At 37.7% G+C, this 72,089-nt stretch overlaps 3 protein-coding genes and 1 long non-coding RNA gene across 5 annotated transcripts in view; 1 reads left to right on the forward strand and 3 right to left on the reverse strand.

Moving 5' to 3' along the window:
• Positions 1–24,114: 24,114 nt before the first annotated feature.
• On the forward strand, positions 24,115–26,778 carry LOC113343741 (serine/threonine-protein phosphatase PP2A-2 catalytic subunit). Its single transcript, XM_026587877.1, has 6 exons — positions 24,115–24,582; positions 25,333–25,447; positions 25,711–25,819; positions 25,926–26,003; positions 26,178–26,369; positions 26,481–26,778. Exons 1-6 carry the CDS (start codon positions 24,330–24,332, stop codon positions 26,652–26,654), a joined length of 921 nt encoding a protein of 306 aa, XP_026443662.1. The 5' UTR covers positions 24,115–24,329; the 3' UTR covers positions 26,655–26,778.
• A 1,856-nt stretch (positions 26,779–28,634) lies between these two features.
• Positions 28,635–31,579, reverse strand: LOC113343772 (2-oxoisovalerate dehydrogenase subunit beta 1, mitochondrial-like). The gene is made up of 13 exons (XM_026587902.1): positions 31,246–31,579; positions 31,010–31,121; positions 30,793–30,828; positions 30,621–30,680; positions 30,472–30,529; positions 30,292–30,389; positions 29,927–30,016; positions 29,771–29,839; positions 29,589–29,675; positions 29,378–29,473; positions 29,203–29,280; positions 29,008–29,094; positions 28,635–28,899 (listed from the first exon to the last, which is right to left on the reverse strand). The coding sequence occupies exons 1-13, from the start codon at positions 31,440–31,442 to the stop codon at positions 28,864–28,866; spliced, it is 1,104 nt and encodes a 367-aa protein (XP_026443687.1). The 5' UTR covers positions 31,443–31,579; the 3' UTR covers positions 28,635–28,863.
• Positions 31,580–33,938: 2,359 nt separating this feature from the next.
• On the reverse strand, positions 33,939–37,420 carry LOC113343686. Its single transcript, XR_003357362.1, has 5 exons — positions 37,327–37,420; positions 37,085–37,137; positions 36,855–37,000; positions 36,351–36,509; positions 33,939–34,373 (listed from the first exon to the last, which is right to left on the reverse strand). It is a non-coding gene; the product is annotated as an uncharacterized LOC113343686 (long non-coding RNA).
• A 33,713-nt stretch (positions 37,421–71,133) lies between these two features.
• LOC113343766 (probable myosin-binding protein 5) overlaps positions 71,134–72,089 on the reverse strand; it is a 2,798-nt gene continuing 1,842 nt past the window's right edge. The window contains exons 2-4 of one of the 2 annotated variants that reach the window (XM_026587899.1): positions 71,937–72,089; positions 71,652–71,845; positions 71,134–71,536 (exon numbers count right to left, since the gene is read on the reverse strand). The exon at positions 71,937–72,089 is cut by the window's right edge and continues 678 nt beyond it. In XM_026587899.1, the coding sequence (XP_026443684.1) occupies positions 71,522–71,536; positions 71,652–71,845; positions 71,937–72,089 (362 nt within the window). In that variant the 3' untranslated portion in view covers positions 71,134–71,521. Of the gene's footprint in view, positions 71,537–71,651; positions 71,846–71,930 lie in introns of both variants that reach the window. The other variant, XM_026587898.1, reaches the window with a different exon arrangement.

Here is a 72,089-nt window from a genome sequence, read left to right on the forward strand (position 1 = left end):
TCAATGGCCGTTCCAGAGTCAATTCGGTCACAAAGAGGGAGATGGGTTGGTTTGCAGGAGGGAAGTTGAGAATTGTGTTAAATCAATGATAATCAAGGATTGTGGATGTGTTGAAGGTTTCTGCAATAATTGGTAAACTGTGAAGTTTTAATAAGCTCTGATGGATTGATGAATTCTTGAGAGTAGTTATTCGAGAAATTCTGTGTGGACGATTACTGATGATGTCCTCAATCATGGATTCAGAGACTTATTTATATTGTCAGAGTTGTGAACACATTGATCCCTATAAGTGTGACGGTTTCTTGAGTGAAAGAGTGGGAAAGTGGGAGATCATGTTAAAGTCAGTTCCATGTCGTGTGGAGACTTGACTGATCGTGCACCCACTACTTTACTAACTCCTTCAACCGTTTGCACGCCTTACGCACATTTCTCGTTGTGGATGAATCCACGTGCCGTAGACCGCCAGACCAAAACCCTAAGTGATATCCCCCCATTTGTGACGTGATTGATGTCTCACAAATCGTTGAGTCTGCAAGGCAGACGTGTTTTAATTAGTCAGTTATTGACTGATTAGACAGTGAGTCTAAGTTTTATTGAATCGAGCATGATTGACGAATTCTCAGTGATTCATGAGTATTAATGTTGCTCGTCTGAGCAAATATTGTAAATTCGACGAGTTGTTGAATATTGATGAATTACTGAATATACATGGATTATTCGAGCAACTGAGCAAGTATTGCTCGATTCTACGAATTACTGATAAATAACTGAATATTGATGATTTGATCAATATTCGATCAACTGAGCAAGTATTTCTCAATTCGACAAAGTGATAATTTTGACGTGCAACTGAGCAAATATTGCTCAATTCAACAAAATACTGAACGTTGATAATTTGACGTGCAACTGAGCAAGTATTGCTCAATTCGACAAATTACTAATATTATTAAATACTGATAGTTGGATCAATATTTGAGCAACTGAGCAAGTATTGCTCAATTCGACGAAATATTTATTGGTGACGTGAACCAATAAAATATTTTATATTGGTAGATTACCAAAAATTATATGATTAATTCAGATGTTGGTTGCTGAATCCATCATAAATTCATTAGTGCTTGAATCTTGCTCTGTATGATGATTCGTAGAACATTTATTTGAAACCCTAATTTCAGATCAATTATTTGTTAACTGATGAATCACTGAAAATAGGTCATGAGTGATAGAGGGACCGACCACATGGGATATGGCGTCCATGTGGTGCCCAGTGCTCGAGTGAGCATGCATCAGGGTTTTCAGTTGGAGAGTTGGTGAAAGAACGATGATTAAATGCCGGATTTATCATTTACCGAAATATTATTGGGTTCAGCATTAGGTGATAAAACCTGGGTATGACAGATGGGGACCGACCAAGAGAGCATGGGACCGGCTCTTGGTGGTCACGGGACCAGTTGTTTGCCGTTTGAGCAATCATCAGGTTGGTTGGATAAGGCTTAGGCCCAATATGAGAAATTGGGCAAATTAGGTCAGAATTATGAAAACATGTGGGACCGGCTTTGTGCAAGCCCTAGGGATGACTCTGGTCAGTCATGAAGGCATGCACATGTTGTCGTGGTGTCCGTGTCTTGAGAGTTTCGGCATTTTCTGATGTGCGATCGAGCAACATTGTGAATTTTCAGAAGAGTTTCATCTTGACTGAAATTCTTGATTTTTGTTGGAATGAGCATGCATGCTCAATTGATCAATATTTTGTAAATATTAAAATAAGAGTATTTTAACATTTAAAATTTCCTTGAGAGGCTAGCAAGTCATGTGACCATGTTGGCTTTTAGTTTTTCATGATTCGAGCAAAATTTGAGAAAATATGAAGGAATCATGAATTTTGCTCAAACCAAGGAGTTTCATGAATTGAGGAAAATAATAATTATCAAAGACTAGGGATTGCAAGGTGTGGGGACGGCCACGACTAGGGCATGGCTGACCGGCTATGTTTCCGGTCCCGCACGCCTTTTTCTAATTTTATATTATTATTTTTTCATGAAATCGTGATGTTATGGAGAATCCATGAGTTTTCGTTGAAACAGAGAAGTTTCATGAGTTTAGGGAATAATAATTATAAAACCTAGGGATTGTGAGGTGTGGGACCGGCCACGGCTTGGGCACGTCGGGCCGGCTATGTTGCCCGGTCCCGCACACCTTTCCCTATTTTATAATATTATTTTTTCATGAATCCAAGATGTAACACCCCGTGTTTTTAGCATGGCGCATGCTAAAAGATGCTCCATTACTCGAGATGAAGCTTCATCCAAAGATTTCGTTGCATGTGAGATGAATTTGGCCCAGGGCCAGTATCCGGTGCCAAGTAAGGCACATCGTGAATGCATGTTGGCTAAGGACAATATGGCATTAGTTGGAGGCCACATTGGCCAAGAGCCAATCTTGCATCAAATGATGCATTAGGCCAGTTGGGAGATGACCTTGAACATGTACAGCCAAAATGGCTGGACATCGGGTGGAAAATGTACAGCCAACATGGCTGGACATCGAGTTGGCAGTGGACAGCCAACATGGCTGGACATAGGAGTGGCCTACAGGCCAAAGCTATAATACAGCCATCATGGCTGAACATCAAGTTGACATTTGAATGGCCTATGGGCCAAAGTCGGAAATACGGCTATCACGGCCCTTCATCGGGTTTGGCTCAGGAAGTGTTCAGCCATCCTGGCCGGGCATATGAACTGGCATGTGAGCCAGAACTGAATGTACGACCATCTTGGCCGGTCATTCGGGAAAATACATGGCAAACGGCCATGAATAATAAACGGGGAGTTGATGAATGATTTTTCCTCGCCCAATTCAACTTGTAAAAATGTCAAGTTAACATATATAGGGAGGGATAGTTGGTTAAAGGTGCATAAGCGGACCATGTACCAAGTAAGCTTCACAGCTTAGACGGAACGCTATGAATGATGCCTAAGGCTCATTCTAAGTTGTGTAGCCTTACGAATGGAGCATATGATGCTGAGGCATCACTATGCCATTCCACAGACTCGATGATGCATCACTTGGATGCATTTGACGGAACGGCCTACATGGACTAAGCCATTACCACTATTGCTTGGCCACGACCATGCAAACGAGTCGGCATAAGTTTCTGTCCCTTCGAGGATGAACTACGGTCTGTGCTTGATTCCTTTAAAGTAGGGAAGGATACGTAGGCAGCCGCAATGAGTTGCAGCATTGTCGGTCTAGTACGTTGGCCCCTCATATCATCTAAGCTCGGTAGCCCGATGCAAGAGATGATTGCGGCCAAACTTGATGAGGAATGTTGCATGCCAGCAAGTGGATGCTCATACTTCCTATCAAGATACGAAGAGTCGGTAAAGCGGAGTAAGAGAATGGCAATAGTTTTAGAGCGCCTTATTCCTTAAGTCTTGATATGACTCGGATGCTGACGATTCCTCATCTAGATAGAAAATTCAGTGATGAATTCCCTACGTTGTGGCAGAGCCAATGATGCGTGCAATACACATTGGCCATAGCCTCAATGGCTTGGACTCTTGGCAACGGCCTTATGGCCATATACCCTTCTGCGGACAAGGGTGACTTTGGAACGGTGTGGAAACTAAGTTAGCTGCATCATGCTCGTCGAGCATGCCTGCAAGGGCAGATGAACGTGCATTTTCCCAGCCTTAAGGCCCGGATCGGAGCTTCATCATGGCGCATGGGGGGAGTTACGGCCTGCGGGGTAACGCGCCAAAGGTGTAATTTTCTGATCCGTCACAGTTGGTATCAGAGCAAGTTCCGAGAAAACTCTAGGGACTTGTGCGGAGTGGACTCATTGGAGAGTATTTTCCTTAATGGAAATTTGAAGTTGCATAGGAGGCCAACTTTTGCGCGGAAAGAATTTGTGACTGGAACTGCCAGTTACTTTGCAATTCGAGTTGAGCTCGGATGAGTGCTGTGAGTTTGCCTGGCCTAACTGGCACCCCACTTACGAGTGGATATCCGGAAGACCGTCTGGGACGGTGGGTAGACAATGGGACTGATCATCCCCACACGTTGACAACTGGCGAATGGTGTGTGTTGTCAGGCCCGGCTAGCATCCCACTTACAAGTGGCAACCTGGAAGACCGTCAGGGACGGTGGGCAACTGTAAACTGTTCCAAACAGTACTGCGCTAAGATCTTGTCATTTCATTGACATCTTCAACCTTGTGAACTTTAGGGATTCTTGGGTGGTGGAATGGGACGCCATTCAGGATACCTGGTCGAGATATCCTCTTGGCACTGGCCAATTGCGATTCTTGGTATTGTTGTGGGCACTTTTGGATTCCTGGGAAGGTGGTATGGGACATGTGCTCAGAAGGTCTAAATTGTTGTTCATGACAACTTGAAGAAACCCGTGATTTCTGAGCATCTGGTATGAGAATTTTGCTCAGGAAATCCAAACCGAAGAGATTGTCCACAATAGTTTTGATTTTGAATATCGGGTACAAAATTCTTTGAAGGGGTGAAGAGTGTAACACCCCGTGTTTTTAGCATGGCGCATGCTAAAAGATGCGCCATTTCTCGATATGAAGCTTCATCCAAAGCTTCCGTTGCAAGTGAGATGCATTTGGCCCAGGGCCAATATCTGGTGCCAAGTAAGGCACATCGCGTATGCATGTTGGCTAAGGCCAATATGACATTAGTTGGAGGCTACATTGGCCAAGATCCAATCTTGCATCAAATGATGCATTAGGCCAGTTGGGTTGATGGCCTTGAATATGTACAGCCAACATGGCTGGACATCTGGTGGAAAATGTAAAACCAACATGGCTGGACATCGAGTTGGCAGTGGACAGCCAACATGGCTGGACATAGGAGTGGCCTACGTGCCAAAGCTATAATACAGCCATCCTGGATGAACATCGAGTTGACATTTGAATGGCCTATGGGCCAAAGTCGAAAATACAACTATCACGGCCCTTCATCGGGTTTGGCTCAGGAAGTGTTCAGCCATCTTGGCCGGGCATATGAACTGGCATGTGAGCCAGAACTGAATGTACGGCCATCTTGGCCGGTCATTCGGGAAAATACATGGCAACGGCCTTGAGCAGTAAACGGGGAGTTGATGAATGATTTTTCCTCCCCCAATTCAACTTGTAAAAATGTCAAGTTAACATATATAGGGAGGGATAGTTGGTTAAAGGTGCATAAGAGGACCATGTACCAAGTAAGCTTCACAGCTTAGCCGGAATGCTATGAATGATGCCGAAGGCTCATTCTAAGTTGCGTAGCCTTACGAATGGAGCATATGATGCTGAGGCATCACTATGTCATTCCACAGACTCGATGATGCATCACTTGGATGCATTTGACGGAACCTACACGGACTAGGACATTACCACTATTGCTTGGCCACGGCCATGCAAACGAGTTGGCATAAGTTTCTGTCCCTTCGAGGATGAACTACGGTCTGTACTTGATTCCTTTAGAGTAGGGAAGGATACGTAGGCAGCCGCAATGAGTTGCAGCATTGCCGGTCCAGTACGTTGGCCCCTCATATCATCTAAGCGCGGTAGCTCGATGCAAGAGATGATTGAGGCCAGACTTGATGAGGAATGTTTCATGCCAGCAAGTGGATGATCATACTTTCTATCAAGCTACGAAAAGTCGGTAAAGCGGAGTAAGAGAATGACAATAGGCTTAGAGCGGCCTATGCCTAAATCCACGGCGTATGCCTTAAGTCTGGATATGACTCGGATGCTGAAGATTGCTCATCTAGATAGGAAATTCAGTGATGAATTCCCTACGTTGTGGCAGATCCAATGATGCGTGCAATACGCATTGGCCATAGCCTCTATGGCTTGAACTCTTGGCAACGGCCTTATGTCCATATACCCTTCTGCGGACAAGGGTGACTTTGGAACGGTATGGAAGCCAAGTTAGCTGCATCATGCTCGTCGAGCATGCATGCAAGGGCAGATGAACGTGCATTTTACCAGCCTTAAGGCCCGGATCGTAGCTTCATCATGACGCACCGGTGGAGTTACGGCCTGGGGGCCACGCGCCAAAGGCGTAATTTTCCGTCCCGTCACAGTTGGTATCAGAGCAAGTTCCGAGAAAACTCTAGGGACTTGTGCGGAGTGGACTCATTGGCGAGTATTTTCCTTAATGGAAATTTGAAGTTGGAGAGTAGGCCAACTTTTGCGCGGAAAGAATTTGTGACTGGAACTGCCAGTTACTTTGCAATTCGAGTTGAGCTCGGATGAGTGCTGTGAGTTTGCCTGGCCTAAGTAGCACCCCACTTACGAGTGGATATCCGGAAGACCGTCTGGGACGGTGGGTAGACAATGGGACTGATCATCCCCACACGTTGGGAACTGGCCAATGGTGTGTGTAGTCAGGCCCGTCTAGCATCCCACTTACGAGTGGCAACCTGGATGACCGTCAGGGACGGTGGGCAACGCGCTAAAGGCGTAATTTTCCGGTCCGTCACACATGAAGCTATGGAGAATTCATGAGTTTTCGTTGAAACATCGAAGTTTCATGAGTTTAGGGAATAATAATTATAAAAAGCTAGGGATTATAAGGTGTGGGACCGGTCACGGCCGGCCGGCTATGTTGTCCGGTCCCGCACACTTTTTCCTATTTTATAATATTATTTTTTCATGAATCCATGAAGTTATGGCGAATTCATGAGTTTTGCAAAAACATGGAAAGTTGCTAAAACCAAGGAGTTTTCATGAGTTCATGAAATAACAAAAATAAGGAAAATAATGGGAGAGGCATGGGACCGGCCACGGGTAGGGCATGGCCGGCGTCCGGTGGGCCCGGCCCCTGGGCGCCTCTCATTATTTTATTATTATTTGTTGTTTTTCTCCTGTTTTGTGTAGGATTTCTCATCTGTCCATATTTTGAATGCCCGTTTGTGCATCCGGGTGCTCATTCGTGCATCATTGTCGAGTACACTTGCACCATTTTTGTGGGGCTTACTCAGTGGTAGTCCAGATTCCCGGTTGTTGAGTATTATTATTAGTTTATGAAATTCAATGGAGAATAATTCATGAAACTGAGCAATAAAATGAGTAGTTGTTCTATTATCAATTCATAGTATCAGTCGTGGATTCGACCATGAATTCGGAATAATAAAGTTAAGTATTACCATTCCATGGGATTATGGATTCGACCATAGAATCAGAGTAATTAAATATTACTATTTCATGAGATCAGTCGTGGATTCGATCATGAAATCGGAGTAATAAAATTATCTATTTTCATTTCATGAGATTAGCCGTGAATTCGATCATGAAATTGGAATAATGAGATGATACAATTGGTTATTGCCATTCCATGGGATCAGGCCGTGGATTCGACCATGGAATAGGAGCAATTGTTATTGCCATTCCATAGGATCAGGTCGTGGATTCGACCATGGAATAGGAGAAATAATAAATCATTCTGGGAATTCAGTGGTAAATGTCACGACAGAATTAATCTATTACATAAGGGATATTAGCCAGTTAAAGCGTCATACCCATTCCAAAGATGTATAGTCAGAAGACAGCGAGTTTCCGAAGTCCTGAAGACGTTGTTTCTCTCAATCTACGGAGAACCGCTTGGATCTATACACGGCCTCTCTACATAGTCAGGGAACAGTGAGTGTCACCGATGTCCTGAAGGCGTTGTTGCTCTCAATCTACGGAGAACCGTCCAATCGTTCTTTTATGTAGAGGCGAGTCTCTCTCATGTAGTCAGGGAACAGTGAGTGTCACCGACGTCCTGAAGGCATTGTTGCTCTCAATCTTACGGAGAACCGCCCAATTACGTTATTCTACATAGGGGACATGATGAAATGTGTGGCACTGAACGCTCAGCTACTGGAGGCCTTTCAGGAAACATATTCATCACGACTTCGTAAAATATGAATTGTTGCATGTCTGAAAGCCGTGTCAAAAACATGCCTCATGATTTTACGGTTTAGCCCTTTGTTGAAAACCCACCATCAACAATACTAAGGGGACCGAAAACCCTAGGACCCTTTAGAAAACGAAAGGTAGACATATCTGAATGATTTTTTGTAGGCTCGCACAACTAAATATCTAAAAGTTAAATAACAATGGCCAAAGAACATGCCTACATCAGAAAAAATCCCATAACCCTCAAAAACTTCTATCATCCTCAACACACGAGATTCAACTGCAGAAAATTGATAGCAAAAATTGCTTACTTTTTTATATACATCAGGAGCGTTTTCAAAACTCAGGGTCTAACTACCCAGGCAAGGCAGTAGCGAACTTCATTCGAACACTCCTGTGCTTCGCCCGCATGTGTAGACCTGATTTTTTTTTGTTTAGATTAGAAATCCATTGAATTTTATTTCGAACAGTGCTATTCCGTACAACTTTACGGGATGCCTTCCCGCTCAAGCGGTTTCTAAACTGTTAGATCACTACTTCCCACATCTAAACTCAGATCTGGAATCCTTGAACATTCAGGGAAAGTGGTGGGTCCTGAATTGAAATTGGTGGGTCTTAAATTAGGTGTGAATATAACCGTTTATCTGACCATCCAAAATCTTAAAAGCCGCGGAGTGAGAAATTAGCCTGCAAAGTCGTGAAGGATAACTGGATAGAATTTGTCGTTTATTTCTTTGTTGCCAGGGTTACTTACCAGCACGGATATACAGACGTAAACAAAATAACGCGCGCGTTACAGCAGGGTTGTCAACATCGAAGTAAGAAAGGCCCAATAAAACAAATGTGTTGATGGTGGTTTTTAGTTCAGGGCTAAAATTGTGAAACCCTATATTTAATGCGCCATCATTCTGCAAAGAAGATTGAGCCATTTAAAAGTGATGAGTTCCCAAGCCTCTTTACTTACATATGTATTGAGCAATTCAGTATATTTATGTGAAATTTTTCCAAAATGGTGCGTGTAGTAACAACCCCAAATATTCTGTAAGTTTTAGAGTATTTTCCTATGCTATGTTCCCCAGCTGAACCCTTAGTATTGGTATGGTATGACATGACAATTCGTGTTCACTCGCAGCTGAGTAGCACGAATTTCCCGAAGTATCAAAGTTAAGGTCTGCATGAAAATGCTCAATCAGAAGACGCGCTAACTACTCTCTGAGAATAAAAGAATTTTGTGTCAACACACAAAATTTGTTAAATTTTTTCAAATTTTGTGATAACTCACAAGATTCAAGTTTTCGGCCTAATTAATTTGCAAACATTAGGTCTTTTGCGCCTTGTGCAAATATCTCGAACCCTATTAGTCGAGGCCAAACCTAGGTAAGCTAGGAAACCGATCCGCCATGGAGATAGTAGGATCAAAGTCCTACCAGAAAACAAGAAACATAAGAGAAATTGTGGAAAATAAGAGCAGTGACAAAAGAGGCGCGGCCACGCCACATAGCCGGCCAATACGCTCCAGTAGGCGTCTCCTGTGGCCGTTGGCCACGCTCCATGTTTCTCTTGTCGGCCCCCTCTCTCATCGACCAATCAGGTCGCTCTAAATGCGCCACACACATTTAGAATGAGGTCGGCCCCATGCTGCTTGTCGGCTCCCTTTCCATCGACCAATCAGGTCGTTCTAAATGCGCCACACACATTTAGAATGAGGCCGGCCCCATGCTGCTTTCCGACCCCCTTTCTTATCGACCAATCAGGTCGCTCTAAACCCGCTACACACATTAAAAAGGCCAAACTGCGCCAAATAGTCGCCATTCCAATTAGCTAATCAAATTTCCAAACCGCGCCAACATGCTAATTGGCAGGCCATTCCGCGGCAGCAACATGCCAACGTGCCATAACAGCGCAGCCGCGTGCTACCTACTTTTGTTTGTGGCCAACGCCATAACAAACCCTAACCAGGGTATACTGAACTCTTGGTTTAGTGGCATTGGTCGAATCAAAAGGAAACCCTAATTCCTAATCGTGGCCTAACTTGTGCTACTTCGACCCCATAACGTGCCACAAGCCATGTGGGACCCAAAAGACCCTAAAAATAGTGCCACACTATGGCCACCCATGGCTATCCTCGCGCCTATGGTCGTTCCCACACTATGGCCTTGCCATAATTTCTTTGACGCGGCCATGGCACTATCCTCACAAAAAATGTCATCGTGCCGCGGCCACATGCCACACGCGCTAATTAGGGTTGCGGCATGTCAAACCCTAACTTACGCAGGGACGCGATGCCAACCATGCCAAAATGCTACTGGCAGGCGCCATTGCGCCACTATGCCAACTGACAGGCGCCATTACGCCGTTATGCCACTACTAGCGCCAACAAGATGTGGCCATAATCAACGGTCACCCCTTTCCATAAATTACAATCTCAGTCGTCTAACTTCGCCAGCCGAATTGACCGGCCTAAATTAAATTTTAGGCGACCAATAAGATGTTATCATAGTCGCCACGATATTTATGAGCATTGGCTTCACACATAACTTAGTTGTTTAACCTAATAGCGCCACATACTGTTTTTTGCGGCAAGTCTCATGACTTGGCTCATCACACATGACCACCCGTCACTTAGCTTGCGCGCGATTGGTCAGAATAACTAGGTCTTGCACACAAGACCCACTCAGCAATCTGCTTCACATTTTCCACGAAAATACTCGAGACATCAAACATGTCACAAACTCGGGGATCCTCATCAGGGTATTGGTCTGGCGGTTTGCAGCGTGCGGCGTGCAACACGCCCATTATAAGAAAGTGTCAAGAAAGCGGGCAGTTAGTGTCGGCAAGAAGTAGTGGGTGTAAACTAACTCGTTTCCTTCATAGTGGGGATGTGGTTTCTAGCATTTACACGTTACCCCACTTCTCCATCACTCAACTACTCCCACTTCCTACGAGATATGGGTGCGTTCAATTATGACTTGTATAAATAGGTTTCTACCTATTTCGACCAAACACAAGGTTTTGGGTTAACAACAACACAAGTATCCAGAAAAACACAAAAGAACTGATAGCTTACATTCCGCGAGTCAGTTCCACATTCTGATACAAGTCATAAAATAGCCACACCTTCAGAATTAACCATTCTGGTCTCAACGCCTTCTTTGCTTCCCTCCCTAAGACCAACCCTTCTCCTTCACTTTGTGACCGAAGCAAGACTGGAATGGCCATTTTTTGGTTTAGGCCAGGATTATACAAATTGATCTCTCGAATCTAAAGTACTCCCGTGCAGTGCATTTGTTTAGGTCTAAATTAGTTTCTCATCAACACACCTAAATTTACCAAAACCGGCAGAAATAGTTTTTACCCCAAAATAATTGTCGACCACAGTGGGAGATTAATCTCTCAGTTGGAAAATCAGTTTCTCAGGATTCATTCCATTTCTCTAAATTTCAAAAGGTTGGATCTTAGATCCAATTCAATCATTAAACTCAATTTAGGTTCAACAACCAATTTCAATTCCGGTGTTCCGTTCGTTAAGAAGCTTCACAAAAATGCTATTTCAAGCAATGCTAATGGAAATGCCCTGGATAGCTGAGCACCAGTAAATCTCCCAGATGAAAGGACCATAAAGCCGCGTAAAGACACATGAAGACGTGATTACTACTTAGGAAGGCACAATGGCTTCTCTCGAGGTCCGAATGGAGCATCCACATCTTCAACACCATAAGTGTTATATGGAGCAAGCCGGAAACGCCTCAAACTTATCACCGATATTAATGTCTCCACGGTCCACACTCAGGGAGATAAAAGGAAGATTCTCATAGCCGTTGTTCCAGTATGGAGATAGTCGACAACAAATCTCAACACCAGCTGAGTCCTAGAAAGGCACCTGTAGAAATAACAAAAGCGAGGGTCTATCTCCATTCCACCACTAATACCATTTTATGGTCAGGAGTATCCACTATCACTTCATCATCAAAATGTATAGATCCAGACCATGGCGCAATTCTGGGAATTCGTACATCTACAATAATAAAGGAGGCTTGACATATCTTTAAATCATTCATAGGGGTTCGCCTATTATGCCGACCCAAGCAAGAGAAATCCCGGGACATCTTCAGATCTACTGGAGCCGACACGACAAGAGAGCAGCCTCAAGTAGATAACGGTGCCCACACCATCATGTCAGGAAAGACTCTGCAGCCGAGAAAACTTCAGCAGAGGAAGATTCGAAAAGTTTTTGCACCAAAAGGATCCACGTTTCCCATATTTCCTTTGCCCAGAGAAGCGGTTAATGCTGGAGAGTTCTCCAAATTTCCTACCGGAAGAACCTACATCGGGATGTTCCAGCAAACTAATAGGCATCTCAATGACTATGTCAAAAGATCCATAATTGAAGCCCTCGATTTCCAAGTATACTGCTGGTACTAACACATCAACAGATAACTCACAAAGAGAGACACCTCATCATCAGCGTCACCCACAGACATGGCATGTGGTTTCCAAAGGTTACGGGTCGTTTTGCAAGAACTCCGTCAATAACGTTTTTACACTGCCTTCCAGAAGAATTGAAACTGGTGCTAATTGGTGAAGAATCTTGGAGTGATACATATACCAAACGATTCATATGGAAGTCTTCTACAACATACTAAAAGGGCACATCAATCCTATGAATGAGCTATAAATAGAAGACGAAACTCCCGACTACGTGAGAGCTGAAAACCTACAGAATTCTTCCTGGAAAGTTCTGAATTCTTGGTGTTGGTAATTTTCACCCACCAAACGGAATCCAAATGAATAAATTCTTTTTGCAAAAGTTATATTTTCCTCTTATCAAAAGAATGAGAGGTCAATCACCTCATTCCGATATCGGACGAAGATTTTGCGGCCGTTTTGGCAAGAAGACACGAATATGAAATTTTCATCAAGTCGATATGCCAAGGTCGCGGGAAAGCAACAATTGGAAAGCTGCCACACGCAGGGAATCATGGAAGAGCTACTTCGCCGAAATAAGAAAAGAGAAGGACAAGAAGAAATAACCTCATGGATATGAGTTATATTAAAAGGAGGAATCCTTCTTTTGGGCCATAATGTCCGAGCAAATCCTTGCGTGTTACCAGAGTCCGTGGACGTGGCCGCCACGCCACTCCTTCCTTCCAAAGATCGTGTCGTATCCTCCAATCCTTCCTCTCAGGGATCGTGCCATAACCGCCTCTCCTTCCTGCCAAGGTTCGTGCCCGTAGTCGCCACTCCTTCCTGCCAAGGTTCGTGCCCGTAGCCGCCACTCCTTCCTGCCAAATAGCCTCCACTCCTCTCTTCCAAGGACCGTTCCGTAGCCGTCACACTCCTCCCTGTCAAGGATAGTGATCGCAGTCAACTAACGTTCGTAGTTGTGGCACTTTTGACCCATCACTCCAAAGCTCGTGGTCGTGGACAGTTTTACTCGCTTACACGTCCAGCCAATCCCTTTGCTTCCATGGGAGCCCATGCAATTCCAGCCAACCTATTTTTTTCCCACGACAATGTAGTCTCTTCTAATCGCATCTGCTGCCAAGAACCGTTGCTGCTCGTTTGTCGATACCAGCCAGAGCTTCAACATAGCAACAACCACTACAAAGGTAATCCGTACTTATCCATATTTTAGTTTCACATGGAAGAAGTAATAGAGTCACCAGTACGGATGCAAGATGGTGATATCTTCATCATAGTCAACCCACCGACCATAAAAGATAGAAACATGTAAACCACACTTGGGGACCGAGGCTCTACACGGAATCCCTTCACTGTCAAAGCTCAGAAGAAACAATCAACCAAAAAGTCATAGCCACGACAAGGTCATCTACTCTTCAAAGGTGTAGTATAAGGATATCATCACCTCTCTGTATAGAAGGCGCCTGCAACACTTTACGAGGCCGGGACGGATCCCAATCCTACTCAGAGAAAACAACTTCAGTAACTAAAAAGAAGTGCGACTGGGGACTGCTCATCGCAGTCCATCCCCGACAACAATCAAAGATTTATGAGATAAATCCAGAGACGCGGCTGAAACATTTTTCTTGAAGAAACAGGGGGAGCCACGATTAACAATATAACTCTCTCACTTCTACCTCTTCGTTATCCAGAATATTTCTTCTATGTGATATTCCAAGCATCCCAGCATCGCATCTAGGAGAGTACAATAAGCTTGTATCAAATCCCAGAGGCGTGGATTCAAGGTGATACAATCGAAGTAGGCTACACTTGGGGACTGAAGCCTCCTTCAGGTTTAGAAGTTTAAACGCAGTTACCACCTTACCAGCGAATGCAGTAGAAGCACATCTTCCACGAGAAAATAGACTCAAGATAATTACACATGGGGATTACCAGCATGGGATGCCTTCACTTTCCTCAACCAAGTTAGTTCTGATGTCAACATAGTCACTATCGATGCTTTACGAGCAGCATGAATTTCTCAACATGAAGCCGTACACGTGCATCAAAGACTCCAAAAGCACGTCGCAGAGATATTCACATATCCGTCCACGCGATCGGATCTACTCTAATGACCAGACAGAAGTGTAACTTGTGACTGCTCATCACATCCCATTCCATAGAACAATCCAAGATTCAGAAGATGGTTCAAAGGATGTCGCTTGGAATGAAGTTCTTGAAGACTTGATAGCAGCACTCGGCAACGGAACGCCTCTCAGCTCGTCTACTTCACCCAACGACTCCGGAATATTTCGACCATACAAGCATCCACGACATATCATCATCGCAATCAGAAAGGAAAGAATAAGCGTTCCAGACACCGGCTCAGCAGTCCAGACAGCAAATAACTTAAAGTCAGGGACGGATTAACAACGCAGCTACACTCTCCAAGATTAGCCCTGACATGATCATTGCAGAGCATATATTTCATCCATCCATCGCAGGAGTGCAATGGAGTTTGGTAAATTTTGAAATCCACTGGAGAGTTTAGATGCTCATTCTTCTGGAGTCGGAACCTTATTACACATTCTGGAGAAGATCGATGGTACTGTTGGGTGTCTACATGCTCAAAATAGAAAAGAGCACCTACCTTGAGTTCTCTTGGCTCGAAGAAAAGATGAACTTACCTTGCCGCTGACGATTGGCACGCCTATGATCGAGCTACTGCAAACGAACACAAGAAGCAGACGAGCGAAAATAAAATGGGAGGAAGTTAGCACGCCCTTTTATATGCATAACACTTTTGGAATTCGAGTAAAGGAGGGTTTTCCTTTTGGACCATGCACGGAAGAAGGCAGCTGGCCCGCGACGCCAACGCTTCATGGCACCAACCTCCATGATCGAACCAGCAGCGCGCCAGCACGAGGAGCACCAGCCGCTCAACCTGCAATACTTCGTGGCCAGGCCAACCGCTCAACCTGCAAAGTTCCGTGGCCAAGCTAACAACGCGCCAGTACAAAGATCACCAGCCGCTCGTACTTGCTTCCAAAGGTCGGTCGACAAGATGTGGCCATAATCAACGGTCACCCCTTTCCATAAATTACAATCTCAGTCGTCTAACTTCGCCAGCCGAATTGACCGGCCTAGATTAAATTTTAGGCGACCAATAAGATGTTATCATAGTCGCCACGATATTTTATGAGCATTGGCTTCACACATAACTTCGTTGTTTAACCTAATAACGACACATATTGTTCTTTGCCGCAAGTCTCATGACTTGGCTCATCACACATGACCACCCGCCACTTAGCTTGCGCGCGATTGGTCAGAATATCTAGGTCTTGCACACAAGACCCACTCAGCAATCTGCTGCACATTTTCCACGAAAATACTCGAGACATCAAACATGTCACAAACTGGGGGATGCTCATCAGGGTATTGGTCTGGCGGTTTACAGCGTGCGGCGTGCAACACACCCATTATAAGAAAGTGTCAAGAAAACGGGCAGTTAGTGGCGGAAAGAAGTAATGGGTGTAAACTAACCCGTTTCCTTCATAGTGGTGACGTGGTTTCTAGTATTTCCACGTTACGCCGCTTTTCCATCACTCAACTACTCCCACTTCCTACGAGATCAGGGTGCGTTCAATTATGACTTGTATAAATAGGTTTATACCTATTTCGACCAAACACAAAGTTTTGGGTTAACAACAACATAAGTATCCAGAAAAATATAAAAGAACTGATAGCTTACATTCCGCGAGCCAGTTCCACATTCTGATACAAGTCATAAAATAGCCACACCTTCAGAATTAACCATTCTGGTCTCAATACCTTCTTTGCTTCCCTCCCTAAGACCAACCCTTCTCTTTCACTTTGTCACCGAAGCAAGAGTGGAACGGCCATTTCTTGGTTTAGGCCAGGACTGTACAGACTGATCTCTCGAATCTAAAGTACTCCCGTGCAGTGCATTTTTTTAGGTCTAAATTCGTTTCTCATCAACACACCTAAATTTACCAAAACCGACAGAAACAGTTTTTATCCCAAAATAAAATGATATAAAAAAACCCCAAAATACCCGAACTGTCTGAAATACCCCTTGTTTTTCCATCCCAAAACTAACACAACAAGTTTCCCTACTCATTTAATCGATTCCATCGTTATCTTCTTCTAGTTCTCTTTTCTAGTCTCTGAAACATAAGGAAAAATCAGATCTGTCTTCATCCGTAGCGAAAATCATTCTCTGATTTTCGATTTTCCCTTCTTCTCTTCTTCAACGCTCTTATTTACTTCAACTAATGAAACAAATTCTGACCTGAATCGTCTCAATTTTCTAACCTAAATCCTCTCAAACGACAAAATGGTGAAGAATCAAACTCAATTGGAGAAAAAGAGAGATGAAAAATTAAAGAAAACAGTGAAAAAACTCCAAAAGGTAAGAATCGTACCAACTCTGTGGTGACGGTGTTAATTTTTGTGGTCTCAACCATTAATTAGGTTGATGCTTCATTTTTTTAACAGTTGAATGTGAAAAAAGATTATTAGGTTTAATCTTTCTTGATTTTTTGGGTTTTCTATTAAGTTTAGGTTTAATCTGGTAAACTGATCAGTGTCGCTCCATTAATTAGGCTTAGGTTTCATTTTTTTCAACTGAATGTGAAACCGTTCAATTTTAAAAAATTCTGTTGGTGTGTTTTCTTTCTTATTTTTCTGATGAAACCAGATTTGGTTTCATCATTTCCACTTGTGGTTTATATATGCTTATCCATTTCTGTTGATGTGTTATATTGTCTTCAATTTTTGATGAACCATATTTGGTTTCACCATCTCCACTTATGGTGACATATTTCTGTTGCGTGTGTTTTCTGATGGGTGTGTTTGCTTGATGTAACCATATTTGGTTTCACCATTTTCAGTCATGGTTTCATCATTTTTCAGTTATGGTTTCATCATTTTGTTGTTGCTTATGGTTTACTTTTGGTTTCACAACAGGGAAAAAAAGAAAAAGAGAGCCATATAGATGGTCGTTGCATTATTTGTGCGTGGATACATCTGCAATAAAGGCTTTGATACAAAAGAAGGGACAACATATGTAGGCTATTTTTTAATCTCCATTTTGGCGTTTTTTCGAACATTTCTATGAAAATCTATTGAATGAAGACGAGTTAAAGAAAAAGACGAAATCCGTCAAGATGATCAAGAACAAAAGGTGCAAAATGTGAGACCAAAGCTGGCCTGTAAGATCCTTCTTGAAAAAATAGAATAATACTCGCATGTCGCGCCTAAAATACAGTTCTTTTGGCAGATTCAGTTTTTGTTGAAGTTTAAACTACTTGTAAAATGGTTATCGACCGATTGTAAAGTTGACAAATTACAGTTTCCGTAAAAAAAGATTTAATTGATTTCAGTTTGTAGTCCCTTACAGCTTATGTCTACAGAATATGATGTCTAATTTTGTTGGGAACATTGGTTGTTACTAAAAAAAAACGGGACAAATTTTCACTAATTCACGATGTTGTAACACTTGATAAGCATGTAAGCAGATATTCAAAATTCATAAATGGTGCATCATATATCTGCAGCACCAAGAAAACACCACTTAGCAATTTTACTTTAGAAAACAGTAGACAACATTATCATTTATGTTGTCAAGATGCAAAAGAAAAATAGCAGTAAAAAATGATAAAACTAAAAAGAGTTTCAGCAAAAATATGATGAAACCAAAAAGGGTTCCAGCAAAAATATGATGATATTTTGGTCCCAACAGATTGTAAAAGCCCGCACACTCTGTCAAACTTAATCTAAAAATGACACAAACATGACACATGCGACAAATTAACATGTTTAACTGTAGAAAGAATAGAAAATAGAATAAATGAAAAATAACTCGGAAACAAACATCAAAATGAAATCTGAAAGTAGATTAAATACATATTGTATGTTGTCTAAACTAAATCGAAACTGAAACTCGAAGAATTGTCATCAAAATGGCTTCACATCTGTCGAGCATGGCATGTCCTTCAGTTATGGGTAGTCAAAACATGGCATCTACCACAAGTTCTCATCTTCTTCTTGGGAAGTGAACATGTATTAAAAATTCTCTTCTTCTTACTTGGAAGACCTGGTTGTGGCAGAGAACCGGGACTAATAACAAGGGATTTTTGGAAACACTATAACTGGCCTTTCAACTGTGGGAACTAGATTAGTTTCTCTTGAATATGCTTCTTGGTAGAACTTCACTGTAAAGTAATATTCAACATAATTATACGAATCTTCTCCTTTCAACATGATACAGTGGACAGCATAAGCTAAATGATAAATTTCTGCAACATGAACACAAAAAGAACATGTAGAAAAGGCTTTAGCATAAAATACGATGAAACTAACAGAAAAAAATGTTACAACAAAACTAGGAAAATAACAGACCAACATGAAAAAAGGTTTCATAAAAAAAATATGATGAAACAAACGAAGAAAAAATGATGAAAACTAAACGCAAATTAAATAACTAATTTTCACAAGATTTCTCAATACCCGATTAGTCAATATGATTTCTCAAAACAACTAAGAATCGAATAATACTGAAATTCTAACCTAAAATGAAAGATCGAGAAAAGTTAAGCCTAACAAGACGACAATTAAAATTAAAATTAACCAAAATTGAGATTTGGGGATGAAGATATTCAATCACAATGATGAAGAATTGGCGTAAGAATTATTACTTACAGGTATCCTGATTAATAATCCGTCGAATTGTTATTGTTTCACTGACGATCATCACATCGTCATCTAATATCAACATTTTAATCTTCTATTTCAAACAATTTCAAACCCTAAGTTCTACACAACAACTAAAATGAAAAAGGAAAATGATGTGCTGGTGGCGGTGGGGGAAGAAGAGAATGTGACGCAGGGATGGTAATTCGCCTCACCCAAACCTATCCCTGAGAGTACACACCCCGATTGGATAGGGTTTTCCCCGCATAAACGGGGATGAGATCGGGTACGGGTAATCCCCGAACTTAGTTATGCGGGGATGGGGTGGGGATGAGATTTAAGGTCCCCACCCCATACCCGCCTCGTACCTTTTATATATAAGATTTAGAGTATTTTTGTAACTCACTCATACAATTTATACTATAGATGATCGATCTTGCAATGTTAACTATATTTTCTTTTAGTCCACATATATAATCAATCTTATTGGATTATAAACAAGATTGAGAAGAAAGAAAAAACTTTCTACTTGATAATTTTATTGTCGATATAATTTCTTTTTGCACTTTGGCTTCGGTGGATATACTTGACAACAATTTCTTGGATTGTGACATAGTTTTTCATAAATCATGGGTAACCCATGGGAAACTCGTCCCCTACGAGTATCTCCCATACCCGTCCCCGCCCCGGTTCTTATGGTAACAGGTAGGGGATGGGATTCAAGGTCCCGCCCCATTGTCATCCCTAAGGTGACGGTGTTGGTGGAGGATCAGGAAATGATCGACTCATTTTGGTGGTGGTGCAGGAGTAGTAGGAGGAGGTGATGTTGATTCTAGAGGGAGAGGAAGAAATACAATACAAAGAAAGGAGAAATGTGGTATGGGAGGGCAGTTATGGATATTTTTAATAATGAGAATAATCTAACTTAAATGTTATTGAAAATATGATTTATTAGAAACATAATAAGCTCTAAAAAACCATGGTGACCATATTTACTACATAAACTCTCCACCCATATGTTGAGATCCATTAAATCTACATATTCCCTAAAATTGATATAAAAACTCCAAATGTTTTTAAAACGGTAAATTACATCCATTCCATTTTATAGAAATACCGTGCTTACCCTCCCTCTTCTTCTTTCTCCAGTCGTCTTCTTCGTATTTAGATTGTCCGTCTCTTTGCATCTCTCTATCTCACTCACATCGCCATTACCAGCGTCATCTCTCTATCTCTAGTCGTCTTCTTCTTCATATTTAGATTGACCAAGACCATCTCATGATCGTCCATCAACACCGCCTCATTCTTTTCTCTCCCCTCATCACCACCAACACTATCGAAAGCAGAAACAACATCCGCAGGTCATGAGAGTTGTATTACCTTCTCTTCCTCACTCCAAATTAATTTCCAGAAGGTAAATTTTTTAATTTACATATGCAGAGATGGGATTTTGAATCAATTTCATTTTGTTATCGAATTTTATTTGATTTATAATTCGTTTTGTATTTGTTTCTGTTTTATTCATTCCAAAATTAGGGCTTTGTTTTGGGTTTTTGGAAATTGTTAGGGAAAACTTGATTGTATAATTGGTCCTAGACCTATCTTTTTTTTTTTGTCATTGTTGATTTTTTATGAGGTGGAACAAACAAGAGTTTTCTTTTACTTTTCTATGGTTCCATAACATTTATAAGCTATACATGGTTCTGTTGAAAATAGTGGAGACTCTTTAGTTCAATGACATTGTACTTGAAAAAATTCTTAATGTCATATTTTTTGATCATGGATGAACTAATGTTAACCAATCCTCAATATTGTTAGCGAAAAAAATTCCTTCCTCGGATTTTAATTTTGTATGATTTTTACCAGTCCCTGATGTCGCATTCACTACCAAAATCAAACATTGGAACCGCTGTATACATTGCTTGAGAAGTATTATTCAAGAAAGAGTATGATGAAAAGGTAAAATCCTCCATCGCCAATTGCTAGTCTTATCGGACATAATCTTGTTGTAATCAGTATTACCAATTCGAAGCTACTGCGCATACTGTCAAATTTTCAGTCTACGTATATGCTATAATACCATGAAATTTATAAGCTAGACATAGTTCTGGTAAATGTTCACATTGCACAAAGTAAATGTTTATGTTGTGCAAACTGTATGTCTCTGTTGTTGCTGTTTTCAGTAAGTGGTGATGGTGGTGAATGGGTTGTTTCATTCCTTCTTATCTTAGCTTATTTAAGTGCATTTTCAGCATTATACTGTACTTGATAATTTGGTCATATTTATGTCTTGGTAGTTTTAAGTTTTCATTGTTGGCTGGTCAGAATTGCGGCTAGAGTTCGACGTACACAACAAGTACACATCTGTTTAGTGGAGATGCTGAAAAGGTATTTGCATGAAACCAATGTTGTAGAGAAACTAATCAAGTTCCCACAGTTGAAAGGCCAGTTGTAGCGTTTCTAAAAATCCCTTGTTATTAATCCCGATACTCCGCCACAGCCAGGTCTTCCAAGTAAGAAGAAGAGAATTTTTAATACATGTTCACTTCCCAAGAAGAAGATGAAAACTTGTGGTAGCTTCCATGTTTAGACTACCAGGACATGCCATGCTCGACATATGTGAAGACATTTCGATTACAATTCTTCGAATTCTAGTTTCAGTTTAGTTTAGACTACATACAATATTGTATTTAATCTACTTTTCAGATTTCATTTTGATGTTTGTTTTGGAGTTATTTTTCATTTATTCATTTTTCTATTCTTTCTATAGTTAAACATGTTAATTTGTTGCAGGTGTGTCATGTTTGTTTCATTTTTAGATTAAGTTTGGCAGAGCTTGCGGGCTTTTATAATTTGTTGGAACCAAAATAGGATTCATCGTATTTTTACTGAAAACCTTTTTGGTTTCACCATATTTTTGCTGAAACCCTTTTTGGCTTCATCATTTTTTACTGCTATTTTTCTTTTGCATTTAAACAACATAAAAGATAATGTTGTCTACTATTTTCTAAAGTAAAATTACTAAGCAGTGCTTTTTTGGTGTCGCAGATATATGGTACACTATTTATGAATTTTAAAGATCTGCTTACATGCTTATCAAGTGTTACAACGTAGTGAATTAGTGAAAATTTGTCTCCGTTTTAAAGTGACAATCAATGTTCCCGACATGAATAGAAATCATATTCTTTAGAAAGTTGTAAGGCACTACAAGCTGAAATCAATTAAATCTTTTTTTTACAGAAATTGTAATTTGTCACCATTACAATTAGTCGATAACCATTTTACAAGTAGTTTAAACTTCAACAAAAACTAAATTTGCCAAAAGAACGGTACTTTTTTTAGGCACGAATGCGAGTATTGTTCTCCTTTTTGTATCAAACCCTTTATTGCAGATGCTTCCGTGCAAAAATGATGCAACGAGCACCTATATGGTTCTGTTTCATTTTTTTTCCCTGTTGTGAAACCAAAAGTAAACAATAAGCACCAACAAAATGATGAAACCATAACTGAAAAATGATGAAATCATAACTAACAATGGTGAAACCAAACCTGGTTACATCAAACAAACATCAAGTAAACACACCCAAAAAGAAACACACTCAACAGATATATGTAACCATAAGAGGAGATGGTGAAACCAAATATGGTTTTATCAAAAAAAAATGAAGACAATATAACACGCCAACAGAATTTTTTTTTACTCAAGTTCGACAAGAGAAAAATGATGAAACCAAAAATGGTTTCATCAAAACTATCAGAATTAATCAACACACCAACAATTCTGGTGGAACCAAATTCGGCAAGGGAAAAATGATGAAACCAAAAATGGTTTCATCAAAACTACCGGAATTAATCAACACACCAACAGTTCTGATGGAACCAAATTCGATAAGGGAAAAATGTCGCATCCAAAAATTGTTTCATCAAAATAACCAGAATCAACCAACAACAACGAACTAGTCCTAGTAAAGATTAAATCTAACAGTCGGGAAATGTAAGATTTGTTTATACCGACCATTAATGAACAGTAGTCAAACAAAAATATGAACAATAATAAATAATGATCTTATTATTGATCAAACAACATGAGACAAAGGATTCGATTTACCTTTTGGAGGATTTTTAATCGTCTTCTTGAGTTGTTCATCTTTGTTTCTCTCTTGTTGAGCATTCTTCTTCACCATTTTAACCAGTTTTTGTGATTTTCGTTTTACTTTTTTGAATTTAGGGCATAACTTGTCTCGATCTATAATTTCTAGTTTCTAAAATCCATATTTGGAGGAAAAAAAGAGGTTCCAGTAGAAGAAAATAGTTACAAAAGGGAAATGAATTTCGTAGATCTAATTTTTTTTCCCCGAGAGATTAAGAAAAATCATTATACGAAGATACGGTGGAGGAGATTTTCCGTTTGTTTCTGGGATGAATAGATGGAGGGTATTGTAGATAGTTCTGAAATTTTGGGGTTTTTATTTCCTCTTTTGTTTTGGTGGAGTTATCTTACAGGATGTTGACAGCCTTGGGGCTGTAACGCACGCATTATTTTATAAATCCCAACATATAACTGGAATTTTTGTAACTCAAAGCGTATCACCTTGGTTTTTTTAGAGTTAAAACAAAACTAGTCATAAAAACCCAAGGTAACCAAACTTGTGGTACAAAAACCCCACTCAAATGTTGGGATTCATTAACACTCCATCTTAAACTAACTTATATAAAAACTCCAAAATTTTAAAAATTTGATACAAAAACCCCAAATTTCAAATTTGGTTTCATCAAATTTTGTGATGAAACCAAATTTTGGTTTCGTCAAATTTACGAGGTTTCATCAAAATTTTGTTTTTTTGGGGTTTTTGTGTTACTTTTATTTTGGCGGGTTTTTTGTGGATGGATAGTGACTCCTTTGGGGTTATAACTCGCGAACCGCTAAATAAAACTCAGTTATCGGAAATAATTTGTGTTCCGAAAATCTTCTAGAAATTTTTTCTGGAGAAAATCCTCTGTTAGTGTAGCATTTTCCTCTGTGCCACGTGGTAATAGTCGAAAGAGAGGGCTACCGTACAACCGTTTAACCCCGGTTCGATGATAGCAGGTTTTCAATTTTCTCGTTAGTATCTTCTTCCTAAAAGTAAGAGCGTGAAAGAATAAAAAAAAGAAAAAAAACCAAAAATGGGAATGTAAAAATGATTGGGCAAACCCTAAGTTCCCAAATCAGAATCTTATTCATCCAATTCGATCAAATTGAATCCAATTTCGTTAGGGATCTTAAGTAGTTGATCGAATTTGTGGTTAAAACTGGTAAAAGAAGAAGAAGATGCCTGCAACGGGAGATCTAGACCACCAGATAGAACATTTGATGGAATGTAAACCATTAACAGAAGCAGAAGTAAAAGGTTTATGTGAACAAGCTAGAGCTGTAATTGTCGAAGAACGGAATGTGCAGCCTGTTAAATGCCCAGTTACTGTTTGTGGTGATATACATGGTCAATTTCATGATCTTATTGAATTGTTTCGTATTGGTGGTAAATCTCCTGATACTAATTATCTTTTCATGGGGGATTATGTAGGTAAGGGCTTCTTATTTTTGTGTAGAGGTTTTTGATGTTCTTTTATTCCTTTTGAAAAAAGGAAATGTTTTGATTATTTGAGTTAGGTTTAGGTTTTATGTGCGTATTGATCATCAGGGGTTTGAAATTCATGTAGCTCATGCAACATGAATAGGTTTCAAATGTCTTCGTTTCCTTATCCGTTCTGATTGTGAAATTGGAGCACCTGTTTTTATTTCTTAGCTGCCTGTTTTGCATCATTAAGGCTTCTAGAGTTGGAAGTTGAGCATCAAAGTAGCTTGCTTTCTAAGTAGTATAATCTGAATAGACAATTATTTATCTGTAAGGTGAATTTGGAGCATATTTTGAAGAGCCGGAGTGGTTGAGATTGATTGTGTTTTCAAGATTGTAATTGATGTTGGCGGCTTACTGCATGCCTTCTTTCTCTGGTTCTTGTAGATATCCAGCAGTATCAATCTTGATTATATTAAAAAAAAAAATGTTGCTTGCATGCTGCATTTTGTAGATTGTTTTGCCATAGAACTGTTGGCATTTTACAAATTTGGTAGAAGTGCGATAGTGGTTCAGAATGACGTTTGTGTGCAAGATAGTAATTGATGTTGGCATGGCCTACTGTCTGCATTTCTTTTCTTTTCTTTTTTCTTTCTTTTCGTGTAGCTGTTGCTTGCATGCTTTATTTTGTGGATTTTATTGCCATAGAAATGTTTGAGCATTTACAGAACGCGATGCTTGTTTTTTGTTTTTATGCAGACCGTGGATACTATTCAGTGGAGACAGTCACACTGTTAGTGGCCTTAAAAGTCCGTTATAGAGATAGAATTACAATTTTAAGAGGAAACCATGAAAGCCGGCAAATAACTCAAGTGTAAGATTTTTATTCTTTTCAGTACTTACTCATCTAGTTATTGCACCGAAAGAAGAGTTATTGCAACGAAAGAAGAGAAGTGATAAGACCTGTTGTTCATGCGCATATGCCTGACTCATGCATTTTGACTTCTCTGGGTATTCTGGCTGTCTCTTATAGCTTCTACTGTTCTGTACTTATGTTGATTAGATAATGGTGATGATTGGCTGAAATAGAGTTGTGGAGTTATTTTTTAATTAATAATCCTAATTATCTGGTTTCAGGTATGGTTTTTATGATGAGTGCTTGAGAAAATATGGAAATGCAAATGTTTGGAAGTATTTTACTGACCTCTTTGACTATCTACCCCTCACAGCTCTTATTGAGAGTCAGGTTTGAACTCTGTAATCACGCATGAGTCTTCATTGCACTAATACCACTTTTTTTTCTTTTTCTTTTCGCTTTTATGGATTTCCTTAATTAGTTTTTGTATTTTTAGGTGTTTTGTTTGCATGGTGGACTCTCCCCATCCTTGGATACATTAGACAATATTCGGGCTTTAGACCGTATACAAGAGGTATGCACATTAATAGTCAAGAAATTCTAAATTAATATGCTCAGGAGATTCATTTACTTGTTTCCTTGTTTACTTCATACTTCATTGTTCATATAGAGCTCTGTTAGATTTTCCACTTTGTTCTTAGTTGATGACTGTTCTCTTTCATGCAATGGCCTTGTCTGGGGTGAACAGGTTCCCCATGAAGGACCTATGTGTGATCTTTTATGGTCTGATCCGGATGACCGATGTGGGTGGGGAATTTCTCCTAGGGGAGCTGGCTATACATTCGGGCAGGACATCGCAGCTCAGTTCAACCACACCAATGGACTATCCTTAGTCGCAAGAGCCCATCAACTTGTGATGGATGGTTATAACTGGTGTCAGGTGGCTACATAGAGAGAATACCCTACTTGTTTTCGGAAGTTCCCAACTTTGTCTGTTTTTCAATCCAAGGCTAGCATCTAATGTTGAAGGTTGTGATTTAAATTGTTGCAGGAAAAGAATGTGGTTACGGTGTTCAGTGCACCGAATTATTGTTACCGGTGTGGGAATATGGCAGCAATACTTGAGATTGGGGAAAACATGGATCAGAACTTCCTTCAGTTTGACCCGGCTCCTCGACAAGTTGAACCAGACACCACTCGCAAGACTCCAGATTACTTTTTGTAATCAGAACTGACTTAAGGTGTCACCATCTCTTTTTCTATTTTCCCTTTCCCCCCTCATATGTTACATGTATCTAATGATTCTATTACACTAATTGCAAAACTTTTAGGCTGACATATTGCAATTACAATCAATCTAACATGCCACATCCACGTTAACCAAAATTTGGATCCACGGACGAATCTTTTTTGGTTCTAAAAAGTTATGGGATGCGTTATCGGATGATGGCCATTTCCGGAAAGATTTTGACAGCTTCATTGACTGAGAAAAAGAACAGCAAGAGAAATTTGTAAATAGATTATATGCGTATGAATGGAGAAACATGTATGGAGCCTGATGCATTGTAGTGTCTTCATTACCAACCTTTTAAAACCCCTACACTCACACCAGCAAGTTAGTAACTCTTTCTCCACTGATGTTGGAACATGTATTACTTTTCAAGTCTCGATGCCAAAAGTCCCGAAAGCAACTTATATGTCATCAATCACCTCACGGCATTAAACCGCCCTAAGATTAGCTGGTTTTGCAAACAAAAGACAACTAACTTGAATCAGCTCAGCTTGGCAAACACATCTAAATTGTAGTTGTGGTAAACTGGTGATTGTTCTCCATCTTCAAGCAGGATTAGTTGTTACTTCCTATTTCCTTTAAATGTACAGTCTGCAGACTCCGTACTACTTAAATTTAAAAGAGTATTTGTTTATAATTTATGCATGTATCCAGCACCAGGGTCGGTCCTGCATTTTTTGTGGCCTTAAGCAAAAAAAAAATTCGTGGCCTATTGCTAGCTAGAAAAGCATTCAATTATATTAGGCTGAAAGTCGATTCTCCTCTGATCAAAAAAAAAAAGAAAAAAAAAATCGATTCTCTTTATTGTTGGAAGGGGGTTTGAAATACTTAATTATATCTCCCGCTTGGGACTTCTGTAAATCATCGAACCTTCGCTTCCTTTTCAAATTCTTTTACCAGGTTCATGCTCCCTAGTTGCGACTGGAGGCATAATATAATTTCTTTCAGTTCTTAACTTGTTAGTTGTAAAAAAAAACAAGGGAGAATCAAGAATTTGACAAATTTACAAATAGCATGCTGAACAAGATCAACTTGGTGAGGGACAAACGAATAGTTATAAATTATAAGCACCCACAAGATGTTACTAACAATATTACAAATCTAAAATGTAACAACATATGTACACACTAAAAGTTGTTAGTTCTGATGTGCAGGTTCTTGATCAGCTTCATGCATATGTACACAAAATCTACAGTGTAAGCCGTTATTGCTGGACCTTCTTTCTTGATAGTTCTAGCACACTAAAAGCTTTCAAATGACTACAGGATACACAATTGAAGCTTTCTGTTGATTAATCACTATTGTCATAATAGTTCAAATACATTCTAACTTTGTGCAATCAATTATGTACCACAATCGTCATAGTAGTTCAAATACATTCTAATTTTGTGTAGTAACCAAATCAGACTCCAAAATTTAAAACCCATCATCACAAATCAGACTAAGGTTTATCGAAAAGGCCAAAAACACGAGATATACAAAGAGAAAAATCAAAAGAATCAAAAAAATATGATTGCAAAAGAAACAAAAAATAATTAATCAATTGTCTTAAAGCATACTTACATGACATATGAGTTTTATGAACCCTAGAAGGATAGAACAGTCTCGTTGCGTTTTTACTTTCCTTTTTGGTTTTAATCTTTCAGTTTCAGAACGTGGTGGCCTTTTAAAGGAACGCAAATTCGGATCTAAAAGTAAAAAAAAAATGGAAAATTGTGGCCTCCTCTAACTTGTGGCCTCAAGCGAGGCTTGGTTTGCTTATACTACAGGGCCGGCCCTGCAGAGCACCCAAATGGTTTCTGCCATTTCATGGATGCTGCTGGACATTGCACCATCTTGGTACTTCTGGTAATTCCTTTATGAATAAAGGGGAAATCACTCCTATGCACACATCTCTTTTAAAGAACAAAACTCTTGTGGTTACTGCTTCTTTGTGTGAAATTTTTTGCAGCCTTGCCATCTTATTCATATGTCTAAAGTGTAAATCCTGCTGGTTATTCATTTAAAAAAAAAATGGAACAACGCATTTGATGAGAAAGGAGATTTATTAAATTTTCATATCACTACTATAAGAATGTGCTTCCACCCATGTCTAAACGGACTGGTTTACTGAACAACAAAAATTGTGTCAACTGCTCGTATATTAGTAATTCACAGTTGCTTTGATTGCATCCAAGATCTGCAGTCAATGAGAAGAACAGACAGTGTTATTATGAGTGTGGAGGACTCTCCTAACATCCAATTTTATTTGAACTACAAAAATTTCGAGAAAAAGTAAATAACCAACCTTGTTCTTGGTGGGCATAAAGAAAGGTTCAAACACGAGAGGGAAAGGAGTGTCCAAGCCGCATGTTCTTGCTACAGGAGCTTCTAGCTGCACATAATAAATTTTATTAAATTCTTATGAGCTTAGATCGATGTTGGCATTAATGAGGAACGGCCATTGCTCTTTGCAAAACATTTAAGGGGTTCAAGTGTTTACCCTTGAGAAGCAGCGTTCCGTAATAGATGCAGAAATCTCAGCACCAAATCCTCCTGTCACTGGAGCTTCATGACTAACCTAAAAGTTTATATTAAATAGAGAAAACCAACTTAGAAATTGTAAGGTCTAGAAACACTAAGCACATTCTATGAGTGTATGCAGAGGGTTTACTCACAAGTAGCCTTCCAGTTTTCCTGACAGAGGCTTCTACTGTTTCCTTGTCCCATGGAATCAAAGTTTTAAGGTCTATCAGTTCACAAGATATTTCCTCCTGTAAATTTCATGGATCAAGTGTGAAATTACTAAGCAAAAACTGTGTTTATGATAATATGATAACTGAAGAACAGGTTAATGTCGAATCCTCTCCTTTCAGATCAAGGATTTACCTTTTCAGCATCCACACACGCTTGCTCCATAACTGCAAGCTGAGATCCCCATCCTACAAGTGTTATGTCGCTGCCATGACGAATAACCTGAGAGAACGCAGAATGTGGCAAGGGGATCACATGATTTAAATGAACACAGGATTAAGTTCTCTCTAATGTTATAATTTCGCAAGTGCATGTACCTCAGCCTCAGATAAGGGAAACATATAATCATCTTCAGGAACTTCTTCTACTGCCAAACGGTAAAGCCACTGGAGTTCGAGAAAAACAGTTAAAAATCATTTGAAGTTTTATATACACTGCTGCCTCAAAGCAAAACTTAAATAACAATGACTAACCTTTGGCTCAAAAAATATGACAGGATTAGGGTCTCGTATTGAAGCCAATAATAAACCTTTCGCTTGCTTTGGACTTCGCGGAATGACAACCTAGACGAAAAGTTAGGAGCATAAGAATCAATGTTGACAAAAATTAAGAAACCATCAATATTAAGTTTCCTTTATGCACTGACTTTAATTTTCATGGAAACATGGTTTTGTTACAGCCACATTGATTTCTAGGCCACTGTAGATGCCATTTAAAAGTTGAGAGACCTATATTTCAGCAACACTTTCACCTTAACTTTAGCTTGATCAGGAGACTGTAAATACAGAATAAAGACCTCAACATGCAAAGCGCCAATGCTAGCTGAATAAAAAGTTACCTTGAGTCCGGGAACTTGACAAAAAAATGATTCCGGCGATTGTGAATGATAATGGCCACCATGGCCCACAGCACCATAAGGTGTTCTTATTGTTAAACCTATATCACATTCACGTTGAATATCAACATGGGAGCACAAACATCAACTTGGAATTGCAACTCACACGAAAATTAATTGTACCTCCACAGTTGAACTGATTCCCACTTCGGTATCTAAACTTGGCCGCTTCATTCACAATCTAAGCATATCAATTATGTCAAACGAGAATTAGATATATGTTTCAGTCCGGGAGATATCCTATATAGAGAGAGTGAAAGTATACTGTATACCTGATCGAAAGCCGGGAAAATATAATCTGCAAACTGAATTTCAGCAATAGCCCGATTCCCCTATAACAGTAAAAACCAAAAAATTAAAACAAGCAAAACACAATCATTATATCGTTTAGAGATTAAGGCTCTATGTATATGCCAGACTAGCACGTATAATCATCATACATACCATTGCCGCGAGACCAATACCGAATCCAACGATACCCTGCATTACGGCTATATGTCAGTCTACAAATTAACCTCAAATCTTTGCAAGAAAACTAAAAAAAACTAAAATGAAATAATCAAATGCTTTTTCTGGTGCAAGTCCTTGTTTGCAGAATGAGCCAATTTTCAACAAAACAAGAAACAAGAGCCACCCAAGACTGAAAATTGAAGGTGCTGACCTGTTCACAAAGAGGGGTATTAAAAACCCTTTTACTACCAAATTGATCAGCTAATCCTGTTGAGCAACGAAAAACTCCACCAAAACTCACATCTTCTCCAAACAAGTATGCACTGCGGACAAGTAAAACCAAACCCAAAACCTTAAAACCCTTTTTCTTTTTCATTTTCATTCAGTAAATCAGAACAATAACTATGAATTAAAAGAAGAAATCACACTCTGGGTTTATTAACTTACTTGGGGTCAGTCTCCAGAGCAATATAAAGTGCTTGATTAATAGCAGTAAAAAGATTCACAGATTTTCCACTCTGTTTTTCCATGGTAGACCTAGAAGATGAAGAAGATTTTAAAGTCGAACAAGCTGTTGAGAACCCCCTTTTGCTGAAACTTGAGATCATCCATTGTTTTCCCAATTCTTTCACAGATTTCGCCATTAGAGAGTTAGTAGTAGATGGGAAGATGGATATTCAGAAAATGATCAAAAATTTGGCACAAGAAGAGAAGTAGGTGAGTTTTACAAGTTTCTCTCTTTATTATGGTACATGTATAAGTAGCAGTAGTGACAGGTAAGCGGAGGAGTAGCTTGATTCTTGAACCGTTAATTTCAGGCAAATTTTGGTACGTGACCGAGTGTCATGGGATAGACATTATCTTGTCACATGTAATAAAATAATGGCTTTACAAAGAAGACTATTAGGTGATAAAAAGGGATCACCCATAAGTAATATCAAAAACTCCTTATCTCAAATAATTTTGTAATGACCGAATAACCTTTTAGTTAATTTTAATTTTATTTAATTAATTAGATAATAATTAATTTCTACGGTTGGAATCGATCCAAACCTGGACGTAAAACCAATTTTTACGGTTGGAATCAATCAAAACCTGGACATAAAATCAATTTCTACGGTTGGAATTAAAAGTAACCTGGACGTAAAATTGAAATTTACGGCTAGGTTGACGAAAGAAAAATTTAGTAAACTAAACCTAGACGTAAAATTGAAAATTACGGTTGGAATTCAACTAAACCTGGACGTAAAATCACTTCTATGGTTGGAATTAAAAGAAAAGTGGACGTAAAATCGGATTTTACGGTTGGAATTAAAAGAAACCTGGACGTAAAATGAGCTTTTACGGTTGGAAACTAATCCAAACCTGGACGTTAAACTACATGCAAATAAAATTTTACGGTTGAAATTAATCCTAACCTGGACGTAAAATCACTTCTACGGTTTTAAGTTTTATTTTAGTTAAAGGGTAAACTAGACATTTTATATACATGTTAGGATATCTCATAATCACTTTTTTGGATATTAAGAATCCAAGTGAAGCCCCTTTATGGAAGTGTGACGCCCCAATAATAGCCTTCTTTACAAACGATGCTGTTTTTGTTTCCAAATTTCATTCATGGTTCTCATTGGAATATTCAATGGGGATAGCTATAAAAAAATGTCGTACGTATCTTGTTATCTGACGCGTGTGTCCCATGTCACATATCTATCTCTGAGTTCGTCTTTTACTTTGTTTTGTTTTTGTGACTGTGACATTTGTGAGTCTGTGACTTTCAAACTGAATACCAACCATAATGAACCATTTTATTGGTGGGAGACTGGGAGTTACGCTTCACAATTCTCTTGTGGTTCAACATTTTAGCTGCAACTCACGCTCCAGATAAGACTTAAATGTGGGAATATATCTTTTTAAACCAATACATCAAATTCCTCTCTAATGAGAGTTTTTAACCAGACTCGGAGATCTGATGACCAAGACTCACTTAATCTTGTTGTTCTAGTTCTCTTTGCTAAACAGTTAGCAACCTCATTGGACTCCATGTGCACAAACGTGCATTTTCATGACTGGACATTTCCCCATTAGCGTCCAAGCTAAAAGTTGGAACTTAATTTAGAAAAATAAAAACCATCTTAACAATTTCATTTTAGCACCGATGAAGGAGATCGGCTAAACCCAAAATTAAGGAGAGAGCTTAAATGCCTCACAAATCACCGAAAACCATCTTAACAATTTCATTTTAGCACCGATGATGGAGATCGACTAAACCCAAATTTAGGGAGAGAGCTTAAATGCCTCACAAATCACTGAAAAAGTAGTTGGTGTGCAAGACTTTCGTTTTAGATACATTTCCATAAAAACGATCGCGGAAATCTCCCCCTTTTTAGTGCCAACAAAGGATTATAAAATTCAAGTAAATATAACCGTTGGATTTCCAAACTTTAAAATTCCACCGTTAGATCTCACAAATAGAATTCCGTTCGAACTATTGCTATTAGCCGTTAGATCACGAGACCTCCTCTTTCTTATCAACCGTTAGATTTTTAAAGAAGTGGTATAAAGAATATTTATAGGGACATAAGAGTAAATGCATTTTTTATATATTTAAGAACCTCATATCTTTTAAACTACACGTCGGATTTTTGTAAATTTTATATATTTGGAAAGCCCTTTAAATTATCTAAGCAATGAGCATAAATAATGATATCAAATTTTTTTATATTTCTCCAAATTTTATATGTTTTCTCTTTAATAGTAGACATAGCTTAAAATTATACATAACTTAAAAACAAATTGAAAAATATACAAAAAAAATAAAAAAAATGATTGATTCTTAAGTACAAAATACGACTAATTTTCAAATAAAAAGATTTGGTGTCGGAGCACCACCAAATTATTTACAATATAGAAAAATAGCATGACTGACGTAAGACGCACGTGCTCACTACTTGTAATTGTAGTTCTGCCAAACAAGTAAGCAAAGGTTTTCTTTCATTACTTATAAAAAAAAAAGAGGCAAACTCAAGCATATTACAGCCGATTACGAAATCAGAAATAGTTACATAAGTTCTCAAGATCATTAGAGAGTCATCAAATCCGTAATATCTCCACCAATTCTTGACTAACCATCCTAAGTTTCACGTTTAAAAACCTTCTCAAAATCGTGGTTGGACCAAATCCGACCCCATGATTTCAAGAACATATAAGCCTAGCTAATATGAACTAAGATTTTCATAATACAAGGGTGTTACAATAAAAGTAACGGGAGGATGAGTAACAATGGTTTTCTGAGTCGACCTTTTATGGCCTGGCTCAGGATGATTCGGCCTGGATCGGCGTTGGAGTCTTTGTAACAATTAATAAAATTGATGAACTTGTTGATGATTTTGATTTTACTGTTTTTCCCTTTGTTTCCTTAATTGTTGATGTTGTTCCTGTTGATGTTCTTGTTGATTGCACATATTCTTCAGTAGTCGAAAAAGTTGAAGTTCATTGGAGTTTATGTTTCTGCCAGAAAGTTGCGCTGGATCATCGTTAAACTTGTGAGACCCCAAAATTCTCATCTTGAATAACATCTGCTTCAACTCGCAAAACCAATTTTCGTCAGAGAACACAACAAAACTTCTTTATCCACCAGAGAGGACGAACATCAACACCAGTTTTTAGGCAAAAAAACATAAGATCCATGATAACACGAACAAAATAAGGGAAGATAAAAACTAGTACAAGCCCCATAATACTAAAAGCACAAATAACTAAAATTAAAAAAGATACATGCAAATCTAGATCAAACCCAATAACAGAGCAAACAACAGATCTACCCATAGTTGTTGGAGAAAATTCTGAAATTAAAGTTGAAAAAGCTTCTGCTTGGCTGGGGATCAAAGGTGAAAACGATGATATGATTTGATTTCTTCTTAACAAATCACAAAAAAAAACTTCACTCACAGTTAGAGATCCAAAAACCAAAATCTGAAAGATTTTAGTCGAAAACAAAAACAAAAAATATAGCTAAGAGGTGCCGGGAATTAAAAAAAAAACAAAGAGATTAGAGTTGATTTGTTGATTCTTCTGCTCAAATCCGCTCCAAAGGAGCCGATATGATCATGGAAAGTTTCAAGTGGCTAGAGTTTGCGTTGCTTATCCAATAAAACTTTTGAAGAAAGAATGTCACGCCGACATATAAGTATACCACCAAAGCATACCACAAGGTCATGTAGCTCGATTTAGCCATAAAAGCTAGATGCATCTCGAGTGACCGCATAAAAGTTAACGTCAAATGCGGTAACAAAACACGTAGAAAACACTAAATAACCTGCACAACCATTAATGAGAACCCATAATATGTATAACCATCCTCGATAGGCTAGGCTAGCAGCGCAAACCAACTGCTGCCACTGTTAGTGAAAAGTGATGATAAGACGTGATGATAGACATAATTTTATCTTTGCAATGCCAGATCCAGTAAAGAAAAGAAAAAACATTTCTAACGACTAAGGAATAACTACTACAACACTGCAGTGAGTTTAAGATCAAAATAGTAGAATACAAAGAAGCATATCGTAAAAGTATAATTCTGAGAAATCCGACAAGAGAAAGAGAAAAATTACATTGTATGACAAATACAAGTATGAATGAGAACCGAATAAACCGGAGGAGTGATGGTTTTTCTCGGAAATTAAATTCCAACCATTAAGATTGTTTTTCTTCTTAGAAAGATGTGCTCTCAAAATAGAAGTAATTTTGATCACACCTCTTAAAACTAACATTGATGAAAATTCCATCAGCGGATAATTCAAAGATGAAGATTTTGGTGAAGATTCTGCCGTCGGAGACAACAAAGATGAAAATCTCGTTGTTGGCGCTAATAATCTAAAAACCCAATAAAGTTACTGAGAACAACCATTAAAGCCAAGACAAATCTTTAGAAGAGGAGAGAAAACCACCATAAAAGTGTAGATAAGAAACATAATAAAACTAACGTAAAACAAAAGCTAAACTAAGAAAACAATAAGGATTGAAAAGACCTGCTTATGGTGGGATTTTTTTTTCATGTTAGAAGAGGTGATAGGTAAGTTACGCATTTATCTATTCATTACTTGGAGGTTACATGATACACTATTCATCACTTGATAATTACATAATTCTAAAATATTATTCCTTTGTAGAGGCCCAGCTGTAATATTTGGTGTTGTTAGATAATTAGCATCCACAATCCTTATGACCCAAAATTTGCATTGAACTCAAAATTGTTATTACAACCAAATACATCACTAGTGGAAAATAGCAGTTTCGCGACCGTCAAAGCAAGTCATAGATACGAGTTAAATGACTTGCTTTGGCGGTCTGGGAAAGGGTCGCTGTTTGTATTCTTACACTTTGGACTTAAACCATTGTTTTGTAATAGGATATACCCAGCAACCATAGCACAACACGCCCTTGTGGAACACACAACCAATGTTTTCAAGTGGCTATAAAATCAAGTTATCCATGTATGCATCAAAAATCTATTACTAAATCTGATAAATAAGAGAAGGGTTTTGTTAAATTACCTGAGGATCAACAACCTTAGCCATTCTACAGAACTCTTTTTTCATGACAGTTTTTGCACCAAAGTTAGAGGGCTTTCTGTTTGTTAGTCTTAGTAGCAGCAAGAACAACACCTGAATCTTTTCCAGCTTGAACTGAAAATGTATTTGCATTCGCTAATCCTACAATACCCAAATCATCACCAACAAAAATCATTAAATAAATCCTTAAAATCTCACCCAACAAAATCAGAACAAACCCAAAACAAATCATCCTAGGTCAGTTGTTGTATGTGAAACATAGATTGAGTACAAAATCAAATTAAAAAACCCCAAATTAAAAACCTAGGGTTTCATTTTCATGAAAACCCCAAAAATGAAAACAAAATTGAACGATTAATCAAAACCATAAACACAACAATAACAACAATTTACAAAGAAAATAGTAGCAAAAACATTAATGCTAACCCTCCATCAATTCAAGAAAACCCCTAAATAAAAATAGAGCAGAAAATTTGAGAACCAAACCTCAGATTTTTTTCAAAGTTAGTAGACTTGCATCTTATATGAGCCCTTTTGTTTATCACACCTTCGTGAACTGGTACATAATTTTCAGGAGATTTGTACCTCCTTAACACCAAGCAAAACGTTTGAAATCTGAGCCTTGGATACATCTACAATAACATATCAACACCAAATGAATAACTTTGACGAACAAAGAAAAATCAAATCAGATAAAAATGGTTGAGTAGTTATACCTGAAAATGTTGAAAAGTCCAACTGAGGATGATAATTGGTCATATAATAAATCCTACGAAAAAAATCTGAAGAAATTTAAAACCCTACAAACCAAATCAATAAAGAATAAAAAAAAGAAAAGGGCGAAATTACGTTTTCAAAGAAAATGGTTGAAGTGAGTTTAGATTGGAGAAAAATAGCATCCAATCAAACATAATACAGACGGATCTGGAGAAATAGAGAAGAAAATGGTTGTTCTTACCTGTTCATGCTGAATCTTCAAACCCAAACATCATATTAGAGCTAGTGATCTGGTTGAAACAATTTTAAGCTCGGTCGAGAGAAATTGTGTGAGAAAAAAAAAGAGTTGAGGTGTTACTGCAAAGAAAAAAAGAGATGAGCGGAGGTGAGAAAGAGTGAGAAAGAAATAATAGAGATATGAAGGGGATAAGGATAATTGATGCCTAGAAAATTGAACCGTATGAAAAGCTAGGTTCACCGGTCCGAGTGTGGGTCGTTGAGCTAGGAATAAAATAATAATAAAACTTTTAATTCAACGACCAGCTTAAGCCCTCCAAACTATGCTCCGATTTTTTTTCATATCTTAGACGATCTTGACCGGTCCATGGTCAATTGACCGTTATTGAGGGTCGGGGTTGTGGGTCAGGAAACCCCATTTTTCACTAGTGCATATTTCGGCCAGTAACACAAAGTCTAGTGTATGACCTAATAATATGCATCGTGACTCAAAATCTTCTCCCGTGACAAAAAAGTTAGTGTGTAACCTAAAATGTGCCTCGTGGTTCAAAAGTTGACTTGTGAATCAAATGTGACTTAAACTCTGATTGCTAGATCACTGCTCGGTTGACCCCAATATGCATTAGCAAGTCAAGTTTAGATGTCAAAATTCACTGTTTGAATTCCTTACTAAAGTCAATTTTGTTAGGTCAACTTGGGACTTAAAATTGTAGAAATATAACGCTAGTTACTCTTGAAGATTTGACGATAAAAAATTGAAGCACAAACAAATACATCATCCTTCAAGTTGAGGTTATTGTTCCATTTCTGTCTAGTTTTTACAGTCTTATTGATTGAAAGGTGAAGCATATAAAGTTTGTTTACATAGATTTAGTGTATATATGGTGACTTGATCATGATCTATGATCAAAGTGTCCAAGGAATAATATCCACTAGTTGTATTCTACAACTTCTTGTACAGAGTTACGAAGCATAGTTCTCTATACTTCTGATGATTTCAGCATAACGCTAATATTATATTTGTTACTACTTAGTGTTGAAATTTGATAACTAGATAGTTTGGGTTCATGCTTTGAAAATATGTTAGAAAGCAATTTCGTACTTAAAGGCAGATTTGAACTCGAATTAAGTTTCATATTATAATGACAATTCATATTCGATTTGAGAAACGAATTTAGACTAATTCGTTTCCTGAATCCAATCTATAACCGGTTCAATATCCGAATCTGACTTGCATATCATCGAAGTGTTTGTTTTATCATTCTTGATTTATTTTTTATTTTTATGTATTTCACAATATGTGAAAGTTGAATCTAAAAGCTTAAATATATATAAATCTATTTTACTATTATTCATATTCATTCCTTCGAAACTCAAGGCTAGATCTCACATCCATCCAAAGAGATGTTAAGTTACTCTTACATCTTAACATCAATAAGACTGGGTTTTTTGGCCTACTTTTGATCCACGAAGCATGGTTGAAGGTGTTTTCCCAAAGGATATTGGTAGGCCTAGCAAAGGAGTTAAGCTTCTGGGTGGACCTGTGAGTTTGGACTTGGAATTCATGAGTGATATGGTGTTGAGTAGGGTGAACAAGACTATTTAGCTAATGTCTGCTATAAAAAAACTCAAAGACCCTCAGAGTGAGATGTTGTTACTTCGTAACTGCGTCGGTGTATCCAGATTATATTTTGCTATGCGTACCACCAACCCTGCAGCTCTTCAACGGGCCTCAGACCTTTTTGACGATCATTTACTTAAGTATTTGAGGCTTTTAATCACAAGAGATGGTGCTGGTTTTGGGCCGTTGCAACAGAGATTAGATACCTTACCCATCCGAGATGGTGGGCTTGGTATTTACACCATGTCAGACACTTGCGCATACTGTTATCTTGCCTCTCAGAGTCAGACTACTTCGGTGCGGAAAGTGATTCTTGGTAGCTTATTCTCAACTGATAATGGTGCTACTTATCAGTTGGCTCTTCAGAAATTCATTCAGGTATGTGGTTTTCCTTCCACTTATTGCGTCGATGACACTGCCCCCCCTTCTATGCACTCCTTGGCAGTCACTTATTTTGATGCAGTTAAGAAGCAAATCCCTGTCCAATTTACACTTTCTGCAAGAGATTCCATACTTTGGAAATGTAACCAGGTTAAACATGCTCAAGATTATCTTTTTGCTGCTCCCATCAGTGGGTTGGATCAATGTATCGGGACTAGACAGTTTAGAGCAGTAGTTTGTTATCTCCTTGGCATTCCTTTGTTTGTTGAAGACGGGTTGTTTTCTTGTTGCAACAAACCTATGGACATTTTTGGTGATCATGCGCTTCATTGTGCTAAGGATGTTGGGAGTAAGTTTCGTCATGATGTGGTTCGCGATGTAACTGTAGATATCTGTTACAAAGTTGGTGTTCCCATGCGTAAAGAAGCTTCTTTGGGGTTGGTGTCAGATGATAACAAGGACTTACGCCCTGCGGATATTCTAGTGCTCAACTGGGAAAACGGCCAAGACGTGTGTATGGATGTTACAGGTGTTTCATGATAGACGCATTTATGTGTCTAATATATCTTAATTATATATATTGTTAGTGCTCGATATTGTACTTATTTGGCTATTTTATTTATTTGTAGGTGTTTTTAGAAGAATAAAGTTTTGCGGCGAAATTGGCTGAAAATGCGGCGTTTGGACCTCCATTGGTAGAGTACCGGAAGCGCCCCAGAAGTGTACCGGAAGTACCCCAGAAATACCCCGGAGGAACCCCGAAAAAGTGCGGAAAATGTCCCAGAGAAATCACTATACGGACCCTCGATTTTGTATAAGGGGTAACCTAATTACTAAGGGGTGACCTATTTCCAGGCAGCTGTTAAAGGGAGAACAACACAGGATAAGGGCACCCACCTTCTTCACGTTTTGAATTAGAAAATTGGCGGGAAGTTCACTGGCAGATTGAGAATCGAATTTTGATGGAGTTTTAACGAGATTCAATCGCCGAAATCAATTGGGCTGGACTAAACAGGCCTAGTACAATCTATTGGACGCAAACAATTGGGCTGGAATGCCGGAAAAATTGAATCGAAGTTCAACAGAACACGTGCGCTGCTGATTGAGTTCAAAGATTTTGTGAGGAATTTCTGGGAGATTTTCACGCTAACTATACTTGCACTTGGTCTTCTTAAAGTCATTGGAGAGTTTTTTGGCAAGGGAATAGCTTAGTAGACGCGTAAAAAGAAGAAAGAGAGGAAATATACGTAACTTGTTGTGGAGAGAAAAGGAGAATTTTGGGGAAGATTTAGTGGACCTGTTTAAGTATATATAGATTGTTTCGAGTCATATAGGGGTGATCAAGAGGTTTGGGGTCTATCAGAGACCAGAGAGAGGCTAGAGGAGCGAAGAACGGGAGCTGCAAGAAGGAGGAGTTCTGCTGCTGCTGCTGCCATTAAAGAGCACGAAGAACACGAAGAACAGACTCCAAAAAACAGTTGTTTATCAACAGTGACAACGACTAGCCACTGCGGGTCTTAAAAACAACAGCGTCAACAGCAGCAGTGAGGTATCGTTATTTACAGCAGTGGTGTTTTATCGTTCTTCTCTGGACGCTTAAAGAGGGTCGTAGTTTCACTGTATTATATTTTTTTACTCTTTTAATCATATTTTGAGCATCAAATATTTATTTTTAGAACATGATTATTATGAGTAGCTAAACCCCATTACTGGGATGATGGAGGAAACCATTCTTTATGCATGAGCAATTCTATTTAATTCTTTTATGACTATTTACACTATTATGAGTTGTTTTATGATTTTTCTTGATTATTTGTGATTTTATCTGATGATGTATGCTTAGTCTAGGAACTATTGATGCATCATGCTTATGATTTACATCTAATACTTTACAAAATCTATTTTAGGCAAATCAAAGAGTCGATATTTGTTATCATTATAAGCTATAATTGTCTAGAATTAATAGTTGATTCGCATGAGTATAAGAATTGGTGGAATCCTGAGTCCTAGTATCTCTTGATCCTGTGACAAATTGTGTATATATTTTTGTTTTAAAAATCTTTTCAAGTCCGAGCAACGAATCCTTATTTACCGCAATCTTAATATTACAACAAAATGGCGTCGCCGACGCGGACTTGTATATATATTTGTTTTTAGGTTTAATTTTTTTTTATTATTTATTACTATTTGTTCCTTTTTACGTTTCTTTTTGTGTCTTTGATTTACAGGTTCGAAGTGGAATACTAAGGACTTGGGAACAAAAAGCTTAAAGCTTAAAGCTAAAAGCTAAAAGAGAAGAAAAAAAAAGACATAATTTTTTTTAGGATTTAATTTTTATTATTATTATTTTTTATTTTTTTTGTATAAAGCTTTTATTTATTTATTTTTTAGAATTTGTAAATAGGCTTTATTTTTCATAATTTTTGTAATTTTTGGACTTTTTATTTGGACTTTATTCTGGACTTTTGGACAATTATTTTTTATTTTTATTTTTTAACCCTACGGAAGGGTATTATAAAAAAAAAAAATTATATAAACTGTGTGCAGAGAAGGACGACGATTACGATATCGTCTCGGCCCCTCGGGTTCGTACATGACATAGGAGTCGTGGCCCGAGTCGACTTCAGCGGTTCATCCCCCGTCTGGTACGGGAGGTAAGTCCATCGAAAAACTCGCGAATCTCCTGTAAGCGAGTTACTGTATTCCTTAAGGTGATTCATTGATTGAGGACGAATTTGGACTGTTTTTAATTTCCTAGTAAAGGGCAAGGCCTGGCCAAATCAAGATAAGGACTCGGATTTCATCACCGTTTCCTTCTTGCCCGCCTTAGGAAAACGAAACCAAACGCGAACCTAAGCCTAAAATTTTGAATAGAACGAGACTTATAGGGTAACGAGCTTAATAGGAAACTCGTTCGAAAAATATTGGTTTCTCTTTAAGCACATTTCAAAGTTCATGATGGTTTCTGTGAGTTGAATGCGTGACTGCGCCACCTTGTGATAGCGGTGAGGCCTTGGGTATCAAAGCTCCACTGAGCTTCCCTCGCCTCGATTCAACTTACATTAGCTCGGATTGATTCCAGAGGGGTGTGCTCAAATTGTAACGAATTCCTTTTCGAAGGAATAGAAGCTGGTCTAGAAAACAATCTAAGTGGAGCCATCATGCTTTTTGTTTGCTAGATTCTATAGGTTTGATTTGGTTGAGTCGGACTTGTTTGTGATTGCGTAGAATTCCCCTGCAATTAAGAATGTCGAACTGGTATGATAGAAGCCAATACAATGAATATCGACCTGAATTTGAATATGGACATCATCAATATTATGACCATAGTGAGAATAGTGGCTGGGGACACCAACCTTTTCAAGGTTATGGTTCATACCATGGTGAGCCCAATTACTATCCGCACGCGCATCAGTCATACGAGCAAGAAGATTATAGTACTAGTTCTTCGTATCTAGAGGATACAATCAAACTATTGAAAAGTAGTCCTTATTATGATCCTTCAGTTTCTATTCCTTCTCTAGAAGAGACTCTCAGGAATTTAGATGAGTCATCACGTCAGTTAGCTGAATCGACGTATAAATTAGATGAGGTGAATAATGTAGTTATGGACGAAAGAACTGCAACAACAACTGAATCTGTAGAAGATATCCTCAATAGATTAACTCAAAACTTAGATCCTACACTAAGGGAACTTTCTTTGGAAGAGACCCTTGAGAGGATAGCTGAGTCGACACGTAGACTTGAGTTAGAGACGAACGAAAGTATTGCTCGAAATAACTTGAATTGCCAATATAGTGTATCCAATAATACCCTTGAGAATGAAGATACTTTTTCACATAATCAAGATAACGAGGTTATAATTGGTAACACTACTTATTTAGATAAGGTTCAATCATCTTCGTACTATTATGATGATGAGGATAGTAGTGATGAAGAATCTGAAATATGTAGGCATAGTAATCAGGAATCTAGTAATCCAATTGAGTTGTATAGTGATTATATTATTTCTAGTTCAAATCCAAATAATTTTTATGATTATTCACCTATTAAAAAGGACGAGGATTTGATTAGGGACCACCGTTTTAGACTATGTAGTTTTTCCTTTTGATTACGAAGCCGATAGTGGTTTAGAGGAACGGGTTCATTTCGAAAATACTGTTTTAGAGTCTAGCGACTTAGAAACAATAGTCTTGGAAGAAAAATATAGACCCGTAGAGATGAGTAAAGATGCACTACCTGATAACAACTTAGAAGAATCAATTGCCCATTTTCAGGAATCTGATGACCTAGAAATTAGGGAGATTGTGGCTAGTCTAACTAGAGACACTGAAAACTCTAAGTTTGGGGGTGATTATCACTTTCCTACTGCTTTACCTTTAACTCTCAGAAAGTCCCCTCACATAGGACTTGATATCCATGCCTCAACCATTTTACAAGATTACCTTCATACTCGTTTTCCCGAGCCTAATGATGTCCAGGAAGAAGTTCAGTCGTTAGAAACCCATCCTCTGGTTGATGTGGTTTGCCCAGGATATGATCCCCAGATTGACTTTGTTTTCCCACCAAATAGTTTTCTTCCAACTGTGGGAACGTTTAGATTTCAAATGTGTCACTTATTAAGTTCTAAGACTAAGCCTAAGTACTTTAGGAAATTAGAATCGACACATTTGCTTCAGAATGACCACTACTCTGACTGTGGTCAACTATGTAAGTCATACCTAATTGACTTAGAGGATCCTAAATTATTTAGGTTATTTTGTGATTCCAGGTTCTTATCTGAGTTTTTCCAGACTCTAGGACATAATAATTTGGATCCTACCTATGAGGAAATGCATCCGAGGAAAATAGTCTATTTAGACCCCTTCATAGAACCTGAACCTGAACCGCAATTAGCGATAGTTATCCAGAAACTAGGTAAGGGCATGCTAGTCTTGTACATTTTCTTGGTTCACTGCAGTTTCCTTTTGTCAGCTCTTTTTGGTTTTAAAGACCAACAGTTATTCCGGCTACTGTTATACGGTTCGAGTTGACTAAACCTTTTCTATGTCTGGCTGAAGACTTTAAACTTAGCACTTCTTGGGAGGTAACCCAAACTCATGCAACCAGGTAATATCTTTCCTTAACTCTTTTGCTTCGAATGGTAATAGTTTCTCCTTGTTCATGTTTTTAATTTTATCTTTAGAACATTGAGGACAATGTTAGATTTAAGTTTGGGGGTATGGGAGAAACTTTTTAGTTGCAATAAATAAACTCCAGAGCTTAGAAATTATGCCTATTGAGGATTGCACTAACTAATCTAAGTGGATGGAAGCATTTTGATTGTAGGAGTTTGAGGAACCAATCTGATTAGATGGAAACATCTAAAGAGTCTATTCATAAAAGCACAGAGCTCAGGTGTTAGAAATAACATGATAGTTTCACCATATCTCGTTGAGTCCTTTTCACTTCTATTTTTATTTTATTTTGTTTTTAAACTATGTTTCTCTAAGTGATTAGGTGGGGCTCACGATTCAAGTTGTTACCAATGATAGGGTGAATTAGAGTGATTGAGATACAAAAAAAAAAAAAAAAAAAAAAAAAAGATGAAAAAAAAATGGTAGTTACCAAAAAGTTGAAAAAAAAAAAGAAAAAAAAAAAGAAGAAAAAGTGAGAAAATATTGAGACCAGACCATTTGACCAAAAGGAATAAATTCAATAAAGTCGACCACTGGTACCCTTGTATAAGCCAGTTGTGTTGACCTAGAGTTAGGTTATCGACCACTGGTTCCCTTGTATATGCCAGTGTGTTGATGTTAGTCAGACAATATCCCAATCCATTAGGATAGGTTCATTTTGGCGGAGGCCTTCAGACAGATATGGGAAACGCCGTTCACTTAGTAAACATCAAACCATACATGTTTTTCTATATCCATCTTCTTGATCTATCCATGTGATTAGTTTTGACTCCGAATATGATGTCCATAGTGCAACTATCTGAGTAGAGCTCTGTCACTTTATATGAATTTTAGTATGCTTGAGTGCAAACTCGTGTACATCAATTGGAATTTCGCATCAGGGTACTTCTTCCTGTAGTCAATAAGTATGCCAACCAAGGAGATTCTTTAGTGCCTTCCAAGGTTCTGCGTAGATAGCTAAGGTCTGGAGTACAGGTTTTGTGGGTATATCTACGGTAAGCCCTCCCGAGACTATAACTCGGCCACTAGGGCCACCTAGGGGTTTAAAGGCTTATTGCATACGCTAAATGCAATCGACGATGCCTGCGACAGTGAGTTAGAATTTTATTTTGTAGTTTTGATTTGCTCGGGACTAGCAAATAATAAGTTTGGGGGTATTTGATAGACGCATTTATGTGTCTAATATATCTCAATTATATATATTGTTAGTGCTCGATATTGTACTTATTTGGCTATTTTATTTATTTGTAGGTGTTTTTAGAAGAATAAAGTTTTGCGGCGAAATTGGATGAAAATGCGGCGTTTGGACCTCCATTGGTAGAGTACCGGAAGCGCCCCAGAAGTGTACCGGAAGTACCCCAGAAATACCCCGGAGGAACCCCGAAAAAGTGCGGAAAATGTCCCAGAGAAATCACTATACGGACCCTCGATTTTGTATAAGGGGTAACCTAATTACTAAGGGGTGACCTATTTCCAGGCAGCTGCTAAAGGGAGAACAGCACAGGATAAGGGCACCCACCTTCTTCACGTTTTGAATTAGAAAATTGGCGGGAAGTTCACTGGCAGATTGAGAATCGAATTTTTATGGAGTTTTAACGAGATTCAATCGCCGAAATCAGTTGGGCTGGACTAAACAGGCCTAGTACAATCTATTGGACGCAAACAATTGGGCTGGAATGCCGGAAAAATTGAATCGAAGTTCAACAGAACACGTGCGCTGCTGATTGAGTTCAAAGATTTTGTGAGGAATTTCTGGGATATTTTCACGCTAACTATACTTGCACTTGGTCTTCTTAAAGTCATTGGAGAGTTTTTTGGCAAGGGAATAGCTTAGTAGACGCGTAAAAAGAAGAAAGAGAGGATATATACTTAACTTGCTGTGGAGAGAAAAGGAGAATTTTGGGGAAGATTTAGTGGACCTGTTTAAGTATATATAGATTGTTTCGAGTCATATAGGGGTGATCAAGAGGTTTGGGGTCTATCAGAGACCAGAGAGAGGCTAGAGGAGCGAAGAACGGGAGCTGCAAGAAGGAGGAGTTCTGCTGCTGCTGCTGCCATTAAAGAGCACGAAGAACAGACTCCAAAAAACAGTCGTTTATCAACAGTGACAACGACTAGCCACTGCGGGTCTTAAAAACAACAGCGTCAACAGCAGCAGTGAGGTATCGTTATTTACAGCAGTGGTGTTTTATCGTTCTTCTCTGGACGCTTAAAGAGGGTCGTAGTTTCACTGTATTATATTTTTTTACTCTTTTAATCATATTTTGAGCATCAAATATTTATTTTTAGAACATGATTATTATGAGTAGCTAAACCCCATTACTGGGATGATGGAGGAAACCATTCTTTATGCATGAGCAATTCTATTTAATTCTTTTATGACTATTTGCACTATTATGAGTTGTTTTATGATTTTTCTTGATTATTTGTGATTTTATCTGATGATGTATGCTTAGTCTAGGAACTATTGATGCATCATGCTTATGATTTACATCTAATACTTTACAAAATCTATTTTAGGCAAATCAAAGAGTCGATATTTGTTATCATTATAAGCTATAATTGTTTAGAATTAATAGTTGATTCGCATGAGTATAAGAATTGGTGGAATCCTGAGTCCTAGTATCTCTTGATCCTGTGACAAATTGTGTATATATTTTTGTTTTAAAAATCTTTTCAAGTCCGAACAACGAATCCTTATTTACCGCAATCTTAATAGTACAACAAATTCAAAATTTGGTGGATTTTCAAATGGTTGTAGTTGTAGTGGTAAACAGGTTCTTTTCAGACTTGTGAAGGTAACAAAATTTCTAGATTTAAATAAAATTTAGGAAAAATAGCAAACTGAAGTAAAATTTTATGGAGAAATAGGGGTTAAGCTTCCACCAATCAACAATACTTATGTGATCTAATATTTTTTTACTATGCAATTTAAATAATTGGGTTGATTCTAAATATTGCCAAGAGCAGATTTCCAAAATATCAAATGTTAATCACAAGTATAATGCATCAAAAGTCTAAAACTAAGCATGCATTATCAAGGGAAAACACAGTTGATTAATAAAAACCATTTAAATCATTTTTATCAATGCAATTAATCATATAAAAATATTACATAAATTAATAAAATAGAGATTACCACATAATTATTGTGAGAATGGCTTCCTCTGTCACCCCTGGGATTGGGTTTAGCTCTTCATGGTAAAAACACACACAAAATAATCACTCATGGCTGAATAGGTGTTTTTATTGAAGAAATAAGATGACACAGAAATTCGCAACGCTATAGAAGTGTTACAGCGTCGCTGTTACAAAACAGATGATGTTGTTTATATACGATAATAATGATATGCTGTAGAGAAACGACAGTTTGATTTCGCTGTAAGCACTGTGGAAAAACGACTGACTCTGCGAGTCCGTTCTTCCTTCTTCGTCTTCCTCCTCGAGCAGCAGCAGCAGCAGCAGCAGGTATGATTTCTGTTCTTCGTCTCGGCTCTGAACTCTCTCCTAATTCTCTCCTCAGGGTTTCTCCTTGTTCATGTTTTTAATTTTATCTTTAGAACATTGAGGACAATGTTAGATTTAAGTTTGGGGGTATGGGAGAAACTTTTTAGTTGCAATAAATAAACTCCAGAGCTTAGAAATTATTCCTATTGAGGATTGCACTAACTAATCTTTTCACCCTTCACTGGCGGTGGAGTCCGTGCCTTCGTCCCAGGACAGGCCATTTCTAAGGAAATTTCACGCAAGCGTACTAAATACTTGAATGAATGTGCTTCGCATGGTTATGGTCTTGGTGTTCTAGCTTTCACCACTTTAGGTGAACTCAGTGAGGATTTTTTTTTTAAGCGTCTAAAGAACTGTTTAGTTAATAATGATGCTGGTTGTGGTCTAGGTAGGTTTATTTTTCATAGATTGAGTGTTTCTATTCAAAAAGGAGTTGGTGCCCAGCTTGTTGCTCGATTGCCAACTAAAAACTCTATTGTTTAATTACAAATGAAAATAATAAAAGTTTTTATTTTGGAAGAGATTAATATTTTTTGATTTCACTTGCTATACTTGGCATTTGTATTTGTGTGCCTTCCTTTCCCAGAAGATTGCACATAAGTATTTTACTTATTTAGCATGGTATATCAATTTCAGATGGATAAATGTGGTAGTAATTCTAGTAGGATATCTCAAGTATTAATGTGGAATATATTCTATATTATATTTTTGAATAGCAATACATTTGTCTTAATCGGAAATGAGTTATTTGTGATAATATAATCCAAGAATATCAAGATAATATTAATTTTAGTAATGCGCATTAATGAGCAACTTTTATTCGGGATACGAAATTATCTTGTTACCAAACAAGCCTTGGTTTTGACATTATGTATAATAGAGTCTTGTATTTTTACAAACTCATTCTAGAACACACCAAGTTGAATGAAAGTTATGGTTGAGTGTTATTATACGTGATTAAATTTCAAGATAAAGGCAATTAACTTTTTAAAGGCTTATTTGGCATCAAGAAATGCTAGAAGTACCATTGGTGGGAATTGAGAAACTAGATTTTTTATACATCTTTCTTTGATTATACTTGTGACTAACAAGAATGTATCTTCTAGATAAGTTCATGTTTATTATATGGTCATTTTCTTTTATAATATAATAAGACCATTCAAGAACTTTGACAATCGAGTTATCTAGATTCAAGTGATTCAGAATATGTGGATAGATTTATTTATTTGCTGACGTTAACATGCTTCTTTTTGTATGAAAATCAATAGAGGAATTAAGTTGTTTTGTAGATATTACATTGAAAAATTTGAATATTGAAGACTTTGATACAAAAAATTTCGTTTGACTATCTGGTTGACTTTATTGTCTGAGACGAAAAAAAGAGTTTACTTTGTGAATCAAATAGCCTTATGGATTAACAAGTTGTTTACGATTTAGTAAATGTAATTCTTGTAGAACCAAATAGATTACAACGACAAACATAAACATTGGTTGATCCTATTTAAGGAGTTTTAGGTCTTATCATGTCTTCTGGATTCAGGTATTTTAGATCTTAGACGAAAGAATCTTGACTTGAAATATTTGTCACTTTCTTATATTTTGTGATTTGGCCAAGTTGAAATAATTAGTTTTTCCTTTGCTAATTGATTGACGTCCCAAAAGAAACCTTAGTCGTTCGGTTGGGACCGGGTAGTAATAGTTTTCATGACGGGTTGTAGAGAAACTTTTAACGTCAATTAACTTTTGTTAAGGGATTCACATGGTTAGATGGATTAGTTGTAGGAGAAAGGATACTGAGGAAACTAAGTATCTGGGGATCAGATTAACCGTTCTCAACTACATGAGGTTGCATCTGTAAGCAAGACTGGCGGCTAAATTCTGAAAGTACTACCCGAGATTCTTCTACTAAGTAGGTTTCCTCGTCAACAAAATCTTGTATATTGTGTCGGTTACTTTATTCTTCCCTTATACTATTTATCTTTATAATTAAATTAAAAATATATGGTGATTGGTAATCAATTCCTTCTCGATCAAAGATTATATCAAAGGTGTGTCAAATATAGGTTAAACAAAAAAGAATTTGAGTTGTACTCTGAAAAAGGGGGGGTCTAACAACACCACCCAATATTTCAATTAGCAATCTTTATGGACTAACTCCGAAATACTTTGCTAGAGAATCAACTAGACAGTCAGACTCAATCTAGATAAAAGTATCTTAAGGAGTTAATATCTCTCTCTTGATTTGATTTTTACTCAAGCTAAAAACAATAACGAGTCTTTATAAAATACAAGGAATAACTTGGAGGGTACCAAAGAACAATGTCCAAGGATCAATCAATATCAATCAACAACCAAAGGTTGGATTTCCAATTGATGATCACGAACACACAACCTGTATTATTTCAATTATATAAAATATAATGCGTAAAAGAAATAACACAAACACCAGAAATTTTGTTAATGAGGAAACCGCAAATGCAGAAAAACCCCGGGACCTAGTCCAGATTGAATACACACTGTATTAAGCCGCTACAGACACTAGCCTACTCCAAGCTAACTTCGGAATGGACTATAGTTGAAACCCAATCAGTCTCCCACCGATCCAAGGTACAGTTGTACTCCTACGCCTCTGGTCCCAGCATGATACTACGCACTTGATTCCCTTAGCTGATCTCACCCACAACCAAGAGTTGCTGCAACCCAAAATCACAGACTTGATAATAAACAGATCTGTCTCACACAGAAAAGTCTATCAAAAGATAAATTTGTCTCCCACAGATAAACCCTAGGTTTTGTTCCGTCTTAAGATATAAAATCAAGGTGAACAGGAACCAATTGATAATTCGGTCTTATATTCCCGGAGAACATCCTAGATTAATCAATCACCTCTCTACAATCCTTCCTGACTACACCGGCGGTTTGTCGAGGAATCACAAACAGTGAGACGAAGATGTTTGTGACTTCTTTATCTTGCCTATCGGAGAAATCTCACGATCTCAAGCCAATCAATCAATTGTACTCGTACGATAGAAGATGCAAGATCAGATCACACAACTACGATAAAAGTAGTATCGGTCTGGCTTCACAATCCCAATGAATTATTTAAGTCGTTAACCTGGTTTTAAAGAAGAAAATCAAAGGTTAAAGGAGAATCAACTCTAGCGAGCGCACTAGTATCACACAGACGTGTGGGGATTAGTTTTGCACAATGCTAGATGTCTCCTTTATATATCCTTCAAATCAGGGTTTTGCCTTAGGTACTAAGCAATCCTTATTCACCGTTAGATGAAAACCTGATTTAGATTCAAGCTAATATTTCTCAACCGTTAGATCGAAAACTTAGCTTGTCACACACACTTGGGTAGACGTTTACTGGGTTTGTGAAAACCATGCCCAAACGTGTACGTGTATGTTGGTTCAACATAGTAACCCAAAAGGTTAACCATATGAGCATTTCATATTAACCTTGTTCTTCTTCACCATAACTAGTTCAATTGACTCAAATGAACTAGTTAAAGAGTTGTTCAATTGCTATGAGTTCTTATGTAACTACACAAGACACAATTGAAACAGAGATGATTCGATTCAATTGAATCGGCTCATGAACATTATAGCCACGGTTTGCATAAAGCATTCCTTAGTAATTTAATGTTTCATGTTCAGAGCACATCTTTAGATCATAACCTCTTAAGTTCACAAACAAGTTCGCGGACTTAAGTTAATCGGTTGAGTTTTCCAAAATCAGCAGAAATTCTCGGAAAGAGAACTTCCGGCAGTTCGCGGACTGGGTTCGCGGACTGAGTTCGCAGACTTAGCACACAAACGAGTTTTGGAAAATCCAGCAGAAATTCTCGGTCGAGAACTTCCGACAGTTCGCGGACTGAGTCTGCGGACTGGGTTCGCGGAATTGGCAAGCCAATTCCACAATCCTCCCGATTTATCTTGATCAACAAAGTTCGAAAACTTCGGTTCAAGGAATACATGGTTATGTAATCTAAACTCTCATTTCAATCATTGAGACATTCTCAGAGGACACTATGTAGTCGTTATTCACAGACCGATTCACGTCAGAGCAATTCTCAAAGTGATTGAAACTTTTCATGACTTTCGTCACTAGGTGAAGATAAACTTGATCAAAGCGAAACGCTTTACCAACACACGATTTCGAGATAAAAGATAAGCAATGAATTCTCAGCTCGAAATTTCAAATGTGTATGATCTAGTCTATATAACATACGACTTTCGTCTCATAAGAAGTATGAGATAGAATAGATAGACTTTTGAGTGATAGATAAGTTCAAGTCTCCACATACCTTTTTGTTGATGAAGTTCCACGGTTCCTTGTATATATCTTCGTCGTTGTAAGATGAATCGCCATGAAGTCCTTGAGCTCGATTACACTTTTCTATCCTAGTCCGAGACTTAGCTATGTAGGCTAGAAATCAAGACTCGTAGTTTTGATCACTAACATTGACAAACATGCTTGAGATAGCAACGCATGCGAGGTCGTCCGAGCTATGCTTTAACAATCTCCCCCTTTGTCAATTTTAATGACAAAACTATTAATACATATGGAATACAAAAAAGATAAACTTTAGTGGCTCCTATTCTATAGTCTAATCTTAAACGTTCCCTAAAATCTTCGTCCTTCCAAGTACTCCAATGATCCCAAAGGTTGTAAGTTTAACATCACCGTTGTTGAAGATCCGTAGATATAAAGAGAGAAATTGAGATTCTCTATCATTATTATACAGTGTCATAGTATTATTATGTAATATCAAAGTCCAATTGTATGACGACTTTAACAATAATACTACGGTGATATGTATCACTCCCCCTTAGTCAATACTCCATCTCGATTATGGAAACCACTCCCCCTTACACAATGATCCGAAAACCATATGTATTTGTAGTGTGAACTACATTATTCCTCCCCCTTTTTGTCAATAAAATTGGCAAAGGTACAAGAACGGGATCATAATGAAATTTCCACAAGAGACATTTCATAGACTAAAAGAAAAATACATACCAACTTAATTTAGATGCAATCATAAAGCCGAAACTAAATGCATTCGTCAAGGAGTTTTAAGATACAAGATAACCCCTACAAGATTCCACACCCGCACACCCCGCAAGATATTACCATTAAGCACAAGTTCAAAAGAACTCTCCCCCATTCGATGTCATTCCCGAAAGAACAACAAGAGCGACCTTAATTTCGAAAGAAAAGAAGTATTTTTTAATTGGACACCAAAAACCATAGGAATGATTTTCTATATCCAAATCTCAATCAAATTAATCACAAGTAAACCCGTGATTAATTCAATTGAAAACGCAACTAAATCAAACCACGCAAGTGATCAATTTAATTGAAAGTGCTCAACATAAGTAAACTTACGGAGCTACGATTAAGGTAATCATACGGAAATGACTAACTTAATCGTTCACATACTCAACATAAGGAACACCTTACGGAATATACGACTACATTAACCAATAGAGCATGATTAGTATAGCCGTTCATATACTCCACACAAGAATTTGTGAAATATATGAAAACTCAACGAGATTAATTACAAGAGAACCTATAATTAATCTAATTAGAATACAAACAACCAAACTAATGACCGAAGTAATCAATTTAATTATTTTGGGCTCAACATAAGATAACTTATGGAACCCCGACTAAGTTCATCATAGAATATGACAACCTTAACCGTACATGTACTCGACATAAGAAATAAAACTTATGGAGTACAAACTAAATAACCAAACTGGTTGATTAATTTAGTTCCTAATGCTCGACATATAGCATCTTATGGAACAACCAACAACCCAATAAGAATAATCGACTTAGTTGTATGGTGCTCAACATAAGACACACAATGGAGCCTTCACGGTGAAACATAGCAAGATGGATCAATGAAGATCAATACCGTGGATAACATACAAGGATCTATTCTATTTTCCATCATAACGATATAATAGACTTTATCCTTGTCAAACAAAAGATTTTATCCTATTTTCCATCAAATACATGATTGCATAGGCATAACTTTTGTAATTGTCAAAAGTCCATTCGTCCTTTCATCAATACGAATACTAATTCATGAACGACTTTACTTTTGACCGCAATATGGGACCTTCAAGTTCACGGACGTAAACAATACATATCCCATAAACAAATTGCAATATCACAAAATCATAAAGATCAATACTGCAATAACATCATCCTCCAAATATTTCTATAATTTAATACCAATAAACCTAAAAAATAATATAAGAAGCTGAAAACAAAAGTAGTTACGTGTAGTCGCAATCACCGCTATTCAACGCACTAGTTATTCTTCCAACTAATCCAAAAAGAAGACATACTAGGCAACAAAAATAGATGACAAGCTTAAACGGATTCCGGTGTATCCTCAACAGCTAATAGGAACGCGGGAGGTTCAAGATCCTCACGAGACATGAAATCAATGAGCTTGTGATCTACAACCTTCTCTACATCAACGGAGAGATGATTCTCTTTTCGAAGATCCTTGATTTGAGATTTTATGAGACCAAGGTCAGACACAACCTTTTCCAACTCAGGTTTCACCTTATCAAGACCTTTAAGAGTATCAACAAGATGTAGTTTTGCTTCCCCAAAGTACTTAAGAAAGTCATGAACAACTTCAGCGGAGATCAAATCATCCTTTTCAGCATCTTCATGAGAATATGCAAAGAAGCATGAGGCATTGGGATGATCTTCATCTACAAGATTTCTCTTCTTCTTGGAATCAACCTCAACACCTTTGTCAAGAAATCCTTTTCCAAAGCCACCATAAAAAGATGAGGAGGACGACATTCTCCAAAATCCAAAACTACCCGGAGTACACGTACGTGACTTGTAATCCTAAGAGGTTGAATATTTATCCTTGGGGACAACAATTTAGGGTTTCAAAAAAACTGTTGACTCGGGCCAGAACGAAATCCGTTCGAGTACAACGAATACCCAAGAGATAAAGTCCTTCAAACAATTTAAAAACAGGACCTAAAAACGAGTTTTAAGACAGTATGCAATATCTTCTTTTGACTTATCCAATACTTGATCTTAGCGGATCTGTCAACATAAGTTTAGCTATGGACGATAAAAAAACAGCTTAACTTAACAGATGCAAGTAACAAGTATACCTGTTTTTAACACAACTTACTCAGCAGGATTTTATATGAGTAATCTCTCGAACCTTGTGATTAATTAGCACAAGTATGAGCCACAGGCTCATTACGAGGTTTATGTCTTTGGTTAAGTTTGTCTTTCCTCTTAGTCTTAGAGAGGGATCCTGTTTGACATGAGAAATTATCATAAAATTTATTGTCATCAAAATAAGAGACATAGTTGGAGTTCTTACCAGAAGTGTCTTGACATGAGGAAGAAGATAATCTGTTGACAAGCTCTTTGTACCTTACAATTATCTCTTTAATATCTTTTCTTATCTTATCAATCTTCCTATCTTCTGGAATGGCTTTCTCAACAGGAACAATGTTGCTTTTAGAGACAAGGCATTGAAATTCCTTTGGAAGATTTTTATTAAGACGTCTATTCTTCCCCTGAACATTGGAGGAACTCACTGTGCTGACTTTCCTGGTTGCATACACAGGATAGGTACGAAAACCAATTGGTTCAATCATACGAATGTCAGTCACACCTTTGATAATAAAATCTAGGGTGTGTTGAAGTTGAACTAAGGATTCTTTATTCAACTTGGAGTTTCTCTTTTGTCTAACAGAACACTTGGTCTCACAAACAAGACATACCTTTTTATCATAAGAATGATTGGAGGACGTAGTCTTAATGTCATCGTCATAGGAGTTGTCTCTTTTAAGGAATGTCCCAAATTCATGATTGGAGGAAACATTAGGAACATTTGTATTGACTTCTGAGTATAAAGCATCAGAAGTTCTTGGTACATTAGAATGCTTTGAATGTCCTTGAATGGAGAGTTTATTCAAGCGGCGTTCAATCTCCAAGGCATCCTTTTTGAGGCTAGCCTCAAGAGTCAAGCATGAAGACTGATCTTCAGCGTTACCATGTATTTTGCAATATTTAACAATACCAAGAAGAAAATTGACATGGTTTTTCATTCTAACAGCTTGAATTCTAACAAGATTTAGAATCAGTTTACTCTCTTCAGCTATATCCCATTCATTAGAGGAGAAGGTCTCTTTCGAAGGGTAATCATGACCACTCATGCCATAGTTTGTCTGTCTCGTCTAACCACAAGGTTTTTCTATATTCGAGATCGAACTATTCTCTTCAATAGATTTATACGAGAGAGAATCTTTATTACTGGTGACGCATTTATCAGAGATAGTACTCTTGTCCATAGAGTCAGATCGCTACAAACACAGAATTGTTAAGTCTTGAACGTGTTTGTCTGCTCTGATACCAATTGAAAAGGCAGGGGTCTAACAACACCATCCAATATTTCGATTAGCAATCTGTATGGACTAACTCCGAAATACTTTGCTAGAGAATCAACTAGACAGTCAGACTCAATCTAGATAAAAGTATCTCAAGGAGTTAATATCTCTCTTTTGATTTGATTTTTACTCAAGCTAAAAACAATATCGAGTCTTTATCAAATACAAGGAATAACTTGGATGGTACCAAAGACCAATGTCCAAGGATCAATCAATATCAATCAACAACCAAAGGTTGTATTTCCAATTGATGATCACGAACACACAACCTGTATTATTTCAATTATATAAAATATAATGCGGAAAAAAATAACACAAACACCAGAAATTTTGTTAATGAGGAAACCGCAAATGCAGAAAACCCCCGGGACCTAGTCCAGATTGAATACACACTGTATTAAGCCGCTACAGACACTAGCCTACTCCAAGCTAACTTCGGAATGGACTATAGTTGAAACCCAATCAGTCTCCCACCGATCCAAGGTACAGTTGTACTCCTACGCCTCTGGTCCCAGCATGATACTACGCACTTGATTCCCTTAGCTGATCTCACCCACAACCAAGAGTTGCTGCAACCCAAAATCACAGACTTGATAATAAACAGATCTGTCTCACACAGAAAATTCTATCAAAAGATAAATTTTTCTCCCACAGATAAACCCTAGGTTTTGTTCCGTCTTAAGATATAAAATCAAGGTGAACAGGAACCAATTGATAATTCGGTCTTATATTCCCGAAGAACAGCCTATATTAATCAATCACCTCTCTACAATCCTTCCTGACTACACCGGCGGTTTGTCGAGGAATCACAAACAGTGAGACGAAGATGTTTGTGACTTCTTTATCTTGCCTATCAGAGAACTCTCACGATCTCAAGCCAATCAATCAATTGTACTCGTACGATAGAAGATGCAAGATCAGATCACACAACTACGATAAAAGTAGTATCGGTCTGGCTTCACAATCCCAATGAATTCTTTAAGTCGTTAACCTGGTTTTAGAGAAGAAAATCAAAGGTTAAAGGAGAATCGACTCTAGCGAGCGCACTAGTATCACACAGACGTGTGGGGATTAGTTTTGCACAATGCTAGATGTCTCCTTTATATAGCCTTCAAATCAGGGTTTTGCCTTAGGTACAAAGCAATCCTTATTCACCGTTAGATGAAAACCTGATTTAGATTCAAGCTAATATTTCTCAACCGTTAGATCGAAAACTTACCTTGTCACACACACTTGGATAGACATTTATTGGGTTTGTGAAAACCATGCCCAAACGTGTACGTGTATGTTGGTTCAACATAGTAACCCAAAAGGTTAACCATATGAGCATTTCATATTAAGCTTGTTCTTCTTCACCATAACTAGTTCAATTGACTCAAATGAACTAGTTAAAGAGTTGTTCAATTGCTATGAGATCTTATGTAACTACACAAGACACAATTGAAACAAAGATGATTCGATTCGATTGAATCGTCTCATGAACATTATAGCCACGGTTTGCATAAAGCATTCCTTAGTAATTTAATGTTTCATGTTCAGAGCACATATTTAGATCATAACCTCTTAAATTCACAAACAAGCTCGCGGACTTAAGTTAATCGGTTGAGTTTTCCAAAATCAGCAGAAATTCTCAGAAAGAGAACTTCCGCCAGTTCGCGGACTGGGTTCGCGGACTGAGTTCGCAGACTTAGCACACAAACGAGTTTTGGAAAATCCAGTAGAAATTTTCGGTCGAGAACTTCCGACAGTTCGCGGACTTGGCAAGCCAATTCCACAATCCTCCCGATTTCTCTTGATCAACAAAGTTCGAAAACTTCGGTTCAAGGAATACATGGTTATGTAATCTAAACTCTCATTTCATTCATTGAGACATTCTCATAGGACACTATGTAGCCGTTATTCACAGACCGATTCACGTCAGAGCAATCCTCAAAGTGATTGAAACTTTTCATGACTTTCGTCACTAGGTGAAGATAAACTTGATCAAAGAGAAACGCTTTACCAACACACGATTTCGAGATAAAAGATAAGCAATGAATGCTCAGCTCGAAATGTCAAATGTGTATGATCTAGTTTATATAGCATACGACTTTTGTCTCAAAAGAAGTAGGAGATAGAATATATAGACTTTTGAGTGATAGATAAGTTCAAGTCTCCACATACCTTTTTGTTGATGAAGTTCCACGGTTCCTTGTATAGATCTTCGTCGTTGTATGATGAATCGCCATGAAGTCCTTGAGCTCAACTACACTTTTCTATCCTAGTCCGAGACTTAGCTATGTAGGCTAGAAATCAAGACTCATAGTTTTGATCACTAACATTGACAAACATGCTTGAGATAGCAACGCATGCGAGCGACCGAGCTATGCTCTAACATACCCTACATCCTCGTATTTTAACTGACTGTGGCACAAAAATTGTTAAGTTATCCTAAGTATACTTAGCAACCTAAAAGCTTCCTTCTTCCTAAAAGTTACCACATCTTATCGAAAACCTGTTTGGTGAACCAAAGTCTGTCTCGTAAACCGAAGTATGCACTAAAACTTACAATCGCCATGTAAAGGGAAATCCTCTTCATGGCTCAAAAATACTGATCACCGTCTTAAACAGGGAAAAAAAATTGCTCCTGCAGTGCGGGAGCATTTTTGAAGTAACACATGTATGACCGTTGGATCAAGTTAGATGTGACGTCATCTAACAGTTAGTTAACCCAGTTATTTCACCGAATCTTTTCAGATAAAAACTAAAATTCCTTCGTTTGCAGTTCATAAATTCGTGTAGAGCGAAGCATGTTGACATCCTTGATGTTCTTTCTTATTTCATGAATATGGTTTTTATCGTTTTGTCTGTATCAATTGAAGAGAAGATTAACCAATCAGATTAACTAATAACTTGTATAAATAAACTAAGTTATTAGTTTTAATCATCATGATCAGTACCTTCCATTCCTAAAAGACCATTATATATTCAACTTAAATTAAAAAAAAAAAAAAAAAGAATTCTGAACTTGAGCTCTTGAATGAAGATATATACCAAACACGTACGAACGAGATTCAGTCTATCATCATCTCATCTCAACCTTATATTCATAAAGGACCAGGTAATTATAATTGTTTATGGTTATTATAATTGGTTTATTAACAAATTAAACATCAACACCATCTTCCAGCAACAACATTAAGCTTTTTGTCTCCCTCTCATGGAAGATTTTCGAGGTTTCCAATTAAATAGAGATTCGTTTCTCATGGCTACGATAGAGGTCGAGAGCAATATCACATCACGAATTTGGCATAAGAAGAAAATGAAATATTCGTTTACTCTACACGAATACTATAAAAATTCGGTGGATAACGGGTTAAGTCCCAGTTAGATGATATCAGATCTTATTGGATCCAACGATCATAAGTCTGCTAGTTCGAAAATTCTCCCGCACTCCCTAAAACAACCGATGTATCCCAAAATTTGTCTCGTAAATCTAAAATGAAATTTCCCACTTTCGATTCTTCCACTAGCTATTTGTGAAGAATAAAACATGATTAATTACTATTTCTTTTGAAACAAAAATACACTGTAAGTAATAAGTAAAGATCAATTATGAATATTTGTATACACGCTTTATATTGACAGATCATTTTTTTTTACGATCACAATCACCATGTAATATATAAGGGCTATTTTTCGTTTCTTCCCCTCCCAAGATTTCTAATTAGCGTTTCCTCCCCAAATAGATTGAAATTAGTGTTTCCACCTATCGTTAGGTATTCCGTCCGTTTGGACATGAAAGAACAACCAAAATTAATCTGCACTTGATTTAGTTTTAGCAATTACACAATCCTAAATTCCCCTCTCTCTGCAACTCTCTTCTTGTTCTCGAACAGAAGATATAAACCCACCATTTAAAAAGCCCCTAAGATCAAATCAGAAAATTTCAATCAAAAAGAATAAAAATCAGAAAACTAGTTGAACTAATTTAACAACACATAACAAATCCATACTATTTTAATCCAAGGAAGCAATTTACGACGTTCAATTGATTCCCATAACTCTAGCATTTTTGGTACCATAAATCAAACTCCACACCATGTACTATATATTTTCATGTAACACCAAATCACAACAACAACAGAAAATTCCCATCGATTTCATGGCATCATCAATTCAGTTTCTTCCAATCGAAACCCATTAATTAACAGATGAGATCCCCCTTTTCTCTAATCAATTTCTTACAACTCGAGTTCAACTTCTTCATTTGATGCAGAACTTTCCAATCGATGACGGCAACACAACATCTTTTCAGATCGGTGGCAGCAACTTGTTTCTGTCACCCTTTCTCTCATTTCCTGATTCAATTTCATCAGCAAGATCTACCATTGAGATTTGGGGAAAGACATATGAAATGAATTTTTCTCCCGTCTTGACCTACTGGTTATAAGGCGAATTCCTAGACTCTCATCTACGCCCAATACTCAAGAAGAAAAAGAAGGGGTAAATGACCACGAAATTAGGGATTTATAAAAATAAAAAAATTAGGGTTCAAATGAGGAGAGAAATCAAGAGATTTTAAAGGGTTTGAGTTATGTAAGGGGGATAGAAAGAATACTGGTGATATGGAGAAAGAATTGGATCGACTGGGATCTTAATTGGGTGTCATCGTCGACCGGGAGTGTGTCTGTTAATGAAAGTTGAAAAAAGCGGGGGTCTAACAACCACACCAAATATTTCGCTTAGCAATCTGTATGAATAACTCCAAAATAATTCCAAGAGAATCAACTAGACAGTCAGACTCAATCAATGGAAATATATCCAAGAGTTTGTATCTCTATTTCTCAATTCAATCCGCAATCAAACAAATAGGAATTTGCGAGCCCGATTGAATAAGAGAAATAACTTGGACGGTATCACAGACCAATATCCAACTGTCAATCAATTCAATCAACAACCAAAATGCCGGATTCAAGAACTGATTGAACTTAAAGTACAACCTGTGATATTTCTATTATATAACAAAATATAATGCGGAAAAGAAATAACACAGACACCAGAAGTTTTGTTAACGAGGAAACCACAAATGCAGAAAAACCCCGGGACCTAGTCCAAATTTCAACACCACACTGTATTAAGCCTCTACAGACACTAGCCTACTCCAAGTTAACTTCAGACTGGAATATAGTTGTTCCCTAATCAATCTCACACTGATCAAGGTACAGTCGTGATCCTTACGCCTCTAGAACCACGCCGGATTCTGCGCACTTGATTCCCTTAGCTGATCTCACCCACAACTAAGAGTTGATACGACCCAAAGTCAAAGACTTGATAAACCAATCTGTCTCACACAGAAAAGTCTATAGAATATATAAATATGTCTCCCACAGATAAACCTATGAGTTTTGTTCCGTGTTTTGATAAATCAAGGTGAACAGGAACTAATTGATATACCAGACTTATATTCTCGATGAACAACCTAGAAATATCAATCACCTCACAATAATCTTAATCATATGGTAGCGAAACAAGATATTGTGGAATCACAAATGATGAGACGAAGATGTTTGTGACTACTTTTTATCTTGCCCATTGGAGAATCAATCTCGAGCAAATCTTAGAGAAGATAGTACTCAATACGATAGAACAAGGAAAGATCAGAACACGCAACTACAGAGAAAATAGCCGGGTCTGGCTTCACAATCCCAATGAAGTCTTCAAGTCGTTAACCTACAGGGGTTCGTGAAAAACCTAAGGTTAAATGAGAATCGACTCTAGTCGCAACTATATCACACAGGAGGTGCCGAGATTAGGTTTCCCAGTTGCTAGACTTCTCCTTTATATAGTTTTCAAAATCAGGGTTTGCAATCAATGCTACCTTGGTAACAAAGCATTCAATATTCACCGTTAGATGAAAACATGGTTAGACTCAAGATAATATCTTTCAACCGTTAGATCGAACTTAGCTTGTTACACACAAATGAAAAGTGACTTCATTTAGATATGAGTAACCGTACCTAAACGTGTGCACCTTGTTGGATTAATAGTTAACCGAAGTTATCCATATGAACACTTTCATATCAACCTTATTCATCTTAATCACAACTAGTTCAAATGACTCAAATGAAACTAGTTATAGAGTTGTTCAATTTTTTATATTCTCATAGAAGTATACAAGATACATTTGAAGCAAAATTGATTTTGATTCACTCGAATCAAGTCATGAACATTATAGCCACGATTTGCAAAAGATTGCATTCCTTATTATATGAATGTATTAGTTCATGAACAAACCGATCTTAGAAGTTAACCCACTCAAGTATGCAAACAGGTACGCATACTTAAGTAGCCAGGCTTGGACTGTGTCCGACAGTATGCGGACGGGTACGCATACTATCACACATCCAAAACAATTGTTGAATTAGTACGCGTACGGGTACGCATACAAAAGTTCCCGGACTTCAACTGAGTTCGCCAGTACGCGTACGGGTACGCATACCAAGGCTCTCGCACTTTACCTTACCTTCCCAGTACACATACGGGTATGCATACTATACCGGTCTTGGATCAATATATATGCAAGTACGCGTACTATGTCTATAATCCAATTATGGTTGAGTGTTCTAAATGTTGTTTCAATCATTGAAACTTTCTTAGAGGATGACAATAGTTGTTTTCACTAACTATTAACATCAAAGCGATTTTTAAGATATTGAAATAATCAATACGAAACATTTCGAGTCTACATCAAATGACTGTATCACACAAATCATGTAAGATGTTACCAGGTAATTTTTACATAATCATATTTTGACTTTCGTCAAGAATATAAGATGAACTTGGTTAAAGCGAAAGCTTTCCAACACATATATCGAGAAATATATAAGCGAGTTAATCTCATCTCGAAATATCAAATGTGTATAATCGAATACTATATAGCAATACGACTTTTGTCTCAAGAAGGGGGATAGAATAGAAATAGATTTTCTGAGTGATAGATGAGTTTCAGTCTCCACGTACGTTTTGTTGATGAAGTTCCACAAGCTCTCCTTAGTAGTTCTTCGTCTTCAATCGATGAACGCCGTGAAGTCTAAAGCTCAACTACACAATCTATGTTAGTCAGAGACATTACTATAAGTAGACTAGAAATCAAGACTTATAGTTTTGATCACTAAACTTGACAAACAAGCTTGAGATAGCAACACTTGCGAGTTCGACCGGGCAGTGCTCTAACAATCTCCCCCTTTCTCAATTTTAGTGACAAAACTATCAATACATATGGATTACAAAATAAATAGACTTTGTAGCTTCTCATCCAAATGCTTGATCTCCTTGGTTCTTCAACATTACTCGAAATATTCGTCACTTCCAAGTACTCCATGATTCTAAAGGTGTTCAACTCAGCATCATAGTTGTTGAAGATCCGTAGCTATAACAATGAGAAAACAATTATTCTCAATCATTGTTATACAATGTCATAGTATTATTACACATGATCAAAGTCCAATTGTATCACAACTTTGACAACAATACGATGGTGATATGTATCGCTCCCCCTTAGTCAATACTTCATCTCACATGATAACCACTCCCCCTTACATAATGATCCGTAAACCATATGTATTTGTATTGTGAACTACGCATTAATTCTCCCCCTTTTTGTCAATAAAATTGGCAAAGGTACGAAAACTAGTGGGATCCTAATGAAATTTCCATAGAGATATTTCATGACCAAAAGAGAACAACATATCAACTTTGTTTAGATGCAATCATATAGCCGAAACTAAATGCATTCATCAAGGAGTTTATAAAAATACAAGATAAATCCTACAATATTCCACAGCCGCACTCCCCACAAAGATTTTGCAATCCAGCACAAGTTCAAATAAGAACTCTCGTCATTCCCGAAAGAACAACAAGAGCGACCTTACTTTCACAAGAAAAGAAGGATTTCTTTGGAAATTAACAAATTACATGAAACATGAATTTGTATCCAAAATTCTCAATTAACCACAAACCCGGGATTACTTTAATCGGAAATGCTCACATAAGAAGACTTACGGAGCCGCACAGTATTTACACAAAGATGCGGATCATGGAAAGACCAATATTGTGGAATATTTAAAGATTCATTCCATTTTTCATCAATATTTGCATAGAAACATATAATAGACTTAATCTTTGTAAACAAAAGTTCATCCTATCTTCCATCAATATTTGCATAATGACATAATAGGCTTAACTTTTGTTTGTCAAAAGTTCATTCAATCTTTTATCAATATTTGCATAATAACATATGAAGGACTTAACTTTTGACATGTATGGGACAATCATAGTTCACGGATGCAAACACACATACCCCATAACAAATTACAACATATGAAACCATAAAGATTAATACTGCAAAATCTTCTTCCAAATAAACTTTAAAATTTAAATAAATAAATCTAAAAACATTGCAAGATGAAAATTGTTGGAAATAGCTATATGAACTCACAATAATGACCATTCCAAACCCTAGTTATCCTTCTTAAAATACAAGAGGCTTGAATCCTATCCATATCTTCCTTGATCTCAGGAAACTTAGTGGCAATCACACATAATTGTTCTTGCACGCATTTTATCTTGGAATTGATATTACGCACCCTTGTGAATTTGATGAAGAAGACTCAAGGTGGTAGGATCACAAGAACCGTCAAGTGAATCATTGCCTTTTGCAAGCGTTCTCCCTCATACCACAACAGTTTTAATATTGGTATGCATACTGCGCTACATCCTGACAATGGTTAGTTGTTATAAACTCCCATTTAAATCATTGAAACATCCTTAGAAGACGACAATAGCTGTCTCACACAAACTATTAGATTATAAGAAATTTTCAAGTGATCGAATGCATATATCTAGAAAATAATAATTAGTAATGTGCATTTACTAATTGGAGTTTTCTATTGAGGGATTTCAGAAACATTGGACAAAGCATTTCCAGGAATTATAAAAACCGATTTTGGGCATTTATTGCATATCTTGAGAATAATAGGTTTTGGAAATTCCTTGGTGTCCAAACATCCTTGGTTTACATCAAATGACCGTCTCACAGGAATCATGTAATATGTTTCAAGGCAATTTTCACATGATCATCTTTTGAATCATTATTTAGTTTCCAGTAAATAAATTGTTTCCAACTAAGCTCGTCAAGAATAATGAAGCTAACGCAAAAATCTTCCAACATATATTTCGAGAAAGATATAAGCGAGTTAAACTCAGCTCGAAATATCAAATGTGTATAATGTAAAGTCTATATAGCTATACGACTTAGTCTCAATAGGAGATAGAATATAATAGACTTATGAGTGATAGATAAGTTTTAGTCTCCACATACCTTTTGTTGATGAAGTTCCTCCAAGATCTCCTCAGTAGATATTTCGTCTTCAATCGATGAACTCCGTGAAGTCTAAAACTCAACTACACCTTTTATCCTAGTCCGAGACATATCTATAAGTAGACTAGAAATCAAGACTTATAGTTTTGATCACCTAAAATTGACAAACAAGCTTGAGATAGCAATGCTTGCGAGTTCGACCGAGCAGTGCTCTAACAGTTTTATTGAAGTCAGGAAGCACCAACACTGGAGTAGTATATATAGCTTTTTTAAGGGCCTGAAATGCTTCATCTGCACTAGGGGACCAATGGAAAGCATTCTTTTTCAGGAGGTCGGTGAGTGGTTTACTGATAAGTTCATAATGCTTAACAAGCTTCCTATAATAGCCAGTTAGACCCAAAAATCCTCTTAACTGCTTAATTCAAGTTGGTACAAGCCATTGCTGCATAAATGAAATTTTTTCTGGGTAAGCAGCTACCCCATCAACTGTGATGATGTGACCCAAGTATCCCAAGGATGATTGAGCAAAGCAACACTTGGAATATTTAGCATAAAGTTGGTGATGTCTGAGAAGGCCAAAAATTATAGAAAGATGTTGGACATGCTCTTCTAATGACTGGTTGTAAATAAGGATATCATCAAAGAAAACTAATACAAATTTTTTTAAGTAAGGACCAAAAACTGAATTTATGAGAGATTAAAATGTGGCAGGTGCATTAGTTAGCCCGATAGCATCACTTTGAACTCAAAGTGTCCATGATGAGTTCTGAAAGCAGTTATATATATATCATCTGCAAATAACCTGATTTGATGGTAACCATATCTCAAATCTAACTTTGTAAAAAATTTAGAGCCATGTAATTCATCCAGAAGTTCATCAATAATAGGGATATAGTACTTATCTTTGATGGTGAGTTCATTGAGTTTTCTGTAATCCACACAGAATTTCCATGAGTTGTCCTTTATTCTTGACCAAGAGGATGGGAGAAGCAAAAGGACTGTGATTGTCCTGGATCACACCAGAATTAAGCATTTCTTATACTAGAGATTCTGCCACTGATTGTGAATGTGGGGGCATTTATAGGGTCTAAGATTTACTGGTTGAGCACCAGGATTGAGAGGTATTCTGTGATCTAAGGATCTCTAAGGAGGTAGATGTGTTGGTTCAGCAAAGATATTAGGGAATTGATTCAATACACCCTGTACTTGGGAAGGAATTGGGGTAAGAGATGGTTCAGCTGAGATGGCAAAAAACTGGCCCACAAATCTAGGGGTGTGATGTTTGATAAATTTTTGGACAACTTGACCACTAACCATCATAAATGAAGGCTTAGAAGAAATGCCAGTAAGAGTAATGTTGGTGCCCAAATGGGTGAAGGAAATAATTAACTTGGAGAAATTGAACATAACATCACCTAAGGTTTTTAACTAGTCTGTCCCCAAAAAAAAGTCACAAACACCTAATGAAAGTACATGAAAGTCTGCTGAAAACTGATGACCCTGCATCTGCCATTCAAGTTGTTGACAAACCCCAGAACTTGTAGTTTTGTCCCCATTAGCTACAGTCATAGTAGATTAGATGTTGGTTGAACATCGCAGAACAACCTCCTTGCAAGAGAAGCATCAATGAAACTATGAGTGCTACCTGTGTCTACTAAAATTGTAACTGCTTTCTTTTTAACTTTCCCCAAAATACGTATAGTCTCAGTACTACGATAACCCATGAGAGCATGGAGAGAGATTTCCATGTCTGATTCCACCACAATGTTGGTTTGTTCTGTCTCAGTAGGTGAGAGAATGTTGTCTGAAGGTGAGGCTTCTTCAGCTAGAACCATATAGAGCTGTCGGGACTTGCATTTATGGCCATAGACATATTTCTCATCACAGTTGTAGCATAAGTTTTTGGCTCTCCTCTGAGTTAATTGTTCTTGAGTTAGGTATATAAGTAGATTTCTGGAAAATGGGGGTTATTGAAGTGGAAACCACAGGGGATGTGGTAGGTTTGGTGGATGAAGATGGTTTACCGAAATAAGTGGAGGTAGTGGGTTGTTTAGTGACAAGAGTTTTAGGTAGTGAAACAAGAGTTTGTTCTTGAAATCTAGCTAAGAAGAAAGCCCGAGAAAAAGATGTGAGGTTGTGCATACGAACTGAGTTACTAATCTCAGGTTTCAACCCACTAATAAAACTCAATATGAAGTATTCTTCATCAAGGGAAGGATTTTCACAATCATCAGAGCTTTGAGTTGCTCATATGTTTGGAGAGATTCTTCCACAATAGTGATTTGAGTTAATTTATTAAAGCACCCAACATAATTATCATTATCTAAGTCTTCAAATCGATGACAAAGATGATTAGAAAATTCAGACTAGGTAACAAATGTTTTACCAGAGCAGAAGTCGAAAAACCAAGAATTAGCTCTACCATCCATGTACATAGAAACGAATTCTGTCTTTTGAGTTTCTTCCATGGGGGTGCATCTGAAAGAATCTTTCACATTTGTGTAGCCAATTTCTATAGTTCTCACCATCAAATCTATGGAAATCAAGTTTTGCTGGTTTGAGAGCATTTGCAGGAGCACCTTGAATAACTCCATGATTTTGAGCTTGACAATGACCAGTAAATGGAGTGTTTCATTCACCAACTATGGATCTGGGTTGGGTTTGGAGATGCTTTAAAGTGTCTTCTGAGAGTTGTGCTAGACGATTCATTAAAATTTGATGTGCTTTAGCATCTGCTTCACGTTTCTCTTCTTCTTTAATCTGGATCTCTGTGAGATTCGTCATTAGAAGTGACAACTCTTTTGTTGTGTGGTCAACATCCTTGATTGATGGACTTCCGGTCATTGCAGTGTACCTAGATCTACTGGATGATACTACTGTTATGGTTGATGATAGAAGTACAAGAGATAATGAGAGATCACGAGCTCAAAGTACAACTGCAACCACACTGGACTGAATGTTTTCTTATCTATTCAATTCTTAGTTCAGTACAAGTAGGAAGCGAAAATGAATACTACTCCAAAACCCTAGCAGAAATCACTAACGGCTTTACTGCCTATAAGTGGTCACTACGGTGCCACACGATCCTAATTAACTTCAATGTTCTAAGGAAAGGTGGTGTCTATGATGGACAAACGACGGTCAAGATTCTTCGAATTTGGACGGCAGAGATGTTACCTCGGCCCGACTATACCAAACCACTTAACCTCAAGATTCTTAGAACTTAACCTATCCGTTTAACGTCCTGACCACACCAGGACCCGACTATATCCAATCTTTAACATAACTACATGTAACCATCCAGGTTAACCGTTAACCCATAACCCTAAACTTTTTAGCGTAAATATCTCCTGTTTCCGATGTATGTGAGTCTTCTGTCCAAATAACGATCAGTTATGACTCAATGACTCATCTTCCAATGGCTTATTAAGAGTGAACCATTACAGTACTCCAAAGGAAGACATGTACCAACATTTTAGATTGGTTCTTAAGCTTAGAGAGTATGCATTACTTAGGTACACAGTTTTTTTCCATAAAGGGACGATGAAGGGAGGATTCTCTTGGACACGATTACAGATTCATCATCAAAAAATTGGTCCAGTATATGAAGTTGGCGGCAGTGAAGGATACACCAAATCGTGAAAGGAAGTGGTCAAGTCGGTGAATCTGGGTTTCCCGATGCCAGACAAACTGGGCGCCATTTTCAAGCTTCTAAATATAGCGACCAGAGCTAAAGGAGGGAGACCGAATTTAGGTAATTAGAGTTAGGGATAACGTGCACAACAACCTCAAAATTATTCAAAGTAATGCACCTACACCGGTACATAGGTAGGTGCATTACTTTTTGTTTCGTTGGTGTAATAGGACACATGGATTACTATCAAATATGTTCGACCCTCTATAGTCTATAATAAAGTACCATCAGTGTGCAAGTAAGAAAAAGAGTAGCTATAGCGATTACGTTGCTGAACATCTTCCCAAGAAAATAGAAAGTTACAAGTACAATAAAAGTTGTCGCAAGGCTGTGAAGGATGTAGTGTATGTCTGGAGCCAGCTTAACAAAATCCTTTCTAATGTATCCGAAAACTTCAACTGAATAAGTATGCCATTGAAAATAGTTAATACAGTACATACATAAAATGAAGAATTACTATAGAAACTATATGTATAATCACATGTTTTGCGCCTAGTCACAAAAATGTTTCATGTACGGAAGAATTTCTCCAAGATGCAACAACTCCATATGAGAGAGTGAAGCTGTGTATTTAATTAATAGGTAGCCCATATTACTATTGCACGACATGAGAACAACATTGGATGCAGAATTAGTCCAGTTGGATGGAGTTAATCCTATTCCGCATCATTCATAAACTTTTATTACTAGGAAATGTTGTCATACGGTATTTGGATGATAACAAATTAATTATTTACCATATTGGTTATTGGACCAGTTCGATATTTTTCAAATGTACCCATGTGACAGAGGACAAACTTAGTAGAAGTAACAGAGAACAAATTTAGCGTATAGATTTCAGGCCTGGGCTAAAGGTTGAAACGGATTTCTAATTAGTGGGAGTCACTCCTAAATGCATTCAGAATTGGGATCTAATTAAATTTAGCAAAGCCAGCTATTGGCATTCATAACAAAGGTTGAGCCGGGGCCATAGGCCCCGGTAATACCTAGTACTGTTTAAGAAAGTGATTATCACAACATTAATTAACATATGTTATTGGATAAAGAGTATTACATTAACTAGGTGGAAACCTAACAAGCTAAGATCCAACAACATACTACTACATTAATTGAACGAGCACCTAGCTCAGCTGGTCATCCCCGTTTCCCAAAAGTTTCATGCATTTCAGGAGGTCCCAGGTTCGAGCCCTCAATGGCGTAATATTGCACGAATTAACATGAAAGATAGAGTTAGCTTGCCCCCTTGTGACACAATCTCTTCCCCCTAACGTAATTAAATACTACTAATTGCATCCCAAGTTGATAGGGGCATCCACTCTTCATCAGGTAGATGACACACTCAAGACTAATGTTTGCACAATCAGCTAGTAACGGGCTAGGTTTTATCCAAAGTTGGCCCTTTTCCCTCCTCGGGTATCTTACAATAGCTTGACATTTTTGTTTGCGGAGACACCAAGAAACATGGAATCAACTCGTACTCGTTTGATAAGTTGGTGCGCAACGCCATCATCCACTATGATGGTGCAGATACCTTTGGCTTGTAAATGCCGCATCTGTCCCTTGGTGAAAACATTCATCAATGAAAAAATAAACCAACGAAAAAAATATGCTCACAAAATGTAAAATGAGATTCATTTGCTTTCATATTTCTCCTGTATAAATCTTCATTTCTTTCAACTATCAAGTATTTTGAATGCTTCGAGCTGATTCTCAGTTCATCAACACACAAGGTTTTGGTTGTTTTAAAAATATATATGTGCTTTTCAATTTTCATTTACATCAAGCAGATTTAAGAGAGAGGCATAGAGGCACTGACTTTAGCAACAGAACCCGAACAACATTTCGAAGAAAAAACTCCACAAGGCACAAATCAAAACGAAAACCTTTTGAAGCATTCTTCCGTTGTGTCCATTCTCTCCTTTGTACTAAAACCTAATTAAGTTGGCAGTGATTCGTCAAAAATCCTCATATACTTGAACAAATTTGCACACATATTCAGCTCTCTTTTGCCTGCACAAAATGTTAATAAAATGATGTGATGTTATCTGCCATTTTTGTCAATTTCAACAGCTTGATGTAATAACGGCTATAAGTGAAAATTTTAAGAAAGAGATGAGAAGGTAACCTCTGAAGGCATATTATATGTATGCCGAAGATACCACAGATGCTTAGCTATTTCTCTTAGAAGCTGGGTTCCTTCGTCGCCTTTCTGGAGTGAGGGAAGTGTGTGCTTTAAAAATTCTTTGTCAGTCTCAAGGCCTGTCAACTTCTCATGCAGATGAGAAATGGCTTTAGATATGTTGATGTTACTTCCTTCTCCTGCCATCATCATTGGACAAAGGTTGGTATGATATTCTTAATAACTTATAAGGTCAAAAATCTTGATATAACTTATCTTTTTTACCTCTATCTTCGTATTTAAGATTAGACGGCAAAGACTGAATAGCATCATCCAAATCAGGCGACTGAATTTTCTTCTCCAGTATTTTCAACTGATCCATAAGAAAAAGCCTCTCGCCTTCAAAGTCTAACAAGAATGCTTCAGAATTTTCTACCTGTGATG

The sequence above is a fragment of the Papaver somniferum genome, unplaced genomic scaffold (assembly GCF_003573695.1).
Source record: "Papaver somniferum cultivar HN1 unplaced genomic scaffold, ASM357369v1 unplaced-scaffold_65, whole genome shotgun sequence".
In the NCBI taxonomy this organism is placed as follows: Eukaryota; Viridiplantae; Streptophyta; class Magnoliopsida; order Ranunculales; family Papaveraceae; genus Papaver; species Papaver somniferum.

Excerpts from the sequence above, each read along its gene's own strand:
- LOC113343772 (XM_026587902.1), bottom strand. The coding sequence starts at position 31,442 with ATGGCGAAATCTGTGAAAGAATTGGGAAAACAATGGATGATCTCAAGT. Across the intron at positions 30,530-30,620 it reads TTTTCCCGGCTTTCGATCAG|ATTGTGAATGAAGCGGCCAA; the intron begins GTATACAGTATA and ends TGATATGCTTAG. Across the intron at positions 29,095-29,202 it reads CGGAACGCTGCTTCTCAAGG|CTAGAAGCTCCTGTAGCAAG; the intron begins GTAAACACTTGA and ends TATTATGTGCAG.
- LOC113343741 (XM_026587877.1), top strand. The coding sequence starts at position 24,330 with ATGCCTGCAACGGGAGATCTAGACCACCAGATAGAACATTTGATGGAA. Across the intron at positions 25,448-25,710 it reads AGCCGGCAAATAACTCAAGT|GTATGGTTTTTATGATGAGT; the intron begins GTAAGATTTTTA and ends ATCTGGTTTCAG. Across the intron at positions 26,370-26,480 it reads ATGGTTATAACTGGTGTCAG|GAAAAGAATGTGGTTACGGT; the intron begins GTGGCTACATAG and ends AAATTGTTGCAG.